The following is a 72,089-nucleotide window of genomic DNA, read 5'->3' on the forward strand; positions in this document are numbered from 1 at the left end:
TACTTTGCATTTCGTGGAATTTTGTATAAATGGAATCATGCAGAATGTACTTTCTCTTTTTTGTTTGGTTTCTCTCACTTGGCATATTGTATTTTGCAATTCATCTATTGTATATATCAATAGTGAATTCATTTCTATTGCTAAGTGTTATTGCATTTTTATGGATATGCTCCATTTCATTTATTTGTTTACTAGTTGGTGGATATTTGGGTTATTTCTACTTCGATTCTTTTTCTGAATAATGCTCCTGTAAACATCTCTGTACCAGTTTTTGTGTGAGCATTTGCTTTCATTTCTGGGGGTGTCTACCTAGGGATGGGGTTGCTGGGTTTTGTGATAACTCTATGTTGAATCACTCAAGGAGCTACCAGTGTTTTTCCCAAAGTGATTGTACCTTTTACATTCCTAATAACAGAATATGAAAATTCTATTTCCTCTACATCTTGGGGCCTCTTTTTTTAAAGGGTTTATTTATTTTAAGTAATTTTTATTGTTGTTATTATTTTCCATGATATAGTTTTGTAGGCATAGGGATTCCCCCTTTTTGCTCCAGTTTCTCCCTCCCTATTTGCCCTACCAACACTTCCCCTCGTATTATTACAATAGTATAATGCCTTAGTAACAGTTTAACATTCTGCTATTTCAAGGCAAAAGTAGAAAATCTAGTGTCATATTGTCAAGAAATATTTAAATTTCATTGGGAGTCCTCCTGTTATTTGGGAGTAGAGATGCATACTGCAATGTATCTTCACTTGCCAGTATGTTAGTATGTATGTTTTTGTAAGGGAGGGAGGGAGGGAGAGAGGAAGGGGGGGTGGAGAGAGAGAGAGAGAGAAGCCAGGAACTATATCCAAGTCTCTTGAACATCATTTCTTTCCTCCCAGATGCATTGGCAGGATTCTTGATTGGAGGCAGAGTAGCTGGGATTTGCACTGTGCACTCTAAAATGGAATGTGGGCCTTGCAAACAAAAACAAAGACTTAGCTTGCTGTGCCCCAATTCCTGCCATTTGAGGCTTTTTTTTTTTTTTTTTTTTTTTTTTTTTTGCCAGCATCTCCTTGGTGTCACTTTTTGTTGTCCCTTCTTCCCCCAGGAGTTTCTTGTCATCTTCTTGCTGACTAGTCTCTCGGGTTTAAAGATCACACATCTGCTGAGAACACCTAGACATGGATTACCAGCCATCACTTTTAGCTGAGCTCCAGACCTGTTCCTGGTGTTCTGAAATAACTTCTAATGATAGTCTGGATCATTAGTGTCACATTGCTACTATAATCACTTACCACTGGGTCAAGGTCAAGGTGTTGGCAGGCATGTGTTCCTCTCTGGAAGCTCTGGGGTCGGTGGGGGGGTGGTCGGAATCTGATTTCTGGCTCAATCAGGTTATTGGTTGAATTGTTTCTGGTTACAGGGGTTGAAGAGCCCATTTTCTTGTTGATTGTCATCAGGGGATCATTCTCAGTTTCTAGAGGTTATCGGCATCCCTTGGCCCCTGGGCACTATTTTTTAAAAAGATTTATTTATTTTATTTAAGAGGCAGATTTACAGAGGACAGGCTGAAAGATCTTCCATCTGCTGGTTCACTCCCCAAGTGGCCGCAATGGCTAGAGCTGAGCTGATAGATGCCAGGAGCTTCTTCCAGGTCTCCCATGAGGGTGCAGGGTCCCAAGGCTTTGGGCCGTCCTCGACTGGTTTCCCAGGCCACAAGCAGGGAGCTGGATGGGAAGCAGAGCAGCCAGAACACAAACTGGTCCCCATATGGGATGCTAGTGCTTACAAGGTGAGGATTTAGCCACTGAGAATAATGCAAGGTGCTCCTGGGGCAACTTCTGTCTTCAGATCCACCAGTGGCGAGTTAGTTCCTGCTCATGCCTTGATCCGCCTGCCTTTTCTCTCTGCACATTTCTCAAAGCCACTTGTCTGCCTTCCTAGCCCTCTAGTAGGCTCTCCTGTGGTTGGGCTGCTCCTGCTGATCATCCAGGCTGGTGTCTCTGTCTCAGCATCTGTAACCCATAATCTCATGTGCAGAGTCTCTCATCCTGGAGGGTAGCATATTCTGAGGCTCTGGAAATCAGTATGTGGACAGCTTTGGGGGACAATCAGCCACCACACCTGGTTTGGATGCTTAACACAGACAGCCTCTCTTCTATCCAATTATCTACTTGATTTTTCTGCTTGAGTGTCTCCTTGGCGTTTCAGATTGAAACAGTCCAAATACAACTTTTAATTCCTTCCTCCACTAAAACCCTGGCTCTCCCCAGTCTTCCTCACTCACCCCCTCCAAAGTCCCAACCTTAGGGACAATTCTTGATCACCTTTTATCCCCAGTATCCCTTCAGTAATTTCTGCTAAGCCCCGTTCCAAAATCTGTCTTCAAATTCTCCATTCTGTCCCATATTTGTTGCCATCATTGGCAGCCCTAGCCACTGATTCTTGCCTAGACTTCTATGATCGGGCTTTCTACTCACAAACTCCCTCCCTTGCCCTCCATTCTGCAGCCAACACCCAGGGCCATCTCTTAAAATTGAAAATCAGATGTTGTTGCCTTTATTTGTTAGAAAACTTCAAGGACTTGCTACTGTATTCTGAATAAAATGCAGCTGCTTGCTCTGGACCCTGTGACCCCATAAGATCTTTCTATCTTTTTCTGTTATGACTCGCTCACTTGCTCACTGCTCTTTTCAACTCACCTCCTTTGTGTTTGCCAAACCTTCCCCCACAACCAGACTTTCACACTTGTTTCTGTTAACCATGAGTGCTCATCCCCTACCTCTGTACCTAGTTGGTGCACACTTTCTGCTTCGGCGTCATCACAAATAAGAGCAGCTTCTCTGGCTTTCCTCTCCATTCAGATAATTCTCTAATCAAGTACCCTGTTTATTGCCCTCATAGCAATATGACCTGTAATTCAGGAAGTAACGTGCTGATTCGTTTACTTGTTTATTGTCAGCCACCTTTGCTAAAGTAGGAGTCCAGCGATGACAAGGGCCTTATCTGCTTTTTGTCCCATACTGTCCATAGTGCCAGGGAGTTTGGAATCATTCCAAGAAGCCAGTCTTCTCACTCTGTCCCCAACACCTAAGGCTTGCTGCCAGCTCAATGACTCCACGTGTGTCCTACCTGCTGTGTTTCCTGTTTTTTTTTTTTAAGATTTATTTATTTCAAAGATACATTTTTGCAGAGAGAAAAGCAGAAAGACTCCTACGTGGGCAGTAAATGCAAGCCCCTGGATCTGTGGCCCGAGAAGAGATGCCTCTGGCTCAGTGAGCAGGAAGAGACCATGAAGACGGAGAAGCAGCTCTGAAAGGAATGGCTGTACAAGTACACGATTAGGGCCTGAGCTTGGCAGCATCAATGACACACAAACTGCTCCCAGCCCTGCCCCCCCAACCTGAACAGAGTGGGTTACAGATGTGTGTATTAACTGCCATGCTACCATTTCCTACAACACAATCTGCCATAACTGTTGGGGAAAAATGAGTTATTTGGGTATGTTTAAAAATGGCAAGTTTCTAAAAAAAAAAGACAAGTTTCTGAGAACCTGAAGATTTTGAGCAGTTTGTATTTACTTGGTGTATATTCAATCACTGTATGTTGAATGAAATGGAACTTCTTGTTCTGGCTGATGTGATCCCATAAGATCGCTCAGGTTTATCGCTTGTGTTACTGCTCACTTGCTCACCGCTCACTAACTCATCTCTTTTGCCTTCAAACCTTTCCTGCCAACCAGACTTTTGTACTTGTGCCTCTCTCAGCCACCTATACCCATCAAACTGAAAAATAAACGTTTATTTTTCTGTTCCTTTTTTAAAGATTTATTTTATTGCAAAGGTGGATATACAGAGAGGAGGAGAGACAGAGAGGAAGATCTTCCGTTTGATGATTCACTCCCCAAGTGAGCACAACGGCCGGAGCTGAGCCAATCTGAAGTCAGGAGCTAGGAACTTCTTCCTGATCTCCCACCTGGGTGTAGGGGCCCAAGGCTTTGGGCCATCCTCAATTGCTTTCTAAGGCCACAGGTAGGGAGCTGGATGGGAAGCAGGGCTGCCTGGATTAGAACCGGTACCCATATGGGATCCCAGTATGTTCAAGGTGAGGACTTTAGCCACTAGGCTATCGTGCTGGGCCCTATTTTTCCGTTTTTATTTTTTTTAAAGAGATTTATTTTTATTTTGAAAGGCAGAGTTAGAGAGAGAGAAAAGGAAAGAGAGAGAAAGGAGAGAGAAAGATAAAGATCTTCTATCTGCTGATTCACTCCCAAAATGGCTACAATGGCCAGAAGTGGGTGGATTTGAATCCAGAAGCCAGAAGCTTCTTTCTGGTTCTCCCATGTGGGTGTAGGGTCCCAAGGCTTTTGTCCATCTTTCACTGTTTTCCCAGGCCATAGGCAGGGAGCTGGATGGTACGTGGAGCAGCTGGAACTTTCACTGGTGCCCACATGGGTACTTGATAGGTTTAACGTGCTATGCTGTGGCATTGGTAACTGAGTGTAGTTTTAGAAATCAGATTAATAACAGATGAGTAACACATTATTTTTGTTTGGAATATCAGTTTAATTGGAAAAATATTTTCAACACATTGAAAACCTCTATAAATGTGTGTATGTACATACATGGCCAGGGTTGGGCCAGCCTAAAACCAGGAGCTTAGAGCTCCATCCAGGTCTCCCACATGGGTTCACAGGCTGAAGTGTCCCAACAATGCTCTTCCTTTGCTGCCATGTTTTCATCCAGAACATGCATTGCATATTTTCTACCGTTAAACTTTGATTGTGGACTATGGTAGGATGCCATGTTGACCCCATGGTGGCAGGACTCTCTTCCCCTGCCCCCCCCCCCCACAGTACAGGTGGCATCAATTTGGAGCTCTGAGGAGATATGAAGTCAGACTTCTCTGCAAGAGCCGCAGGTGGGAGCTCCTTCCCAGTCATTCCATGTGTCCATAGCTAGAAGCTGTATATATAAAGATCTAGATATTTATTTGAAAGGCAGTATTACAGGGAGAGAAGGGGAAACAGATCTTCCATCTGCTGGTTCACTTCCATATGGCTTCAACAGCCAGAGTTGCGTCAGTCTAAAGTCAGAAGCCAGGAGTCTGTGCCAGGTCTCACACATGGGTAGCAGGGGCCCAGCAACTTGGGCCATCTTCTGTTGATTTTTGAGGCACATTAGCAGGGAGCTGGATCAGAAGTGGAGCAGCCAGGACTTGAATGGGTGCGCATGTGTGATGTTGGCACTGCAGGCTGAGGCTTGATATACTGTGCCACCGCACCAATCTCAGGAGGCTATGCCTGTGGTCGTGACATGCCTTCAGTCAGTGCACTTTCAGTTCCATATCATTTTTACAGAGTTGGTTTTTTTGACTTCAGGTTTCCAGTTTTGAAGAACTTCTTTAACTCCCTTAGTTCTTGGGGCTTCAAGCTCTGGTCTACCCCTGGGGTCAGTTTATAGCTCAGAGGAGACACAATGTAACCATTTTGGTAAAGACAGATTCTCTTGCAGAACTCAAAGGTGCTAAACATAACTCCAAAATATGGGACTATCTGTCAAATCAAAATGAAAGTCATGTTAGACTCTTAGAAAATGCCACCGCATTTGTAGCCATCCTAGGTCGGGATACGCTGGGCTAAGTGCTACAGGCAGTACAATATGATAACTCTTTCTGAAATCCGGGAAGATGGTAAAAGCGAATTGGGCGCACTGAGGCCAGGGGAGAGGAATGATAGTGACTGAAGTGTGTGCTGTGGACAAGCACTGGCTCTGAACTCATGTACGTATAGACCCATTTAGACACATAATCCTGTACGTTGATATATGCTGGCCTGGATTGGAATCATTAACATGCCAGCAATGCAAGGTCAGTCCAGAATTCTCAGGCCTGTTTCTGTGATCATAGAGGGTTTTTTTGGGAACATAATGTATACATTATGGGAACATATACACATATACATACATATGAATGCATACATAATGATATATATGTATACCTAGTTTTGTATATATTTTTACGATGTGCGGGGGTATATTCTCCTTAGAAGTCCACAAATCCTCATGTTTCCCCTACACTAAATAGTTCCTCTGGGATGCCATGCTACCATGGCATAGGTTAATCTCTCTTTAGGGCTGACAGCCTACGTTCATGAGCCCCGCACTACCATCAGTAACAGAGGGGCACTGACAAGAGAGGAGGGCAGACTTGGAGGAGGCAGAGAAGCAGTAGAGACGGGCCACTCCTCTCACCTTCAGCAAGTTGGCTGTCAATCCATTCCAGAGCCCCTGGACGCCCTGGGCCTTCACTATCTGCCGAAAGCAGTCCGCTGCTCCTGAGAACTGGACATCCACTCCTCCGTGGTGGGGAAGACAGGGGCTCTGAGCCTGAGAGCAAACAGAGTGGGAAGAGGTGAGTCTGCTATCAGAAAACAGCAAGGTAGCCAGGGCTGCAAGTCTGGGCTCTGGCTGTTTATGCTCCCGGCCAAAATGATGACCAAGAATGGTTACTGCAGTGTTCTTCCTAGTTCAGGGGCTTAGCAGGAACAGCATACAATAAAATCAGGAGCCTTTGTTCAAATCAATCTTTCTTTCTTTCTTTCTTTCTTTCTTTCTTTCTTTCTTTCTTTCTTTCTTTCTTTCTTTTTTTCTTTGAAGGAAACGGGATCTGGGATACATTCAGTCTTACACTTTGTTTTCCTCCCTACTTATACCATGTAGAAGTGACAAACATACCCATTTTTTTTAAAGATTTATTTATTTTTTATTGGAAAGTCAGATATACAGAGGAGGAGAGACAGAGCAGAAGATCTTCCTTCCAATGATTCACTCCCCAAGTGACTGCAACAACTTGAACTGCGCCGATCTGAGGCCAGGAGCCAGGAGCTTCTTCCGGGTCTCCCACGTGGGTGCAGGGTCCCAAGGCTTTGGGCTGTCCTCGACTGCTTTCCCAGGCCACAGGCAGGGAGCTGGATGGGAAGTGGGGCTACCAGGACACCACCAGCTCCCATACAGAATCTTGCAGCATGCAAGGCGAGGATTTAGACGAGATCAGGCACGATCAGGGTGGTATGGCCGTAGACAAGGTGAGGATTTAGCCACTAGGCTACCGTGCCAGGCCCACAAAGTTCACAAGATCGCTTATATTATTTTCTGGCTTTTACATCCTCAGTGTACTCACTGTCTTCTCCTCACCCCAAGTAGAATTTCACATATGTGGGAACAGAGATTTTTGTTGCATTTGATTCAATACTGCTTACTATTTTTTTTTTTAACACTTACTTGTTTTTATTTGAAAGGCATTTTACAGAGAGGAGGAGAGACAGAGAAAGAACTTCCATCTGCTGGTTCATTCCCCAAGTGGCCACAATGGCTGGGGCTGAGCTGATCTGAAGCCAGGAGCCAGAGTTTCTTTCAGGTTTTCCACGCGGGTGCAGGGTCACAAGGCTTTGGGACATCTTTATTGCTTTCTGAGGCCATAACAAGGGAGTTGGATGAGAAGTAGAGCAGCCAGGATTAGAACCGGTGCGCATTTGGAATCCCAGCGTGTGCAAGGCAATGACTTCAGCTGCTAGGCCACTGTGTCGGGCCCCTACTCAGTGTGTTTAACACACAGATTTCAGTAATTATTTCAATAAATGATATGTGCTGAATATGGTGACCTCCTTATTGTAAAATTCAATGCATACTTTTGGACCATTTCCTTACTGAATTAGGAGTCCTAATATGTAGCTACAAAATCCAGCAGATCCCAATTGCCCTCAATTTATACAGCTGTTACAGGAAATTCTACTTCTAGTTGTGTGTGTGTTTGATTTTTTTCTTTTTCTTTTTTTTAAAAGAATTATTTATTTTTTATGGGAAAGGCAGACTTACTGAGAGAGCAGGAGAGACAGAGATAAGATCTTCTATCCACTGCTTCATTCTCCAAGTGGCCACAACAGCCAGAGCTGAGCCAATACAAAGGCAGGAGCCAGGAGCTTCTTCTGGGTCTTCCATGTGGGTACAGTGTCCCAAGGCTTTGGGCCATCATTCACTGCTTTCCCAGGCCACAAGCAGGGAGCTGGATGGGAAGTGGAGCAGCCAGGACACGAACCCAAGCCCATACGGGATGCTGCCACTTGCAGGCAGATGATTAACCACTGAGCTATCACACTGCCTCTCACCTCCCAGTTACAGCTTTCAACACTATTCACTTGCAGAGTTCTTGCAAGCTGCCTACTGAGCTCCAAACAAACCAAACCAAACCAAAACCAAACAATCCCTCAGTTTCCTACTGAATATCTATGTCCTGAATAGCACTGGCCAAAACACAATATAACTGGAACCCCCTGTTGCCCTTCTCCCTCATGGTCCCAGTTTGCTTCTTTCTATTTCTTATCTTGGTAAAAATCCTGCCATTCAACCAGCTGCCCCGAATTAGACACTTAAGATTCCTTTGATTTATTCAGCTTCAATAGTTTTATCTATCATTGCATCTTATCTATTTTATCTTCCCAATATAACATTTCTCAGATTTCCCCCTCCCCTTCACTCCCAGTGTGACCCCTGAGTTCAGGCTACCACCCCTTCATGCATGGATTACTGTAACCATTGGTGCTGGCCCCTTGAATCCATTTCCATCTTTTCCCATCCATCTTTCAAAATATAGAATGCATCCATTTGAACCTCTGATTCCTCTACCTTTCTTCCACCAAGAGGATAAAACCCAGACCCCTCCACAAGCTGGACAAGACCCTTCAAGTCAACTCTGCCAACATGAAAGGCATGGTTACCCCAGCCGTACTGACTGCGCCTTCCCGGCTTTTTTTTTTTTTTTTTTTAATGTACTCTCATTAGTGTCCATTATCTTCTCTGAAGACTCTCCCCTTACTCAAGTGTTTATTGAGTACCTTCTATGTGCCACTCAAGATGCAGCAACGAACCAAACAGACAAAAGCTGCCGTTCCCATGGAGCTAAAATTCTGCTTGCAAGGGAAGAGTGGATAGATAGCGAAAATAAGTACATTACACCCGATATCAAAAAGCCATGAGTGCCCTGGAGAGAATAAAAGCAGGAGAGAGGTGGAAGTTTCCAGCGAATGCTGATATTATTAAGGTGTTCAAGACCTTAATGAGAATATGCCTCCCTTAAAAAAAAGATTTATTTATTTTTATTTGAAAGGCAGATTTATGGAGGGAAGGAGAGGCAGAGAAATCTTTTATCTACTGGCTCTTTCTCCAGATGGCCACAAGCTCTGGAGTGGAGCCAATCCAAAACCAGGAGCATCTTCTGGGTCTCCCATATGGGCACAGAGTCCCAAGGCCTTCAGACATCCTCCACTGCTTTCCTAGGCCATCAGTAGGGAGCTAGATTGGAAAGAGCATCTGAGGAGCTAGATTAGAAATGGAGCAGCTGGGATGAGAACTGGCATTTATATGGCATGTTGGCACTACAGATGGAAGATTAGCTTGCTATGCCATGGCTCTGGCCCCCTGGGGAATATACCTTTTTGATTAAGACAATGATTTTGATTAAAGAAGTGGTATCTGTAAAGGCTCTGTTGTAGGAACATTTCTAGGTTTTCAGAGAGGCAACAGGGAAGCTAGTGTAGTGGGAACAGATTGAAGAAAATAAAGAGCGATAGTGTCTGACTTCAGAGAAATAAATAGTGACAGACTGCATAAGAGTGATACACAAATTTTAGCACTTTGATTGTAACAGAGTTGAGGAGTTGCTGGGCAGTGGTATGACCTCATTTATGTCTCAACAAAGGTCACTTTGGCTGTTTTACTGAGAAAGACTAAAGGGCCAAGGAAAGGGTGGAATTCAAGTTGTTTTAAAGCTTACTGCAATAATTTCAGCAACAGATGATGGTAGTAGATTTGACTGGGATGCTGGTATCAGGGTTATGGGCTGCAGTCAGATAGTGGGAATACCCTGAAGGTAGAGTTAACAGGATTGGCTAATGGACTGGATAACAACGTAAGAGGCAAAGCCAAGGATGACTCCAAAGTTTCTTCCAGGTAGATGGAAGTGACAGTAACTAAGGTGGGGAGAGGGGAACTGGGGGAGAAGCCATGCTGATTTTTGTTTGCATTTTGAGGATGAATGAAAACACTCAAACGTGAGACATTCAGGAGATAGGCAGCTAAACATAAATCTAAAGTTCACAAGAAGAGGTCAGGGCTACAGATAGAATTTCGGAGTCAGGGCTGGCACAATAGCTCAACTAGCTAATCCTTACCTTGCAACCACCAGGATCTCATATGGGCACCAGTTCATGTCCCCGCTGCTCCACTTGTTATCCAGCTCCCTGCTTATGGCCTAGGAAAGCAGCAGAGGATGTTCCAAAGTTTTGGGGCCCTGCAACTGCGTGGGAGACCTAGAAGAAGCTCCTGGCTTTGATTTGACTCAGCTCTGGCCAATGAGGCCATTTGGGGAGTGAACCAGCAGATGGAAGATCTTTCTGTGTTTCCTTTTCTCTGTAAATCTGTCTTTGCAATATAAAGAAATTCTCTCTCTCTTCCTGTCATGTTTTCAGATAAATAATATAATCTTTAAAGAAAGAATATATGAACACATTATATCAGAATAGTGTTAAAATAAAATTTTAGTGACTCAAACCAGGCCTTTGGCCTTTCTGTTTTTTTTTTTTTTCTGCCTCTTACCACAAAATGTGGCTGATTCTTGCTCTCCAATTCCACATCTTCAAGGCCTTGATTACTGATGGATCCTGAGAACTCAGTCTCCAAAACCCAGACTCAAATGGAAAGGAACTCGGGATCTTCTAGTAAAATTACATCATTTTATCTATGTGCTCAATAATGTTATCTATAATTAGTAGCAAACAGATGTTTTAGTAGGCTTCCTTTGGCAAGGAATTTAAATATTCCCCAGCTCATGTTGATCATCCTTGGTTGATTAAAGCCTTTGGTTGTTAGAATTTTCAGTTGCTGGTATGGCAAGCAATGAAGTCCTTCAGTTCATTAGGCTATATTAATGGCTATTATGTCTTTCCTCATTAATCTAGCTTGAAGGATCAATGTTCTATGCTTAAAAACACAGAGTTTGAGCCTGGTGTGATAGCCTAGTGGCTAAATCCTTGCCTTGCATGTGCTGGGATCTCATATGGGTTCTGGTTCATATCTCAGCTGTTCCACTTCCCATCCAGCTCCCTGCTTGTGGCCTGGGAAAGCAGTCGAGGACGGCCCAAAGCCTTGGGACCCTGCACTCACGTGGGAGACTCAGAAGAAGCTCTGGGCTCCTGGCTTCAGCTCATCTCAACTCCAGCCATTAGCAACTTAGTGAACCCAGTGGATGGAAGATCTTTCTTTCTGTCTCTCCTTCTGTCTATAAATCTGCCTTTCCTATATATATATATATATATTAAAAAAGAAAACATTATCAAACAAACAAACACACAAACACAGTGTCTACACAGGCAAAAGATTAAACTGCTGAGTAGGCTTTTCTTTTCTTTTCTTCCTTTTTTACTGACATCATCATAGTTCAAGCTACTATCATTTTTTACCTCTACTACAAATGTCTTCTAGCTGGTCTAATGGTGCTCATTCCCCATCTGGCAATCAAAATGATACAACTGGGTTACTCCCTTGACCTTCACTTTTAAGTATGTCCCCATAGGCCTCAGAGAAAGCATGGCTTTTCACTGTGGCTTAGTCAGGCCTCTATGACTTGGTCTCTACCGACTTCTCAGCCTGATGGTATGAAACTTCTTGCATTAAACCCTATGCTTTAGCTACTTTTCTGGTCCACTGTCAGTATCTCACATCACACACTGTCTCCTGACTTCTTCCTGTCTCTGCCCTCTCCAATTCTCCCTTCATGCTGTAGCTGGGCACTTTTCCAAATTCATCAGATGCTGCTCAGAAACTTCCAGTCATTCCCACTTTTCCAAAGAAAAATTTCTTAGAATTTTTCAGACATTTTACAAAGAAAAATTTCACATAATTCAACACCCTTTATGCCAGTCTTCCCAGTGTCATTTCCCATCATCACCTTGTGATTAATTCTACAATTCACCTTGGTTAGGCCATAATACTCAGATTTGTGGTCAAACACCAGTCTAGAAATTGTTGTGAAAGTATTTTTAAGATGAGTTTCAGATTTATTTTTAACTAATTAATTTATTGAAGAAGCAGAGAGGAAGAGAGGGGAGGGATGTGGAGACAGAGAGAGAGATAGAGACAAAGAAGTATTTCTGACTCAATGGTCCATTGCTTAAAAGTCAACAATGGCCAGGACCAATGCCAGAAATGCAATCCAGAGCTCCCACAAGGGTGGCAGGAAAGCAAGTACTTAAGTGATCACTGTAATCTCCTGGAGTCTGTATTAGCAAGAAGTGGGAAGCCAGAGTTGACAGTGAAGAACAGGCACTTTGATATGGAACATGAACATCCTGATGGCCAGACACCTAAACCAGCAAACTGAATAAAGCATATTGAGTTTCATTATATGAGTGAGCCTAAGCCAATGAATTGAATGCTTTCAAAGAAAAACAAACAAACAAACAAAACCAAATACTGAGGTTCCTCAAGGAAAATGGAATTCTCTGAGCAGGTTCTCTTTGAACTGGAAATGTGCCGTTAACTCTTTCCGAGTTTTGCAGCCTGTCAGGCCATCCTGTGGACTTTGGATGTGCCATTCCCAATTCCATGGGCCATTTCCTTAAAAATAAATCCCCATCTCTATATATGGATGTATGTATATACATATGATATAGGATCTTTACTTTTTAAAGAATTCTGAGTAATAGATACTCTACATCCAGTCACACTTCTTACCTTCTGAATACTGTGAGTGCTTTTTCTGACAAATAAAATCCTAGTCATCTGAGACCAGGTGATCTTGAAATGTTTTCCTTCTGCTCCCTCGCTCCCTTTTTCTGTCTCTCCCTTCCTTCTGTTCTGACACTTTGCGTTTGTCTCTCAAAAAACATTTTCTTGTGGATAATTTCAAATATATCCAAAAACATCTCACTAAAAATAAAAACAAAGTTCTATTACCTAGAGCAACAGCAGCAATTTGTGGCCAATCTCTCTTTATCTCTACTCCCACAAGTCATTTCATCTGCAAATATAATGGCTCCTTAAATTATATCTCATTTCCACATTTGAAACTTCATACTTCTCTATTATCATCAATATACAAAGTCAGAGTTCACATTTATTTTCTAATTGCTTTTGCACTTTTTTCTTTGATTTGGGTTTCTTTCTGTTTTGTGCTGCCTTAGATTGTGCTGAAGCTTCTGCTGTGGCCGTCTATTTCAGATGGGTCATCTGAGTACCAACCTTTACACCAGCAAACTTATGGGAGTAGGCCTAGGGCAAGCCTGCCTTGTTCTTCTGGCCTTCAGGGTCTAAAACTCTTCATACATACATACATACCAAGTACTAACTGTCAAATCCAATTCCTTTTAATATCACTGCCAACAGTAGCTTTTCTCCAGTATTTCTGTTTTCCTGTGAACAGGCTCCAACAAGCCACATGATTGGTCACAAAACAGAGAAATGGCCAATACTTACTAAATGCCATGAGACAGGTGTAACAGGTATAACACTGAGTATTTTGAATATATCATCTCATTTATTTCTCACAAAAGCCTCACAAAATGGGTAGCATTATCTTACTAGCCATATTTTACAGGTGACAAAATGGAGTCCATGAAAAGATAAACACTTGGTCTCCAAAATCATGGAACAAGCAGCAAAGCATCGATTTGAACATGGGTCTGATTCAGAGTTGAGCTCTGCATCATTAGCTCAACTCTCTCCTAACACTCAGGACTGAAAAAACTGCTCATCTTTTGAAAACTTGCTATCTTCCACATGCCATTGGTATATGTAGCTGCTACAGCATGTACACTGAATGGATTCTCTAAGCAAAACTGGAACTTGTGGTATGGCATGAATAAGTGCATCTACATGGGTCATATAAAATGGGCTTTCAGAACACAAGAACAAGTTCTGCGGATGGTTACCCCCAAAGAAAGAAGGAATGGTTAAGCTCCGTGCCAGTGTTTCTTGACCCTTAGCTTCACATTAGACTGAGCAGGGAAGCTTTTAAAAACCAATAATGAAAGGATCCCCTAGAGACTGATTTAGTTGACCTAGGATAAGGCCTGAATATCAGCAGCATTTTTTTTTAAAGAGAGATTTGTTGCAAAGGCAGTTACAGAGGGATAGAGGGAGAGAGGGAGAGGGAGAGGAGGAGACTAAGGTAGAGATGGAGAGAGGGAGATAGGAGGAGAGAGAGAGGAGGCAAGGGAGGAGAGGAGGAGAGAGGGAGAGAGATCTTTCAGAGAAAGAGAAATCTTCCATCTGCTGGTTCACTTCCCAGATGGCTGCAATGGAGCTGTTCCGGCTTGAAGCGAGGAGGCTGGGAGTCCACTCAGGATTCCCACATGAACGGCAGGGGCCCGAAGAACTCAGACTACCCTCTGCTGCTGCTACCTCTGGGAGTGCATCTGCAGGGAAATGCTTAAAAGCTGAGCAGTTAGGGGCCCCACTTGGTAGCCTAGTGGCTAATGTCTGCGCCTTGTATGCACCAGGATCCCATATGGATCCCAGCAGCCCCACTTCCTATCCAGCAACCTTCTTGTGGCCTGGGAAAGCAGTTGAGGATGACCCAAAGTCTTGGGACCCTGCACCTGTGTGGGAGACCTGGAAGAGGTTCCTGGCTCCTGGCTTTGGATCAGCTCAGCTCTGGCTATTGTGGCCACTTGGGGAGTGAATCAGTACATGGAAGATCTTTCTCTCTCTGTCTCTCCTCCGCTTTGTATATATATGACTTTCGAATAAAAATAAATAAATCTTAGAAAAAGAGAAGAAGCTGAACAGCTAGAACTCAAATCAGAGCCTAATCCGGCATTGCAGGTAACAGACCAATATGCTATACCCCAACACTGCCATCAGGCAGCATTTTTACAAGATGAAGTTCCTGGGGAAAGCACAGAGACCCTAAATCCAGACTGCTTGGAATGAGCCTCTGCTTTGGCACTCATTAGTTTTTTTTTTTAGAGAGTATTCTTAAAAATATTTACTTATTTATTTATTATAGAAAATATTTTATTTATGCTATATAATATAATGTATATTATATATAACATATAAATATAAGTGGAAAGTGGGGCTGCCAGAATCAAAACTGGTGCCCATATGGGATGCTGAATCTAGCCACGAGGCTACCACACTGGGCTTGACACTCACTAGTTCTATAATGTTCAGCAAGTGCCTTGACCTTTCTGAGCCTCAGTTTCTTCATTTACAAAATAGGGTAACAATCCTAACTCCCTTGTTGATGTTCTGACTTAATCTTTTACTACATGTAAAGTGCTCACAACATTGACATAGAGAAAGCACTGAATAATGTCATTATTAATTAATGCGTTATTAATGTCATTGTTATGATTACCTAACCTTAGAGAAGAGACAAATATGCTGAAGACCAAACTGAATCCACTTAGACTAGAATGCCAGACTGCCACTTGCAGGGGAGCCAGGCCTGGCTCTGCTGCTATCTGCATAATCTTGGTCACGTCATTTACTTATTTACACTTTAGTTTCCTCACATGTCAAGTGTGGAGGTTGAAACTCCATGATTTTTTTAAAGATTTATTTTATTTTTATTGGAAAGTCAGATATACAGAGAGAAGGAGAGACAGAGAAGAAGATCCTCCATCCATTGATTCATTCCCCAAGTGGTCACAATGGCCAGAGCTGCGCTGATCCAAAGCCAGGAGCCAGGAGCCAGGAGCCAGGAGCCCCTTCCTGATCTCCCATGCCAGTTCAAGGTCCCAAGGCTTTGGGCCGTCCTCAACTGCTTTCTCAGGCCACAAGCAGGGAGCTGGATGGAATGCGGGGCCGCCAGGATTAGAACCAGTGTTTATATCGGATCCCAGTGCATGCAAGGCAAGGACTTTAGCCACTAGGCTACCGTGTGGGACCCCAGAAACTCCATGATCTTGATGCCCCTTCCAGTTCATATAATCTTTGATGTTGGCCCAACTCCACATTCCTTTCAGCATCTAGGACTTCAAACCTGCCATTGCCTCCACTGTTCCTAGTTTTTGCACATTGCACATTTTCCACAGACTTTTTGAATACCCCTTGTAAACACATATTTCAAAATTCATGTGCATCAAAAAAGTATCTTTGAATTTTAGCTTCCATGAACTTTTTGAGGTCCGTTCACAAATGTGTGAAAGCAATTGAGGTAGGAGGCTGGAATCTTGTGATAAATCCTTTGAAAGCAAATCATCAGATCAGAGGAAAAGGATGTTTCTGTCCTGTAGCCACTTGACCTGTGTTCCTCCTGAAATATCTGGGACCCAACTAGCCAGCTAGCTTTACACAGCTGGGGAGCACCCGGGCTTTGCAGATGGGGCACCCACACAAATGGTATGGGCAGCAAGCGACCCCTGGTACCCAACACAGTGTAGTCTTAACACTGCAGTGGTAGACTGGAGGGATGACTGGCCGCTCAGAAGGCTTGCCCCCAGCTTGGGAGGGTGGTGGGGAGCCAGCAAACAGCAGTAGGTTAGTATTCTGCTTGTACAGAGAGAAGAGAAGCAGGAAGGTCCTGTGTGGCCATTGCGTGTGGCAGTGGGTGGGGAAACACAGTGTAAGCAGTAGCAGTAGTAGCAGCAGGGCAGTGGCAGCTGGGTGTGCTGAGAGAGCAATTGAGATGCAAGTGAGTAGAGCTGCTGAGGCTCCCAGAGCAGCAGGCTGAGCACAGGAAGGCGGCTGAGAGGGTTTGGGAGGTGGCTGTTTGCAGCAGGCTGGGAACAGGCCGATGATATACGTGTGCACTGCTTGCATGTGGCGGCTTCTCAGTAAATGCATGTTAAACTAACCTGACAAAAGAACAGTGAATTGTCCTCCATCCTTGCTACAAACAGAAAGGGTTTCCTGAGGTTCTGGGATCCCAGATCATTTGCATTATTACAACCATCATAGGAAATACAAACACCCCAGGGCTGGCTTCTCTCCTTCTAATCAAACTTTCGATACTACGCATAGATTCTAAAGAGATGTTTCCAGGATAGTAAAAGTAGCAGCGTGGCTTTCCAGAGAATATTTACTTTGTGTCCTGCTCCGCATCTGAGTTAGCATCATGCAGTATCCTCTGCGGGTACAGGAGGCAGGTGCTGTTCTGAGGCTCCCTGTTCTATGGGTGAGGAAGATGAGGCTCCAAGAAGTAATGTGCCTTACTCACATTCACGCAGGAGTAAGGGCCAGGGTGGGAACCCAAAAACCCAAACTGTTAACTGCTGAGTTGGTCTGCCCATTAAAACCCCAGGATGAACACAGCTATCAAAAATAAGTGACAGTTCTGGGGGGAAGGGAGGAAGAGAAGAAAATTGGTGTTCTCTTCCTGAGGTGGCTCAATGCTAGTGGCAGTGTAAGCAAGTTGCAGTCTCCTTAGCTTCCATGGCAGGGGTTTCATACATAATCTCACAGGCAACTGCAGCTCTTCCCTGCCTGACCGCAGGCCTTCGTGGGCTTTCCTTTCCCTTGACCCTACTATTATTATTATTATTATTTTCCATTTTTGCAAATATAGGGCTTCCTCCCTCCCCTCCATCCCCCTTTTTTCCTCACCATTGTCCCCTGTGTTTTACAGTAATATAGTCCTTTCGCTGTACTCTTAACTCCAGTGTTCTGCTTTTTAACATGGGTCATGACAAATATACTCTCTACAATCACCATTCCACCTTCAGTGGGATTTTGAAGGCTCCTCCCTCGTCCCTCCTTGCCAGTTCTTTAGGGATGGCTGAGTTTCCAGGATTAACAAGGGTCATCCCTAAAGAATGTGAGGTGCTCTGTACCTTAAAAAAAAAAAAGCAAACCAGAGGGGAGAATTTTCCTTTGCTTTTATTCTAAGTACAATGCTCAAACCAAGGATGTCAGACATCTGCCTAGATTTGGAAAAGCATCCTTTGATTACTTTTTCCAGATAGCCCAGGCAATGCTGCTTATTTAGGTGGAAGTTAGTGTCCAAAGGGGCAAGGTATCCAAAGGAACTGAACATGCAACAAACTAAACTAAGGCTTCCCTCTTTGCCTATCATTAAGAGATAGCACAGAGCCCAGCACTCTTGGTACTTCTGCATAGGCTAGCTGGTTCTGAAGAATAATCCTTTTTTTTTTAAAGGTACAGAGCACCTCACATTCTTTAGGGATGACCCTTGTTAATCCTGGAAACCCAGCCATCCCTAAAGGACTGGCTCTACTCTTACTGAGAATACATGCTAAGCCAACCAAGAAGTGTTTAAGGAGGCAGAAAGACCAAGTAGTGTTGAAATAGGCAGAAAACTTGGAATTGTTAGCACCTCCTGGCAGGGTGTTGATACTGATTTACCTCCATCTCACCCAAGGGATTTCCCTCTATTGCTCCAGGGATTCAGCCAGCCCCTGGGGCTTTCTCCCCAGACTCTCCCGGCAACAATGGTCATATTGGGCTTGGCCAGCTGATCTCTGCCCAAGGTTCACTATTCCTTAGTGCCTTTGACTCAAAAAACTGTGAATACAGCTTTCCCCGTTGCCAGGCTGCAAAGGACTAAAGGGCGGGGGCGGGGGGGGGGCGGGTAGCAGCTCAGAGTTCTGAAGTTTTTTTTTTTTTTTTTTTTTTTGTCTCTCACTGAAGTTAACCATTCCTTGCCCAAAGCCAGATTTGCTGTGCTCTTTCAGTTTGCATCCCCTTAAAAACTGGTATGCTGAAAACCTGCTCCCCAAGGCAATGCTACTAGAAGGAGAGACTTGTGGGTGGTGTTGAACGAGAAGGGTGAGCCAGAAATCTGGCCCTCACCAGACACCAAATCTGCCTTGTCCTGGGGACTTCTCAGGCTCTACAACTATGACAGAGAAAGTCTAATGCTTCTAAACTACCTAGATTACGGTATTTTGTGATGGCAGCCTGCAAGGGTTAAGCCAGCGCTCTGCTGGTCAGTTTCTAAGCCCTTACACCATTTTTTTTTTCCAACCCTGATGTCCTTTTTCTCATCAGTGAAGCTGGGAGGTTCAAGCTTTCCTTTTTCTTTTTGTTCTGCTCCCACCCTTAGGGCAAGGAAATTGATTAGTTAGCATCTACAGAAAGCCCCTGCCTTCCTGCTGCTTGGAGGAAGGGCCCAAGGAAGGATTGACCTTGGTTTATGTCCCACCATTTGACTAGTTAAGAGGCTGCAGGGCAAGTGACTTTCACTTTCTGTGCTTTGTTTCCTCAAGGAGGAAATAGGAATACTACTGTTACTTATTTCATAGGATTGATAAAGAGGAGTAAATGGGGTAAGAATACAATTATTACAAGTCAATTAAAATTGTTAAGGAGCAAATAAAACAAAAACTAAGAAACTGCATATTAAGCGACCAACAAATGGTCATGGTTCTTACACTGCTGTAATTTCTTTCCTTGTCATCACTGCCCCTGAGCTAGTTCATCCTCATCCTTACCCCCAACAAAAGCCTCCCTAGCCAGGAAGAGCACAAATTTACACATATTCAGTAAGACTTAGTCACATTTACTCAGAGTAAACAACCAACTACTTTAACTAATATAATTAATATAACTAATATAAATGTGATGATGTGATGACTTCCCAAGCACTTCCCAGCACCATGTCAAGCATGAAGGGGCTGCAATGAAGGGGGTATGTAAATCAAAATGGTGTTACATTTAAAAAAATTCTTTCTCACATATTTGTCTATCATAAAATGTTAACAGCTATTGTACTGAGATTCAAAGCACCTGAGTGCTAGGGTTGGAGATGGGAGATAGTGCATTCTCAGAGTCAAGTGCATGGGCAGTTTTAGACAGGGGATAAGCAGGGTTTCCTTATGGTACCAGGCTGGGGGTTGAGGGAGGAGAGGCTTGGGTATTCTGACCTTCATCTTGGCTAGGTAACCACATGGACTTGGGGCTCATTCACATGCGTGAGATCACCTAAGTGGACCCTGAACTATTTTTTGTTAACAAGTACCAAGTCCCTGCCTACTCAAGGACAAGTGCTGTGGGGTTCTACAAAGATGGACAACATACTTCTGATAGGTAATGAACTTCATTCTGTAGGACATAAGAGGCACAAAAGATTAAACTACTAGAAAGCCTGTCACATGGGCTATCAGGGAGCTATAGCAAGAATCAGCTATGGACATCTAGAAGGGGAGATTACTTCTGCTTGGGGAGGTGGGAGAAGACTTCAGGAAGATGATTTGATAAAGAGGAGATAACAGAACAATAGTGTTGAGATGAGAAAAGGGGCAAAGAGACAGGATATGGAAACATTGGCTAGACCTCAGAGCATATATAGGCTAGCAGCATTCATTTAAAAAGGATTATTTACTCACAAAGCTCTTGGCACAAAATAACCATGCCCTTGGTGGTGGAAGATATGCTAAAAAGATAGTATCTGCAATTACAGATAGAGCATGTTTGCTAATCCACCTTCTTTGGTGCCAAAATTCCCTACAAAGTAGTCTGGAGCATGCCCACTGTGATACTACAAAGGCAGAACATCTTCATCCATCAAGAGTTGTTTTGCGGGTGTGAAAAGCCAACTAACTTATCAAAAGTACCAGCTATGCTCTCTCATGGAGAACACATTTGAAAAATCTTTTCAGTATTTTCATTCATTTGGTTCTATATGCTTGCATTCGATATTCCTAGATATTTTAAAATCTCACTTGAGGCTTTTGAAAATATTTATTTACTTGAAAGGCAGAGAATAAATACACACACACACACACACACACACACACATATGTGTGTGTGTGAGAGAGATTCATTTGCCATATACTGGTTTACTCTTCAAATGCCTATAAGTGTCAGGACTAGTCAAGGCCAAAGCTAGGAATTCAGGCTGTACATGTAGCAGGAATTCAAATAGTTGAACTTAAGCTATTATATCTGCCTTCTAGGGTGTGGACTAGTGGGAACCTGGGATTGGAAGCATTGCCAGAACTCAAATCCAGGCACTCTGGTATGGGATGTGGGAATCTCAAGTGGAGGTTTTAACTGCTGCCTCAAACACTTGGCTCTCAAACATTTTTTTCCTCTGAAATAATTACTCTCTCTCTCTTTTTAAAAGGCAGATATACAGAGAGGAGGAGAGACAGAGAGGAAGATCTTCTATCCGATGGTTTGCCCCCCAAGCGGCTGCCAATGGCTGAAGCTGAGCCGATCCGAAGCCAGGAGCCAGGAACTTCTTCCAGGTCTCCTATGTGGGTGCAGGGTCCCAAGGCTTTGGGCCGTCCTCGACTGCTGTCCCAGGCCACAGGCAGGGAGCTAGATGGGAAGTGGGGCTGCAGGGATTAGAACCAGTGCCAATGTGGGATCCTGGCGCGTTCAAGGCAAGGACTTTAACTGCTAGGTTACTGCACCGGGCCCCTCCTCTGAAATAATCTTCTTTTCTTTCCATTTCCCCATGAGCTTTCTGAAGCACCCTTGTATGTGTAGGTCAGAAGAGACACAGCCATCACCAAGGCCAACCTTAGTGAGCCTTAAGGAGACAGGTAGATGCTGCGGGTAGAGGTAAGTAACTGCATGGATAGAGGTCTGGTGACTAGAACATGAAATACGCTTTGTCTTCAGGGGTTGGTGGGGAGGAACTAAGATTATTTTGATGGAATTGGAGGCCTATATGGAGTAGAAGTCATAAAAAGGTATTTCCTTTTCAGCTAAGGCAGTACTTCACAATTTTTACCTGCCAACATTGAAACACTGGGATAATTTACTTGAAAATCTAGAATTTTAGGCTGCCTTGAAGACTGGGCCTACAATTCGGAATGACATCCACTTCCTACTGACTTTACTCCTTTCTGCAGGATGCACTAAGTGGTCCAGATTCCCTCATAGCACGTTGTAGGATCTGGGTTCTATATCCTGCCCCGGCCCGTCACTTCAGCTTTCTGCCACGTAGAAGCTGGAAGGCAGCAGCAGTATCTCCAGTAATTGGATTCCTGTCACCCACATGGGAGCCCTGAATTGGCTTCCTTGCTGCTCACTTTAGCCCAGGCTGTTGCAGGCTTTCAGCAGTGAACCAGTACATGGAAGAACTCTCCATCTCTCTCTCACGTCCACCTCTGCCTCTCCAACAACTTAAACAAACAAACAAACAGTTTTAAAATCCAGAGACTGACTAGATGATTATTGTAATAGCTTGGGAATGATCTGATAAAGTCCTGGATTAGGGCTGGGGCAGTGATAGAAAGAGCAGTGTGGGAACATTAGGAATGTAGAAGCAAGGGGTCTCAAGGCTGACTGGGCTGAGAATAGTCAAAGGCCACCTGTGGATTTCTAGCCTGGATAACTGGGGCAAAGATTGTACTGAAATGCAAAACTCTATGTAGCAATTTAAGCTGAAAGGGAGGTCGCTGAAAGCAATTTTAGCTGAACGTTAGAGGCAGCAGTGCAGATAGGTAGGATAGGCTCAGGAAGGAGGTCACGACTGAAGATGTGGACTTGAGCAGGAGGAGACATAGCAGGGTTGATTGAGCTGACATAGAACATTGAAGCAACTATGTTCAGCTCAGCAAAGGCACCTGCAGGTTCTCAGCATCTCAGCTGCATTTGGCATGTCTCTGGGCAGGCTAGGGTCTCTGTTTCTTTACCAACCATCTATATTCTGCTCAGTCAGCCGTGCCATTCAGATCCTACCTTTGTCCTTGTATGCTTTCAGTTCAAATGCTGACCTGGCCCAATCCTGCTTCCCTTGTGAGCCGCGATCAGGTCAAAGTCCATGCGGAGCAAAAAGCAACAGGCTGTCACTTGGTTTTATATTTGACAAAACGGAGATACCTAATATGGCCAACGGGGGAGGGTGTCAGGCAGAGCTGTGAGGAACCAAGCTTGGGCCTGATGCCAAATCCTTTCAGAAGGCCTACCAGGTCCTAAGGCTTCCACAATCTCAGCTGTCCCCTGGATTTTCAGGGCAGCCTGTCCCTGCTGTGCCTGTCATGTGCACCTGTCCAGGAAACCATTTCTTTAGGACTCTGTGCTTTTAATTAGAAGTTCACAAGTTAATCATAAAAATTCATCTTTGTCAATATTTTACTTGTCACAAAACATAAAATACTGCCAGCCTGGCCAGGTATGTGAGATTCAAAGATAAAGGGCCAGGTCGTACCTGGAAACCTGGAATGGCTTGAGCTAAAACGCACTGCAGTGTGGAGAAGAGAATTTCAGGCAGGGTGGTCTCGGAGCCTGGGAAAGCACACCAGGTGCAGGGCACCTCAATGCGTTTGTGCACAGAACCAATCCAGCCCCTTTTCACTAGAAACCCTTCCATCAAAAGATACACAGGCATAATTTACCTCTCCATTGTCTAACATGCTAGTCAGGAGCCAAGGCAAGAAAAAGAAAAAAGGGAATAAAATGAGTGTAAGCATAGTGAAGGAAGGGCTCAGGTGGCTAAACAAGACTTCTGATTACTGTCATTAATGTGCAAAAGAGTTCCAACCTGATGTGGTACTAAATGGGCAGATTGTATGTGTGTATGTTTCTGGATAAATGCATACGAACAGAATGAGACAGTCAGACAAAGGGGCCAGTCAGTGCAGCGGTTAGGAAAAATCCCCTGTCTAGCCGGTTACCCTCGGAACACCTGTCACTGATTTGCTTCATGATGGGCAGTACAATGGGAAAGCCAATGGAATGCAAATGGCACTATTAGGCGTGCTCAGGCCACAACGGCCTGGGTGCCCTACAAAGGTTTCTCATTAATAATTCTGCTGGCAAACTCTGCCTGCTCCAGCGGCAGCAGGCTGTGTTTAGAGCTCTCCCTACTTGGTGAATTTGGATTGTTTCCTTTGTGGGAACAACAACAACTGTAGGGTTAGCCTGTTGTTTCTAGGCCTCTTGTCCTCCAAACTGAAGATGAATTTCAAGTAGGGATTATGAGGTTATGAAGTAGACAGAGATCACTGAGCCCCAGCCTATCCAGTACACTGCGTGCACCAGGACCATTTACTGCAGCGACATCTAATGGCTAGATGAGGCAACGCCATGTTTAAATTTGAAAGCAGTCCAAAGTTGTCTTAAGGGTAAATATTTAATAAGAGAGTGGACAAGATATTCTGTCTATTAACCCCTGTGAAACAACACTTTGACCACAAGCTTAATTCATTTGCTATATCTTTGTATGACATTTATGATGTTATTTCCGTAATTTTTTAAAATGCTGATCCTATCTTGTGAATATAGCACATTTTTAAACAACAAATATGACTCTGAATTTATCTGAAAGCTTTCTCTTGGAGATCTACATATGCATTATCTAGAAGGTTTCCATAATAAGGGTAAAGATGGTCAGGATGACCATCAAACATTCACTTTGCAATGTATCTTGAACGTGCTGGGATCCCATATGGGAGCCGGTTCTAATCCCAGCAGCCCCACTTCCCATCCAGCTTCCTGTTGTGACCTGGGAAAGTAGTTGAGGACAGCCCACAGCCTTGGGACCCTGCACCCACGTGGGAGACGTGGAGGAAGTTTCTGGCTCCTGTCTTTGGATCGGCTCAGCTCTAGCCATTGTGGTCACTTGGGCAGTGAGTCAATGGATGGAAGATCTTCCTCTCTGTCTCTCTTCCTCTCTATATATTTGACTTTACAATAAAAATAAATCTTTTTTTTCTTTAAAAAAGACAGGGTCCAGGAGCTTCTTCTGGGTTTCCCATGCAGGTGTAGAGTCCCAAGGCTTTGGTCCACTCTTGACTGCTTTCCCAAGCTACAGGCAAGGAGCTGAATGGGAAGCAGGACTGCCAGGACATGAACTGGTGCCCATGTGGAAACCTAGACAGTGCAAGGTGAGGACTTTAGTCAGTAGGCTACCAAACTGGGCCCATTATCATTATTATTTTTTTAAAGATTTATTTATTTTTATTGGAAAGGCAGATATACAGAGAGGAGGAGAGAGAGAGGAAGATCTTCTGTCCCATAATTCACTCCCTAAGTGACCGCAACGGCCAGCGCTGTGCCAATCCGAAGTCAGGAGCCAGGAGCTCTTCTGGGTCTCCCACGTGGGTACAGGGTCCCAAGGCTTTGGGATGTCCTCGACTGCTTTCCCAGACCACAAGCAGGGAGCTGGATGGGAAGCAGGGGCACTGGGATTAGAACCGGCGCCCATATGGTATCCTGGCGCATGCAAGGCGAGGACTTTAACCACTACATTATCACACCGGGCCCCCCGTTATTATTTTTTAAAGATTTATTTTATTTTTTATTGGAAAGGCAGATTTACATAGAGAAGGAGAGACAGAGAGAAAGATATTCCATGTGCTGGTTCACTCCCCAAGTGGTCGCAATAGCTGGAACTGAGCTGAACTGAAGCCAGGAGCTTCTTGCGAGTCTTCTATATGGGTACAGGGTCCCAAAGCTTTGGGCCATCTTCTACTACTTTCCCAGGCCACAAGCTGGGAGCTAGAAGAGAAGCGGAGTAGCTGGGATATGAACCGGAGCCCATATGTGATAATGGTGCATACAAGGTGAGGATGTTAGCCACTAGGCTATTGTGCCAGGTGCCCAGCTTTTATTTTAAAAGAAGATATTTTGTGCCAGTGCATTGCTCAACTGACTGCTCTTCCCCTTTTAAGTGCTGGCATGCCATATGGGCACCAGTTGATGCTGCATGTACCATCCAGCTCCCTGCTTGTGGCTTGGGAAAGCAGTTGAGGACGGCCCAAAGCCTTGGGACCCTGCACCCACATAGGAGACCTGGAGGAGGCTCCTGGTTTCTGGGTTTGGATTGGCTCATCTCTGTCCATTTCAGGAGTGAACCACTGAATGGAGATTTTTTTGTCTTTCCTTTTCTCTGTAAAATCTGCGTTTCCAGTAAAAATAAATAAAAGCATTAAACATTGAAAAGGATATATCTTTTTAAGGCACATATGAATACTATATAAATAAAAGGAACTTCTCTAAAGGTTGAGTCAAATGGAATATCCATTTGAATGTGTTCAAAGGGCTGGACGTTGGCAATCTCGAAGTTCAGAAGAGATACATTTCAGAAGAAAAAACAAAATATTTTATAAAAACGATTCTGAGTTTACAGGTTTAATATGATTCTGAATCTAAGTGCAAGGTAATTATAAAATTTCCCCGTGGGACGAATGACTGACGATAATCAAGGAAATATTGCAAATAAGAGAGATGTGAGTAAAAAGTATTGTAAAGCTACAATAACTGAAAAAGTGCAGTACTGAATATACAAAGACAATAGAAAAATGTAAGGAGTTAGACAAATAGGCAGATAGGACCATGTCCTTGGTGGAATTAAACAAGGGCAGTTTCTTTAAAGTATACAAGATATTTGTTTCTCCCTAAGAACTGCATTTAGCAAGATCAAAGTGGAAGCCCACTCTGAGATTCTAGCTGTGCCAAGAAGATAGTAGCTAACAGACTGTTCTTGGAATGCGAATCCCACTCCCCTGAGCGTCATGTTTTATCACAGAATAACAAGGATGTGATTAAGAGAATGCAATGTGCTTGTCTCCCATAAGCTGCCTTGGGCCAGATCAGTTACCAACCTCCATTTTTGGGGCTTCCATTTGTCATGAAAAACCAAGGGGACAAGCTCTTAGTTTATCCATGAGAACAGAAACAGGAAGTTACCAATCAGTTTTTTCAGTTTTTGATGGCATTGTTTTGAGCAAGCTGGATAAGATTACACATTCTGGTCCTCCTCCCTCCACTGATAGCTGTTAGCAGTTACTCTGCTCATTGGAATTGTACTTAAAAGACATCACCTCCATCATTTTCTTTCTCTTGAAAACCTCCTTCCTGATTGCTGTGGAGGCAGGTTATTTTGACTTAATTCCCACTTTAGCTCATTGGTCTGTCTGTATGAAAGACATTTTTTCTCACGTGAAGCAAGAACCAAGATTGCCTCTATTCCTTGCATCAAATTTCCCACAAAAACCAAACCAAACCAAACAAACAAACAAACAAAACAAACAAACAAACAAACAAACCCATTTACTTGGGGGGAAAAGCTGCATCACAAAGAAGTGGCAAAAAGATTATTCAAAACATGGTGCTTAATCAACTCGTAAATTATGTTTTTGTTTTAGTTAGATGACTTCATCACATCACATCCCAGTTAAATTATCAACGTATTAAAATCCTAAGTATACCCCAGATACAGGAAGAGAAAGGGAGATTAGAGGCAGTTGTCTCATCCACTTTCCCACATTCCTTGATTCCCCTGCCCTAACTCATGGTCCACATGGGCATGCATCCCTCTCAACTACATAAACATTATCACAAATAAAATGAATCTATTACTAAAAATGCTAAATATATGGGACTGGTGTGAAGGCTCAACTAGCTAATGCTCTACCTGTAAGCACTAGCATCCCATAAAGGTACTGGTTTATGTCCTGGTTGCTCCACTTCCCATCCAGCCCCTTGCTTGTGGCCTGGGAAAGCAGCTGAGGACGGCCTAAAGCCTTGGGACCCTGCACCTGCATGGGAGACCCGAAAGAAGCTCCTGGCTCCTAGCTTCAGATTGGCTCACTCCGGCCTTTGTGGCCTCCTGGGGAGTGAATCAAAAGAAAGAAGATCTTCCTCTCTGTCTCTCCTCTCTGTGTATCTGACTTTTCAATAAAAATAAATAAACCTTAACAAAAAAAAAGAAAAAAGAAAAAAGAAAAAAGAACATATAGGGTCCGGCATTGTGGCTCAACAAGCTAATCCTCACATTAAGACCTGGCATCCCACATGGGCACTGGTTTGTGTCCTGATTATTCCACTTCTGATCCAGCTGCCTGGTTATGGCCTGTGAAAGTGGTAGAGGATGATCAAATGCTAGGGTCCCTGCACTCATATGGAGATGTGGAAGAATCTCCTTACCCCTGGCCATTTCAGGAGTGAGCCAGCAGATAAAAAATTTCTTTCTCTTTCTCTCCTCTCTGTAAATTTGTCTTGCCAATAAAAATAAAATAAAATAAAATAAAATAAAATAAAACAAAATAAAATAAAATAAAATAAAATAAAATAAAGTAAAGTAAAATAAAATAAAATAAAATAAATCTTAAAGGGCCTGGCGCGATAGCCTAATGGCTAAATCCTCACTTTATATGTACCGGGATTCCATATAGGTGCTAGTTCAAGTCCCAGCTGCTCCACTTCCCATCCAGCTCCCTGCCTGTAGCCTGGGACCCTGTACCTGTGTTGGAGACATGGAAAAGGCTCCTGGTTCCTGGCTTTGAGTCGGCTCAGGTCTGGCTGTTGCAGCCACTTGGGGAGTGAACCAGTGGACAGAAACTCTTTCTGTGTCTCCTTTTCTCTGTAAAAAAAAAGTCTTTCCAATAAAGATAAAATAAATCTTTTTTTAAAAGATTTATTTATTTTTATTACAAAGTCAGATATACAGAGAGGAGGAGAGACAGAGAGGAAGATCTTCCGTCCGATGATTCACTCCCCAAGTGAGCCGCAATGGCCGATGCTATGCCAGTCCAAAGCCAGGAGCCAGGAACCTCTTCTGGGTCTCCCACGTGGGTGCAGGGTCCCAAGGCTTTGGACTGTCCTCAACTGCTTTCCCAGACCACAAGCAGGGAGCTGGATGGGAAGTGGGGCTGCCAGGATTAGAACCAGCGCCCATATGGGATCCCGGGGCGTTCAAGGTGAGGACTTTAGCCACTAGGCCACGTCACTGGGCCCAAAATAAATCTTTTTAAAGATGTTTTAAAGATGTATTTATTTTTATTGGAAAGGCAGATTTACAGAGAGAAGAGACAGAAAGATATTCCACCTCCTGATTCACTCCTCAAGTGGCCAGAATGGCCAGTGCTTAGCTGATCCAAAGCCTGGAGCCAGGAGTTTTTTCTGAGTCTCCCATGTAGGTACAGGGTCCCAAGGTCATCCTCTGCTGCTCTCTTAGGTCACAAACAGGGAGCTGAATAGCAAGTGGAGCAGCTGAGACACAAACCTATGCCCATATGCGATCCTGGTAGATGGAAGGACAGGACTTAGCCTCTAAGCCATCATACACATCCCCAAAATTAACAAATCTTTTTTTTAAATGCCATATAACTGAATAACTATAGGATTGTGAGATGGTATAGTACTTAGAAGTAGAAGTAGAGTTAGAAATAAAAAATATTAATAGGCATAATTTAAAAATACGCCTAAAATTTAAAAAATACAGCATGTACATTATTCTTTTTATATTTTATTGATTTATTTAAAAGGCAAAGTGACACTTATTTGAAATGAAAGGTAGGGAGGGAGAGAGAGAGACAGACACACACGCAGACAGGGAGGGAGGAAATGAGGAAACGAGAGGGTGAGAGGGAGGGAGAGAGACAGAGAGAGTTTTTCAATCTGTTAGTATACCCTTTAAATGTCCATAACAAGCAGAACTCAAAAGGAGTCAGGAACTGCAGCTGGGTCTCCCATGTGGATGGCAGGAACCCAAACACTGGGCTATCACCTGCTGCCTCCCCATGTACATAAGCAGGAAACTGGGTCAGAAGCACAGGCAAAGCTTTATTCCATGCACTCTGATATAAGATGCATGCATCTCAAGTGGCAGCTATAGACACATTCATTAGCAGGCTCTAAATTGCACCTATGCTACAATTAAAACAATATGACAATTACTTATCTATTTGGACATGAACCTAGATGAAAATTTCATGGACTGATGTTGACAAAGTTAGGTATAATAGTGGTGCATATTTGTCTGTAGACAACTTTGGAAAGTACCTGTAGGTTTTTGAGTGCTGGGATAAGTGGTGGCCCAGACAAGCCAAGAGTACTAGAGAGGGGAGATGGGAGTGGGGCAGAGAAGAAGTAATGAAAAAGCAGATGGACAAGTGAGAGCCATATGAAAAACAAACTAGATACAAGGCAACCTTCCTGCAAAATATAAGATCAATACATATATATGTAAGCATGCATATACATATATTCGTCCAGAGGAACTGTATAATGGAGGCAAGTATACCTTGAAGTGGACATACATTGCAGCTCAGCTCTGGCTATTGAGGCTATTTGGGGAGTGAATCAGCTTCTAAATAAAAGATGGACTCCCAATGAAACTCTTAAATATATGACACTAGAATGCTGGACTTTATACCATTCTCTATACTTACAATGTCAGGATACACTTAAATAAAAGAATGATGGACTTGGGACTGTTGATGAAGGACTAAATTATTGCTGCAGAATAGGGGAAAATAGTGGGGTATGGAAGAGGAAATCCCTGAGCCTAAGGAACTGTATCGTAAAAAACAAAGACTTGTTTTTGGGGGGTGCCTAGAAGAATTTTGGGGGTCCTGGCATAGTACCTTGTGGCTAAAGTCCTTGCCTTGCATGTGCTGGGATCCTATATGAGTGCTGGTTTGTATCCTGAATGCTCCACTTCCCATCCAGTTCCCTGTTGGGAAAGCAGTCAAAGACAGCCCAAAGCCTTGGGACCCTACACCTGCATGGGGGGCTCAGAAGAAGCTCCTGGCTTCAGATCATCCTAGCTCCGTCTGTTGGGGCCACTTCGGGAGTGAACCAGCAGATGTAGGATCTTTCTCTGTCTTCTTATGTCTGTAAATCTACCTTTCCAATTTAAAAAAAGTGAATAAATCCTAAAAAACTTTTAAAATATATATATTTTGGGCCCGGCGCGGTGGTGCAAGTGGTTAAGGTCCTCACCTTGCACGCCCGGGATCCCATATGGGCGCCGGTTCTAATCCCGGCAGTCCCGCTTCCCTTCCAGCTCCCTGCCTGTGGCCTGGGAAAGCAGTCAAGGACAGCCCAAAGCTTTGGGACCCTGCACCCGCGTGGGAGACCCGCAAGAGGCTCCTGGCTTTGGACTGGCATAGCATCGGCCATTGCGGCTCACTTGGGGAGTGAATCATCGGATGAAAGATCTTCCTCTCTGTCTCTCCTCTCTGTATATCCGCCTTTCCAATGAAAAAAAAATAATAAAAATAAATCTTTCAAAAATATATATATATATATTTAAAAAAACAAATAGAAAAAAAAACTGGATTGAATTGATGGTTCAAGTGGTTAATCTTTCTGCAAGTGCTGGCATTGCATAAGGGCACTGGCTCATGTTCAGGCTGCTCCGTTCCTGATCTAGATCCCTGCTTGTGGATGTTCTAAATTCTTGGAACTCTGTGCCCATGTGGGAAACTTGGAAGAGGTCCCTGGGTCCTGGCTTAGGATTGGCTCAGCTCTAGCTACTGTGGCGATTTGGGGAGTGAATCAGCCAATGGAAGAGATCTCTCTCCTTCTCTCTGTAAATCTGCCTTTCCAATAAAAATAAGTAAATAAATTATTTTAAAAACTGTATTGAACTCATTGCAAATTAATTTCCATATAGCTCTTCAGTGATACAGCAATTATATAAACTGAGGGTTGTCCAGAAGAGACCAGGAAGCCAGACAAACATATGGAAGGTACATTTTAAGGAAATGGCCAGGGTTAAGGGAAGACACAAGGACCTGGCCTTAAATTCATTTTTTATTTTTTAATGGTTTATCTATTATTTTGGAAAGCCAGAATTATAGAAACAACGAGAGACAGAAAAAAAGATCTTCCATCCACTAATTCACTTTCTAAGTGGACACAACAGGCGGAGTTGAGCCCATCCAAAGCCAGGAACCAGGAGCTTCTTCCAGTTCTCCCATGTGGGTGCAGGGTCCTCCACTGTTTTTCCCAGGCCACAAGCAGAGAGCTGGATGGGAAGTGGAGCAGCCAGGACACAAACCAGCACCCATATGGTATGCTGCTGCATGCAAGGTGACGATTTAGCCACTAGACTACCACACCAGGCCCCTGGCCTTAGTTTTTGAGCCTGCTCCCACTGTATGATTCCGGCTATTGATCCTTCTTTTTTTGTTATTATAATTTTATGATACAGTTCAATAGGCCCTGGGATTTCCCTTACCTCTCCCCATGTTTCCCCCTCCCATACTGAGTTCCCTTATATTATTACTATATTATAGTTCTTCATAAACAGTCATATGTCCATCATGGCAGGCATGGACAATGGCAGCGAGTCCAGCATCCTATTGTCAAGAAATAGTTAACAGTTTCATTGGAAGTCCATCTATGATCTGGAAGTAGAGCTGCATACTGCATTGTATCCTCACATCTCAATATGTTAGTCTCCATTACACAGTTACTATACATCCCCTTAAATGAAAAGCCACAATACAAAGTCAGCAACAGGAAGAAAAATAGGAATTTACAATGCCATGAAGTTAAATAACATGCTGCTAGATATGACAGCCTCCATTACACAGTTATTGTATATCCCCTTAAATGAAAGCCATAAAAAATCAACAGTAAGAGAGGAAGAAATTAAAAATGCCAACATGCCACTGCATGATTAATGTGTCGCTGAAGAAATGAAAAAGAAAATCAAGAACCTTTCTGAAGAAAATAATGCTAGTGTATCACTATTTATCCTGCTAACCTCACTGAATCAGTTTCATTTTTCTCTTTTATCAAAGTTTACTTATTCTAAGCTTAAAAGTTAATTGCTCACTTTAGAACCTTTGCTACTCACACGTGTTTCCCCAGGAAAATTGCATTTCCAATGCAGTTACTTGCTCTGTGTGAGTCAGAGGCTACTGGACCCTTGATAATTGTTAGTGAGGAAGGCCTGAGTGCTGTACCTCACAGTGGAAGCAACCAGAAGGGAGAGGAAGAGCTAGTGGGCAGCTTGCTTGTTCTAGTCCCCAACCCCGTCCTCGGCTTGCCTTGCAGCGAGAATCACCTATGTTGCAATCGGTAAGAAATAAGAGAGGCCTCAATTGAAGGCTTCATTTAAAATAAACAACAAAACGAAAGAAAAAAAAAACCCCAAGACAAACAAACAAAAAACCTCAAAAGTATATGGATGAGAGCAGTCTGAGCTCAAGCCAATAGCCCTGAGGTTGGCAGCAGAAATGGTATGGAGTGGAGAGGTTTGCTCCTTGGAAACGTAGCATCACTGCGGTTAATTTTGCTTCTGTTACCCCAGTTGCAGCCATTCCAGGGCTTTCCCCAGCCCAATTCCTCACCTGCATCTTTCTCTTCACAGTGTCAAAGGGAAAGGAGAGGGTCTGTGTCACCATGGCAGCCAGGCACACATTGGCAAAGTTCTGGAGGACTGAGAACCGATCACGAGGTCCATTCCAAATTTTCTCCAAGTTCATGTAGACCAGAAGGGAGCCAGCAGAGAATGGGAGAGCACCTGCAAAGCAAGACTGGAAGATAATAGTGATGCCTTTGGGAAAACACTGGCAGGACAACATAAATGTCTGCAGTAGATGCCAGGGCTAATGAGGAGGGCTTCTGGGCTGGCACCTGAAGGAGCATGAGGGAACTGTGGAGAATGATAAGGTGCTGTAGTTTGATAGGCATCTTGTCCTTTGTCAAAATGTACTAGATGGTTCTCTAAATGTGTGTATACTTTATGTACATTATTTTAAAAAGAATCATGAACAAATACTGAATTCTAGTGACACACATGCTGAAGGGTTTAGGGATAAAGCATATTAATGTGAACAACCCACACTGACATCCTCATCTAAAAAATCATGGACTGGGGACTGGTGCAATAGCCTAGTGGCTAAATCCTTGCCTTGCATCCACCAGGATACCCCATGGGCACCAGTTCTTGTCCTGGCTACTCCACTTTGCACCCAGCTCCTTGCCTGTGGCCTGGGAAAGCAGTTGAGTTTGACCCAAACCCTTGGGATCCTGCACCCATGTGGGATACCCAGAAGAAATTCCTGGCTCCTGGCTTCAGATTGGCTCAGCTCTGGCTGTTGTGGCCACTTGGGCAATGACCCAGCAGAAGATCTTTCTCCATCTTTCCTCTTCTCTGTAAATCTTTCTAATAAAAATAAGAATAAATATCTACGAAAAAATGTCTGATGAATAGCTAGAGTAATGAACAGATGGATAAATACAGCACAAAGCAAAATGTTAATTGTAGCATCAAATTGGGGTGTGTGTGTGTTTATAATTCTTTTAACTTTCCTAAAGCTGGAAAAAATTTCATTTATGAAAAGTTAATGAGAAATATTTAAGCAGCTTGTAAGGACTGGGAGGGACAGTTTTGTAACTAAGAATACATTTTTTTTTTAAAAACTGGGCACTGAGAGACATTCAGTGGTGAGGGAAGTTACCTGACTTTGCCTTGGAGAATGACACAGCCATGCAGCCAACGAGTGTCTTATACTGTGTACTTTCCCTCCCCTCCTGGTAACTAAGACATTGAGCACATAATGTAGTAGCTTGTACTTTTATAAACTTCCAGAAACTTTAGGGACCATCTTCATTTTACAGATGGACTAAACTTGTCCCTCAAAATGTTATTTAAAAGGGGGATAACACATGCAGGATTGCTTAGAAAAATAAAATGCAGTCACATTTTGGTCAATGACAGATCACAAATATGACAACAATTACATTCTACAGTAATAGAACTGAAATATTCCTATCCTATAGTGACACCACAGTACATTATCCAGATATTTGTAGAGATGCTGGTGTATACAAGTCTGCAATTGCCAGTCAGATGAAAATACTAAATATGCAATTTTAAGCACAGCACGGTATGTGATAATGATAAATACTATGTTACTGGTTGATATATTTTAATAGTTATTTTTGAATCTAAATGTTCATGACAGCAAAATGTTAACTATAGCATCTATCTATAGTAAGTATATTGGTGCTTAACTTACAAAAAAATTTACTGTGCCATGTTATGCCAGTAACTGTATCATACATCTTGTGTTTATTATGTTTCATGATTTCATCAAGAGGTCACATAAAGGGACCAGCATTGTGGTACGGTGAATTAAGCTACAAAATATAATGTTGGCATCCATATTGGAGTGCCAGTTTGAGTCCCAGCTGCTCCACTTCTGATCCAGAATTCCTGTTAAAGAGCTTGGGAAAGCAGCAGAAGATAGCTAGACTACTTGGGTTTCTGTCACCTAAGCATGAGACTGAGAATTCTTGGCTCCTGGCTTTTTTGGCCTGGGACAGACTTGGCTATTGTGGCCATTTGGCAAAAAAGGCAATATATGGAAGATCTCTTTCTCTGTACCTCCCCCGTCTCTGTCACTGTGCCTTCAAATAAATAATAAATCTTTTTTTTAAGTGCATGTGAGATAAGCCCCTACATTGTTGGGAGACACCTCAATGGCAGTATGATGGACTTCTGAGGGCACTGGGAAGACACCTATTGAAAGCCTGGAGAGGAGAACAATGGGAGTAGGGTGGGGAGAGGGAGGGGAATCCCCAATGCCTATTAAACAGTGTCATAGAATAAAGAATTAAAAAAAGCAGTACATGTCGCATGACTGACCTACATCATCTGGGTTTGTGTAAGCATGCTTGATGTTGGTACAGTGATGACATTGTTTAGTAATGGACCTGTCTGCATCACTAAGCAATGAATGACTATAACTATGTCTTTTTTTTTTAAAGATTTATTTATTTATTGGAAAGTCAGATATACAGAGAGGAGCAGAGAGAGAGAGGAAGATCTTCCATCCGATGATTCACTCCCCAAGTGAGCACAATGGCTGGTATTGTGCTGATCCGAAGCCAGGAGCCAGGAACTTCTTCCGGGTATCCCACACAGGTGCACAGTCCTAAAGCTTTGGGCCGTCCGCGACTTTTCTCAGGCCACAAGCAGGGATCTGGATGGGAAGTGGAGCAGCCGGGATTAGAACTGTCGCCCATATGGGATCCCGGGGCGTTCAAGGTGAGAACTTTAGCCGCTAGGCCACGCCGCCAGGCCCTGACTATGTCTTTTTTTAAGAATTCTATGTTAAAAATGACTAATTATTCTCCCATTTACCTTCATTCAGAAAAGATTTTGGGAATTAATGCCATGTGCTGGGCCCTATGCCAGGTGCAAGGAATACAAAGAGGAGTGGACTAATGCATGCAGCTGCTGATCATCCAGGGTAGGAGCCAGCCAGAGCCTCCGCCATGTGCCACAGTAGGGTGCTGGATATGATACTTTATGTACATAGGGATCAGAGGGATTAATTTTTCCTGGGGGAGCCAGGTATAAAAAAGTTCAGAGAAGACAGATATTTTTAAAAATAAAAATTTGCTTTATTTTTAAAACAATAGCTAATTGAAGTGTTAGCCAAAATTAATTACTGATAAATTGTAAATTTCTTGGGAGATCAAAATATATCAGGGAATTTTCTGAACTTTATAGAAGGTAGAAATTTTAAATATACAATGATTAAAAACATGGCAAGAATGTGTAAAATAACCATAGTTTAAATTCAAGTTGAGTAACCAAACCATGTGAATTGCCTCAATTTTTGTTAACATTTAAGGAGAACAGGGCCCGGCGCGGTGGCGCAAGTGGTTAAAGGTCCTCGCCTTGCACGCCCGGGATCCCATATGGGCGCTGGTTCTAATCCCGGCAGCCCCGCTTCCCTTCCAGCTCCCTGCCTGTGGCCCGGGAAGGCAGTCGAGGACGGCCCAAAGCTTTGGGACCCTGCACCCGCGTGGGAGACCCGGAAGAGGCTCCTGGCTTCGGATCGGCATAGCATCGGCCTGTTGCGCTCACTTGGGGAGTGAATCATTGGACGGAAGATCTTCCTCTCTGTCTCTCCTCTCTGTATATCCGCCTTTCCAATGAAAAAATAATAAAAATAAATCTTTAAAAAAAAAAAAAAAAACCATTTAAGGAGAACAACATATGTATTTTTTTTAATAACTTAAAGATAAATGTCTATCCTTTTTGTTTGTTATTCCTTCCAGGAAGTATAACTGTTTTGTTTTTCTTTTTACTAGATTTAAACCCTTACTCATGATAGGGCAGTCTGGCACTAACTATAGTTGAGTTCATCAGAAATAGAAAATCGTGGGCCTGGCATGGTAGCCTAGTGGCTAAAGTTCTCGCCTTGCATGTGTCAGGATCCCTTATGGGCACCAGTTCTAATCCCAGTGGCTCCACTTCCCATCCAGCTCCCTGCTTGTGGCCTGGGAAAGCATCTGAGTACAGCCCAAAGCTTTGGGCCCCTGCACCCGCGTGGGAGACCAGGAAGAAATTCCTGGCTTCTGGCTTCAGATCAGTGCAGCTATGGCTATTGCAGCCACTTGGGAGTGAATCACCAGATGGAAGATCTTCCTCTCTGTCTCTCCTCCTCTGTATATCTGACTTTCCAATAAAAAAATAAATCTTAAAAAATACATAGAAAATATATCTTTTAAGCATTTAAAAATAATCACTTATGGAAAGTTCTTAGAAGCCCTAGATGAGAAAGGCAGGTCTCTACATTTTCTAATAAAACCTATGGTTTACACTGCATAATGTAATCCATTAGAATAATATTCTATAAGTGACAAATAATTTACAGGAAATTCACCTATTTAGTAATGCTTCATAAAAAATTAACATTTTTCCAGAATACTAACTTTATTAGCTTCACTATGTTAACATCTCAAGAAGAATTAACTTTGAAATACATCAACTTATGATGCCATCTATTAAACAGAAAGGAAAGGTGATACATTTTGGGTTTTACTTTAGAAGGGATTTAATTCAATGATGTGATTTGTCCCTACTTAAAAACAGAAGATGGAACTTTTGAACTGGTGTGGAGGAATGAATAGGATTTTGTCAGTGGAAAGGCAGGCACAGGCAGAAGGAGCAGCATGCAGAGAAGCACTGGCACTGCCTGACAATGCTTTTTTCTCTATGGCCTGAGGACAAGTGCAGGTGGAGGTGTGGCAGGAGACGAAGTAGGATAAATTGCTGGGGCCATGTTTGAAGAATCTGGAAGGCCATAAGGAATCTGGGCTTTTTAGGACAATTTAAAAAAAGTGAAATTATCTGTTAAATTTTTACTTGAAAGGCAGATTTACAGGGAGATGGAAAGAAGGGAAGACAGAGGGAAGGAGGGAGGGCGGAAAGTAAAAAGGCAGAGAGAGAGAGCGAGCGAGAGAGAGAGAGTTCTTCCATCTGCTGGTTGGCTCTCCAAATGGCTTCAATGCCTGAAACTGAGCCAACCCAAAGCCAAAAACCAGGAGCCTCTTCCGGGTCTCCCACATGGGTGCAGGGTCCCAAGGACTTGGGTCATCCTCCACTGGTTTCCCAGGTGACAAATAGGGAGCTGGATCAGAAGTGGAGCAGCCAGGAAATGAACCAGGGACCATATGGGATGCAGAGGTTTAGCCTTCTGTGTCATGGTGCCTGTCCCATAACTTTGACTTTCTGTCATTCACCAGAAGGAATCACTCTAAGCTTTTATGGAGAGTTCAGCACACGAAAGGGTCCCTCAGCATAGGAGCCTTGCACAGGGCTACCTGGGCAGGAGAGATGGCATACTGGGAACAAGTGTGAGTTTATGGGTGTGAGTTGCAAGAGTCTATAGTACAGATGAGGAGGGCATGAGAGAGCAGAGCAGATGGGCACAGAGAAAAGGGGACAGGCTTGCTTGTTAGAAAAGATCCAAGTTACAGGATTTGGTGACTGAAGTGGAAATGGAGTGAAAAGAGGAGCTGAAGTAACCATTAGGTTTCTCTGCGTGAAAGGAAGCTGGTCTCAGCCATTAGGGATCTCAGAAGATGAGAGACTCATCAGGAGGGCATATGAGTCTTAAGTTTGATGTGCCTAGGGCAGCATGGAGTTATAAGTGTCCAACAGCAGGTTCTGATTCTGCCATTGGAAACAGGCACAAATCAGTGGGGGAAAAAACAAGGCTCTGCTAAGTTCTGCTATTTTCTATTTATGTGGCTTTGAATAAGTCACTTTGTTTCCCTAGCTTCACCTGTAAATTCAAAGCTTTAGAGGTTTGTCAGTAGGTATGAAGCCAGATAGGAGGAAAAGGTTCTGGTATTTCATTGCATAATAGAGTGAGCATATGTAGCAATAATGCATTATATATTATTCTATATAATATTGCTATATAGAATATATCATTATCACATATGATTATATACAACATACATTATACACATAACTATTCATATATTATACACTATATAATGTATTGTTACATATTACATTGTTATATATTATATGTAATGATGTGTTACATAAAATTGTTAGAGAGGATTTAGAATGTTCTCACCACAAAGAAATGATAAATGTTTGAGGTGCCAGATATGCTCAGCATCCTGATTTTAACATGATATAATATTTACATGTATTCAAACATCACAAGGCACACATATGTATGTACAATTATTAGATATAAATTAAAATCAGATTTTAAGAATTAAAATAAAATAAGGTTTAACTGAGAAGCTGGATGCAAAGCCCAGTTCCTAGCCCATAGTAAGCACCCTCAAAAGTGGTTAGACATTATGATTTATGTGGTAGAGATTTTGGAGTCATAAAGCACTGTGATGCTTGCCCAACTCATTCTCTCTCTCTAACGGAAAGTATGGTTAGAAGCAAGCTCAAGTAGATGGGAAAAAGGAAGCTAAGGGAGGCACTCAGAGGGGAATGGCAACACATAGGGACTGGCCATACCAGATGACCCAGACAGGCCAGGTAAGAGAGAAGTGTTGAAGAGCTGGAAAGACATCCGGGTGACTTAGGGAAGGGAGGTCACAAAAGCCAAGAGGAGACCCGTACAATCAAATACTGTGACACAGATCAGATAAAGGGTGAAAGGTCTAGGGTCTGGTAACTGGTGGTCCCCTGGTGCTTGCACCAGGTGGCTGCAAAAAGTTTATGGAAAAATGAAATGACAATAATGCACATATCCCATGAACCATTAAAAAACATTTGTGGACAGCTCTGGTACAGGTTATAAAGACCACAGATGGTTGCAACTCTTGTGGTATGTGTGTGTGTGTGTGTGTGTGTTGTGTGTGCATGTATGTACTGTCAGATTCCTTCCACAGTCAGTTGGGGTGGAGTTGGGGGCTGTGATGCGGTTTGCTTTCCTTTCAGTTTGCCCTGAACTCTATTCTCTGCCTCACTCCCCTCCCTGGGATGTAACTGACCAAAGTTTAGTAGTGGGTCTTGTAGCTATGGAATCAAGCAGAACTAACAATCTCCATATAGATGGAATCTACACAAACTGACCTTGGTAAAACTCATTTTAATGGACACATTCCTATATATGGAAGAACACAGCCTTTTTTTGAATAACGTGAAAAATTCCGTCTTACCTAAAACAGTGAGGGAAACCCCTCGATAAAGGGCCAGGAACCCTTCCTGTTGATAAATAGTAGAAAAGGCATGGAGAAGCCCTTTGTAAGATGGCTCCAGCATATTCTGAACCATCAACCGGGTTTTGATGAGGTCTGTAGGATATGTCACAATGGTGGAAACCATGCCTGCGAGACTCCCAGCCACGATGGAGCTCCACTGGGAAATATGGCCTAGATCATCCATGAACAGCACGACAAACCTGGGAGAAAATAGGGATAAAGCCCAAAGGAATCAGCTGTGGACTGTGCCAGGGTGCCCTACATGACTTCTCACAACATTTTCCTAGACTGGAAGCACTTTACAAGTGAAGATTATTATAGCACTGTGTGAGGGGTCTTGAAAAAGGTCATGGAAAATATATCTTATTAGATACATATGGATTTAAAACATTTTTGCACCAAAATATACTTATCTTTTACTTCCTTTTCTCATGAACTTTTGAAGTCTCTGACACTAGTATTAATGGATAACATTTAAATGCCACTGTATTTATATCACACTAGTTGTCTATAAGGAATGGATGCCCAACCTTCATATTTTATATCTACTGTAAGACCTTCCCTTTTCACTTTGTTCCTCTCTTCTATCTGCATAAATGTCAACCTTGGTTTGCCTGTGGGGTGTAACTACACAGAAGTACTTGGTCCATGCTAAGTTGTGAGGCACTCATTTTGCTTTGAGACCTAAAAAGAATGAAATGTTTTGACATGATGATTTTGAATATTCCAGGAATTGAGTTTCAGAAATGCATTGGCCAAGGTCACTAATTATACCTCCAAGGTGACAAATACAAAGCATAACTAGATATCATTTCTCACACAGCAAATTGGCAAAGATTATAAAGCCTGATAATACTGGTTGATGGTGAGGATGTATGGAAGGAAGACTTTCCATCCACTGCTGCGAGGAATGTGAACTGGTGTGGTCACTTTGCAGTAGCTAGGAAAGTGTTAGAGACATCTACATCTATTCAAGCTATTCCATCTCTAGGTGTACACCCTGGAAAAACTACTGCATATGTACAAGGGAAACATATACAGTATTATTGGTGAGTATGACAATGTGCACAACTTTAATGTCCACTGGAAGGGGAAAGGATACATGACAGTATGATTCTGGAAAGGTTATTATGCAGTTAAAATTAATGAATCTTGGGGCTGGTATGGTGGTATAGCATGCTAACCTGCTGTCTGCAGGATCAACATCTAATATAGGTAGCAATTCATGTCCTAGCTTCTCCACTTCCCATACAGCTCCCTGTTTGTAGACTGGAATGGCAGTGGAAGATAGCCCAAAGCCTTGGCACCTCTGCACCCATGTGGGAGACCTGGAGGCTCCTGGCTTTGGATTGGCTCAGCTCTGGGTATTGCAGCCACTTGGGGAGTGAACCAATAGACAGAAAATCTTTCTCTCTGTCCCTCCTTCTCTGTAAATTTGCCTTTCAAATAAAAATAAATAAATAAACCTTTTTAAAACAATCAATGAACTAACCTATACAGCAATATAGATAAATCACAAAAATCTAGTGTTGAATAAAAAAAGAAGGTGCAGAGTGATCTACTGTGTATGATAATGTCTAATTTAGAAGTGTATTCTGTAAACTTGTATCATTAATGGGTAGACAGACATACACAGAGAGATTTAACAATAGAACCCTTGGGAAAGTAGGGAGGGGATGCAACTGGGCTTTATCTATAGTGTTTTATCTATTGTATTTTTAAAAAAGATATTTAAAGTATCTTTCTCACCAACTACCTTTATGCTGTCAAATTCTGATGTGGGTATGTGAATATTTGTTAGTCTGCTTTTACAACTTTTCCAAAAATGGCTGGGGGGGGGTATGCTTTTTAAAATGTGAAATAGAAGCCAGGCTATTGCAATCCCTCCTCTTAGAAGCAGGGCATTCTTAGTCGCAAGGGCCTACTTGGCAGAACTCATTAGAAGGGGACTATTACAGCATACACATTCATGCCAGCAAGTTTTTGCCAGCAAGTGGGGGTAAGGAGAGGAGGAGATGGATAATGATAGGTTGAATGGAGCTAGGCTAAAAGAAGAGCCTTTTATTATTTATTTATTTATTTATTTATTTATTATATTTTTTTTGGAGGGGGGGGGAATGGTAGCGTCCCCAGCCCTTTAGCTTTCAACCCTCTGGTGAAGAGGTGCATTTCCTGTTCCTCCAGCCATTAGTAGGCTAGAGTCCTATGAATGGTAAGAGTGAGAGGCTAAGTGAAGCCATTTCCAAAGGGTCCTAGGACAGCTGTTGGTGCTCCTAAACGCTTTTGGTCTAAAATATCTCCTTCAAGCAAAAGAGAATCTTGACTTCATTTTTATCAGCCTACCTCAACTTTCTCGATCGGAACAGTCATTTCAGTTAAGCAGCCACTTGGAAAAATGCAGGTAAGTAAAGCTGTCGTTCCTCAATGCCTCAGCTTACTGCATGTACACTTGCTAATTGCCTCTTCTTCTGTCCCCTGGCTAGTCACATCAAAGAACTTTCGAAGGGGCTGAGGAATGAGAGGAAGTGAACATGCTCAGCTGGGTGGAAGTAAGAGTGGGATAGTCCTCAGCAAGTTAGAAAAACCTAGAAGGTGATGTTCGAAGTGCCAAAGAAACATCATTTATTCTCTTTGCTCCACTCTTACTGCCCAATGCAATTGGCCACCTGTTTACAGAATATGTCAGACACTGTGCTAGCACTCAGCATGGCTCAAAAGTTTAACAGTCCTGATAACAGACAAGGAAATTACTGATGGGCCAACTGGATGAGAAATAGGCTCAATGAATAATTTCAACTAGGAAGATCCTTACAGCATATCAGTTTGTCTTACAAAGTAAGGTCTTACTATCAAATATCAAATATATAAAGACTAAGAGTTACAAACCTCAGCCACTCAGAATATCACAAGATATATGGTCCATGGACCCAGGGTGGTAGCCTAGTGGCTAAAGTCCTCACCTTGCATGCACAGGAATCCCATATGGGCACTGGTTCATGTCTTGACTCTCCATGTCCCATCCAGCTCCCTGCTCGTGGCCAGGGAAAGCAGTAGAGGATGGTCCAAAGCTTTGGGACCCTGCACGCCTATGGGAGACCTGAGAGAGATTCCTGGCTCCTGACTTTGGATCAGCTCAGCTCCAGCCTTTGCAGCCACTTGGGAAGTGAACCAGCGGATGGAAGATCTTTCTTTGTATCCTTTCTGTAAATCTGGCTTTCCACTAAAAATAAATAAATATTAAAAAAAAAAGGATATATGAGCCGATCTTGGAGTGCATGTATCAGGACTGGGTCTCCTCAGTTGTTGATGCCTATGCAATAGACAGCATGCCAAGTACACACAGGGGACGTGCTAGCCAGCTCATCTAGGTCATTAGAGGATATGGAGTGAATTGTCAGAGGATAGAATGCAGAACAAGTTGGACTGCTCTCCTGGCCAAGTTTTGCCAAGTAAGTGTCTGGGTCTGTGGATGCACTAAGGTGGACATGGTCAGTCAACAGACCTTGGAAATCTTTTTTCTCTACCCTGGAGCAATGAAGCCCACAACATCTCAAAACTACCAAAAGCACTTAAGTAATACTCTTGGAACATTCTTCCCCATAGTGGGATCTCTAAGGCATCATAGAATAACCATCTCCTATCCCCAGTGCTGGTGTAGTTTGACAAGGAATAGTCCCATCCATTTCCCCCTGCTTGCGGACACAGAAGAAAAAGAAAAAAAAAAAAAAAGAAAGAAAAGAAGAACTGAAACATTTGTTCCACCCGCCTTTCTCCATACCTCAAACCTCCCCAGCCTAATCAGAGGCCAACATGGACATGCATCCTTCATAACTATCTAAAGAATATTAAAAATAAAGCAAAAAAAATTATGCTAAAAAAGAAGAGTCAAATGCAATCCATTTTTTTTTTCTCAGACCCATACTATCTGATACAGAGACAACAGCAACCAGTGCTTTCCCTTAGACAAGGTAGGCCTCCTGATGGACCACCAGTGACATCATCCCAGTCTGTATCTTTTTATTTCTTTTAAGATTTATTTGTTTGAAAGGCAGAATGACAGAAGCATGGAGAAAAATAGAGAGCTCTTCCATCTGATGGTTCACTCCTCAAATGCTGCAACAGCTGGGGCTGCTGAATGTGGCACAGTAGCTCAACTAGCTAATCCTTTACCTCCAACTGGGTGCTGGTTCATGTCCCGGCTGCTCTTTTCATCCAGCTCCTTGCTTGTGGCCTGGGAAAGCAGCAGAAGATGCCTCAAAGCTTTGGAACCCTGCACTCACGTGGGAGACCCAGAAGAATCTCCTGCCTCCTGGCTGGATGGGCTCAGCTTCAGCCGTTACAGTCACTTGGGGAGTGAACCAGTAGATGGAAGATCTTTCTGTCTCTTTTTCTTTCTACCTTTCCAATAAAGATAAATCAATCTTTAAAAATATCAACCAAACAAACAACCGAACCTCAAACCAAACCAAACCAAACCAGATGGCAGACCAGGCTCAAGCCAGGAACCTGGAACTCCATTTGAGTCTTCCTTGTGAATTAGGGGTCCAAAGACTTAAGTCATCTTCCACTGCTCTTTTAGGCACATTAGCAAGGAGATGGATCAGAAGGGAAGCGGCCAGTACTCTAACTGGTATCCATATGGAATACCAGTGTCATAGGCTGTAGTTTAACCTACTGTGCCACTATGCCCATTTCATGGTATCTGTCTCCTAAACTCCTGTCTGATGGGGTGAAGCAGTAGCGTTTCCATGCCTGCTCTTTATCACCCCCATTCACACATGCTCAGAGCCTTTTCCAGGTGGAGGGGATGAGCTACACTTCCTTTCAATCAGTGCAGATATAACAAACACCTTGGGTATATGTGATCAGAACTGTCAACACATCAGCCTAACATGGGCTGGCAGCCTATAAAGCTAAACATAAACTCATGAAGGCTATGCAATAGAGAAATTATGTTGATTACAAACTATTTTAGTGCTCTGTGAACCCAAAGCAAGTTTACACGGAGAGACAAGGGATCAGTTGCAGAACAAAGCCAGGGTGAGGGAGGTGCATTTCTTCTTTTTGATGCATTTGAAAGCCACTTGTTGTGTAGGTAATATTTGTTATAAGATTCCAGCTTCCCTTACTTTGAGTATCTCCCTCTCTCTCTCTGTAGTTCTGTCTTCCAAATAAATAATTTTTTTTAAAGATCTTAGCTTCCCAGTAGAGTATTGAATATATTCTTGATCATGAGTCCAGGGGTGCAGTGGTGGAGAGTTTAGAACTAAGAAATCAGGAGACCTGGATTCAAGTTCCAGGTCTGCCATTAATTGTGTTTCTGATTATTTAGTTATTTATTTATTCATTTTTAAGATTTATGTTTTTATTTGAAAGGCAGGGTTTTGGAAAGCAGAGGGAGAGAGAGAGAGATCTTGCATCTATTGGTTCACTCCCCAAATGTTTGCAAAGGCTGGAGCTGAGCCCATTGAAAGCCAGGAGCCTGGAGCTTCTTCTGGGTCTCCCACACGAGTACAAGGGCCTAAGGATTTGGGCCATCCTCCACTGCTTTCCCAGGCCATAAGCGGGGAGCCTAGGAGGTGTCCATATGGGATGCTGGCGCCATAGGTGGAGGCTTAGCCTACTACAGCACTTAGCCACCTCCATGAATGATGCATTTAACCACTCAGTTGCCTGATCATGTGGAATGTTTATTCTGTGTTCAAACTCAAGATCAAATGCTGTATAAGTGCCTAGAGTTAAGTTGAAAATTCAGGGTCAGGCAAAAGTAAAAATTAGCCAGTATGATGCACCAAGAGTATTATGTTTATGTCAGAAAGAAAGCATTATGCTGAATTGACCACGTTGCTTCCTAAGTATGCTTTGCCATTCACTGAAATACTTCCTTTATGTTTCCTGAGAGAAAAAAAAATCCTGCAGGAAAACAATTTATTAGCAAACCTAGCTGAGGTCACTTTCAGGTTTTTCTCTCCCACACAGCTCCTCTTCTCTGCTTCCACTGTCATCAGTCTATTTCAAGTACCCTCTGTTGCCACGTGAACTAGTGCAACAGGTTCCTAACTAGTCTTACCACCCCCAATCTTCCTTCTCTCTAGTCATTCTAATGTGCCATCATTGAAACTAATTGCTTTAATCACAGCACTGCCATGCCCTGTTAGCAAAAAACAAAACAAAACAAAAACAAAAAAACCCCACCCCCCCCAAAAAAAACCCCACAAAACAAAAATCCTACCACAGCTATCCTGGCATATCAAGTCAAGTCTAAATTCCTTAAGCTCACTCTCCAAGCTCTGATTGCAACCTGCTTTTCTGCCTGCATTTCCAGTCATGCCACATGTGTTTCTCACCTCTGTGCCATCTCTGACACTGCCAGTAATATCTTTGTTCCTCATATTTGCCTAAGGTCAAACTGATGTTCCTCCCACCTCCCTCCTCTGTGACATCTGCACACTTCTTCCTCATCAGAAATATAAACTGCCACAGCATGCTATCCAAGGCAAACAAGGTAACACAGCTTTACTCTCGTTGACAAGCTAGTTTTATTATCCTATTACCCTGTAAACTCCTGGGCCACTTTCATACCTGCACTGTCTGCAGCATCACACATGGTGAGTACTTCCTGTAGCCTAATGCAATTCACACCAAATGAAGACAGAGAGGAAGGCTAAGTGATGCAATAGAAAAAGTATGAGTTTTGGTGTCCAGGCTAGGTGATGGAATTCAGCTCTGTTAGTATGGTGTGAGACATCTGAGCTCAATTCTGCATCTGTAAAATGGGTATTAGGCTTTCTTTGCTATGGATCTTACAGCACAGCAGGCAGAGCTGTGAATATCAAATGATGTGTGCATGCCAGCAAAATAGCCACTTCAACCACAAGCCTTGTAAGGTTCTTCCCCGAGCCTCATCCACCTCAGTTTGTGGAGCATACTGGGAAGTGGGGAAACATTCAATTATTCCCACTCAGAGGACAACTATTGACGGACAGTGGGACAGATGCTGTAGAGGGAAAGGAGGGCTGGTGAGGGAAGACAGGCTTGTCACAAATGCCACAGGATCCTACCCATGAGCCTCTTGGCAGAGGCACATCAGGGATTCTGCTGCCAGGCAGAGGCAGCGTGAAGGCTGACTTAGAGCATTGGTGATTTGGGTGATCCCTTCCAGCTTGTTGGTGGTGGCTGGGAGGCCCTTTCGCCTCTGGTCTTTTTCAAGGGACAACGCCAAAGCAAAAGTCTTTGAGTGTTAGCCACCAAGGCTGAGCTCTGCGGTCAAGACAGACTGGCTCTCCCAGTTCCTGTAAGCTGTTTGTCTAATTCAGAGCCAAGGCCCTTGAGTAATGAACATAGGGATCATCCTCCCCCTACCCCTGCCCTACAAGACACCTCCTGTTTCTGGATTGCAGTCACCAGCCTTTCCCTGTCCAGGGAATGTTTCTGGCACACATGCATGGGTCTTTGTTCCGTAGGAGCAGCTGTGAAGTAAGCATGGGAAATGTAGGAAAAGGTCACAGATGAGGCCAGTGGGCCAGTGGGCCGTTGGGGGGTGAGTGCGTGCAGTGGGCTAAAGGGACATTGCAGCTTAGGGAGGGGAGACTGCAGTCCCTGGCCGCATCCTCCAGTTAAGCTTCTTTCAAGCTGGGAGGTTGAGTGGGTAGAAATGGGTGGCCCCTCTGTGGTAATAAAAATTTATTGTTATTGGAAAGGCAGATTTACAGAGAGAGAGAGAGAACCGATCCCAAGCCAAGAGCCAGGAGCTTCCTCTGAGTCTCTCACATGGGTTCAGGGGTCCAAGGACTTGAGCCATCCTCCACTGCTTTTCCATGCCATTAGCAAGGAGCTGGATAGGAAGTGGAGCAGTTGAGATTAGAACCAGTGCCCACATGGGATGCCGGTATTACAAGGCAGATTAGCTTGGGGAGTGCTAGTGCTGGCCCTTCTCTGTGCTCAAAAGCCTTGGGCCTCTCTCCTTAGCAAGTACTGCCTTCTTGGGGTGTTGGTAATAATACAGACACAGTTACACACATATATACAACCTTTAAAATGCTGTCTTTCCACCTAAGCCTGCCAAACCAACATTTCGCACATTGTGGGATGGAGGGGATGGTCCAGAGTCATCCCTCTGGAGAACGGGTCCTCAAATCTCCACTCGTTCCATTCCACCTCCTTGCCCTGTCAATTTAAGCAAATCTCTTTGGGCGATGGTGCGTGCTATAAAACCGAGGCTTTCAGGGTACAAATCTCAAAAGGCAACAGAAAAAAAAAAAAAAAAACCAGGGGCATTGTGCTTTGGGGTCCTTAGATAGGTGACCTCTGGCCCACGTGACCCGGAAGGGCCCGCCCACCACTGGGCCCCGTCGGCGCAGGCTTGCAGCGGCCTCCCGGCTTCCCAATTCCCCGGCTCTGTCCGCGCCACCCGGCTCTTACTTGCGGTAGGCGGCGAGCTGCACGACGCTACAGGGGAAGAGGCGCAGACACGCCACCGCGTTCCCCTTCCACAGGGCCCGGGGCCCCTCGGCCCTCCACACCCGGCGCCCTGTGGCCCACGGCCCCCGGGCGCGGCCTCGCGCCACGCCGCCGACCTGGGCCAGCACGGTGGCGAGCTCCAGGGGCGCGGTGAGGCTGAGGCTGAGCGCGCCCGCCAGGCCGGCGCAGAGCAGCCGCTGGCTGCCGGTTAGCCGACCGTCCCGCCTCCACGTCGCCATCCAGCCTCGTCCCGGCCCGGGATACAGCGCGTGGCTCGGGCCCCAGCCTCTGTGGCCATAGGCGGCGAGGGCGGGCCAGGCCCCGCCCGGCGTGGGGCGGACCCGCGGGGCGGGACTGGAAGCCCGGTTCCTGCCCGAGCTGGGCCGCAAGGCTGAAGGTGAGGTCGGGGACCCAGACCACGCAAGCTCTGCTCCTCAGCCACCCACTTTGAGTTGGGAAATAGTCGCCATGTTCTTCCCAGGCCCAGCCTGGCTGAACTTAGTTCTAGGTATTCAGCATTCCCACGCCACCTTCTCGTTTGCTCTCTTGGGTCCCTTCCCACAGTGCACCTCGCCGTCTTCCTTCAGTCTGTTTTACGTGTTCAAGGAAAAAAAAAATCTTGAAGCTTTCTCAATGCAGAAAAGGAAATCTTAACAACTACAGCTGCCACCTCTTGCATGCTTGTCAAATGCAAGGCCTTTCCTATGTTGTCCGAGGTAAGCCTGGAAACAGTTGGGCATATCCTTACTTGGAGAAGCTGAAGGTATGGATGCCACAACTGGATTCTGGAGCCTGCTTTAGAATCTTGGTCCTACAGTTCATCAGCTGTGTGATCTTTGGGAAGTCACTTAACCTCTCTGTGCCCTCAGATAGTTTCTTGCTACTAGGACTAGATATTAAGGAGTACATGAATAAGACTGGTAGAGATAAGCAGGATGTATGTATTATGATTAGACAATATTTATAGAAGAAGCCAGGATACAGATATTGGCTTGCTGGAGATTGCACAGCTGCCATAAGACTGAATCAGAATCCACATGTAGGTTGGGTTTATGCCAACTTCCACTACAGGTTACACTCAGTGTCCTCTGGGCCTGTAAGGGAATATAACTCCAGTGCAGGCACCCAAGTGCTTGTCTTAGCTGGGAGGACAACAGACAAAAGTAACTTGACCAGAATCAAGGCTTTTTAAAATCAGATTCTGGGGGGACTGGCACAAGAGCTCACTGGCTAAAACTCCACCTCCAAGTGCTGATTCTCATTCCTGCTGCTCCACATCCTATCCAGCTCCCTTCTTGAGGCTTCGGAAAGCAAACAACAGCCCAAAGCCTTGGGTCTCTGCACCTGTGTGAGAGACCCGGAAGAAGCTCCTGGCCCTTGGCTTCAGATCAGCTCAGCTCTGGCCTTTGCAGCCATTTGTGGAGTGAACCAGCAGATGGAAGATCCTTCTCTCTCCATCTCTCCTTATCTCTACAAATATAACTTTGCAATAGAAGTAAATAAATCATTTTTAAAAGGTAAGGTTTTTTAAAAAGTTTTTATTTATTTGAAAAAGAGAGACCCAGAGAGTGAGATTTTCCCATCTACTGGTTCAGTTCCTGGATGGCTGCGATGACCAGGGCTTGGTCATACTGAAGCCAGGAGCTTCATCAGGGTCTCCTGTATGGCTGACCCGAGCCCAAACACGCAGCTAATTCTCCACTGCTTTCCTCAGTCAGAGAGCCGGATCAGAAATGGAACAGCTCACCATGAACTGTACCTGTATGGGATGCTGGTGTCATAGGCAGTGGCTTTAACTCTTGTGCAACATGTTGGCCCCTAAGAAGATTTAAAAAAATTGTATTTCTTCATCTTTTTAAGTTTTATTTCTTTTTATTTACAGAGAGAAGGAGAGACGGAAATATTTTCCATCCACTGGCTAACTCCCCAAGTGGCCACAATGGCCAGAACTAAGCTGATCCAAATCCAGGAGCCAGGAGCTTCTCTTCCAGGTCTCCCATGCGGGTGCAGGGTTCCAAGGTTTGGTTGGTCCACGATTGCTTTCCCAGGCCACAAGCAAGGAGCTGGATGGGAAGCAGGGCCGCTGGGGTACGAACTGGTGCCCACATGGAATCCTGGTTCATGCAAGGTGAGGACTTTAACCACTGGATTACCACTCCGGGCTTTCACTTTTTTTTTAAGCTATATACTTTGCTTCAAACTCAGTATTATGGGGAGAGAGAGAGATCTTTCATTGATGGATTCACTTCCCAAATGACTGCAACAGTCAGAGCTGGGCTGGTCTGAAGCCAGGAGCTAGTACCTTTTTCTGGGTCATGCAAATGGGTGCAGGGATCCAAGACCTTGAGCCATTCTGCTTTTCCAGACCATTAACAGGGAGCAGGGTCAAAAGTGGAGCAGCTGGGACTATAGTCAGTGCCCATGTGGGCTGCTGGCGCCAGAGGCTGAGGATTAGTTTACTGTGCCCTTAAAACATTTTTGTCCCATAATTGTAAACTTAATAATTATAAACTTAAACACTTTTTGTCCCATAATAATTGTACATATTCGGATATGGTGTGATATTTTGACACTTTTATGGAATGGACAGCTTAGTGTGCTAAACATACCCGCTGTGTCAAACATTTACAGTCATGTATTATACATTTCAGATCAGCTGGAAAAAGGGCTTTTGAATGGATCCAACACAGAGGAATGAAGGAGCCTTGTGAAAAGGCGTTGCAGGCTTTTGATTGGAAGGACTTGTTCTGAGGGCAGAAACCTTGTTCTGCCCTCAGCAGCAGAGGAATGCTGAATCTTCGTGTTTTGTGAGTGCTCCTTTTTTTTTCCCCCTGAAAGCTCATACCCTGGTTGTGGGCTGTTGGGTAAAGTATGGCTCTGAAGATGAGACCTGAAAGGGGTTTTAAGTGAAGTTTGGGAGTGACAGTAAGGAAACCTCTACAGGTTCCAATGTTGTGCTAAAGAACCCTGCTGGGCTGGATCCTACAGCTCCTTGTGGGAACCCCACACTGGGGGTTGAAAACAATTAATGATCACCCTATTAACTGCACATGGGGTCAACTGAGCAGTGTTATTTTGTTTTGCTTTAAGGCAACCTGTATGAACACTTCAACTGTAGCACCTAGGAAACCAGACACACCATTTGCTCCAGCCCTGATGTTCTTTGGTCTTCAGCAGAAGGAAGATTTTCATGTGAACCAGAGGTGAGGCAGAACCCTGTTAGTCTTCTTACCTGTTACCCAAAGGAGAAGGTGTACTTATGGCCTATTTTAACCCTGAAAGTGAAACATGTATGTTTTCCACTGCAGGTAAATTGAAGGGCAAAATGATTAATAGCCAAGTATGCACCCGATGGCTTTTGTCTTTACAAGGTAAGGTGTTAAGAAAGTATGCTTATAATGGCTCAGCAAGGATTGCATGCTTTTGCTAAATGTTGGGCACACAATATACCCATTTTATTATTTTTTAGTTTTAAAAGATACTTGTTTTTATTTATTAATATTTATTTATTTTCATTGCAAAGTCAGATTTAGAGACAGAAAGAGAGACAGAGAGAAAGCTTCTCTATCTACTGGCTCACTCCCCGAGTGGCCAAAACAGCCGGAACTGGACCGATCTGAGGCCAGGATCTAGGAGCTTCTTCTGGGTCTCCTGCATGGGTGCAGGGTCTCAAGGCTTTGGGCTATGCTCTACTGCTTTCTCAGGCCATAAGCAGGGAGCTGAAAGGGAAGTAGAGCCACCTGGATATAAACTGGTGCCCATATGGGATCCTGGCACATGCAAGGCAAAGACTTTTATCCAGTAGGGTACCATGATGGGCCCTATATACCCATTTTAAATATAAACCCTTCAGAATATCCTATGTTTGGATTATGACTCATTGACTCGAATTTCACTGTCGTTTTTGTATAATTGCCGAAAAGGCTGAAGAATATCATTGGTTAAACATCTTTAACTTTGGCAAATGTACATGACAGAAGATTGGGATACTGTGCTAAAAATTAAAATGTGGGGGCCAGTGTGTTGGCAGAAGAAGCTAATCCTCTGTATCTAAGTTGCAGATTTCTATTTGGGTGCCTGTTGGTGTCCCGGCAGCTCCGCTTCCCATCCAGCTCCCTGCTTGTGGCCTGGGAAAGCAGTAGAGTATGGTCCAAAGCCTTGGTACCCTGCACCCGAGTGGAAGTCCCAGAAGAAGCTCCTGGCTCCTGACTTTAGATTGGCTCAGCTCTGGCCATTGTGGCCATTTGAACCAAGGATGAAAAACCTTTCTCTGTCTGTTTCTCTCTGTAAATCTGCCTGTCCAATAAAAATAATCTTTAAAAAATGTATTAACTAATCAGTGACACGATTAAAAAGTTAATGCATGATATTGGAGATAAAAAAGGAAAGAGCCAGTAAGAAAACATTAGTAGTGATATATGGAGAGGTGATTAGCTTGATTCAAGGAGTAGGCAGTATCTCACTGGGAGATGCTAACAGGCCTCCGAAATACTTAACAGGTTTTATTTTCAAGATGGTTTGATCTCTTCTTCCTCCGTTCCTCCGTTCCTCCCTTCCTCCCTTTCTCCCTTCCTCCCTCCCTCCCTCCCTTCCTTCCTCCCTCCCTCCCTTCCTTTTTGTCTGAAAGACCGATCTTGTATCTACTGGTTCACTCTGCAAATGATCACAACAGCCAGACCTGTGCCATGGTGAACTCAGGAACCAGGAATTCCTTTGCCAAGACTTGAACCTGAATGAGATTCTGATGTGGGAAATGGCAGACAGCTTAACCTGCTCTGTACAACACTGGCCCTGAGTATGTATAATGCTCTATTTCTCATGCTCAGTTTCTCTTGTCACTAACTGAAGTCTTCTGACAGCACATCACCTTAGTGTAGCTTGTGGCTGTTTCCTAGATTATAGCTTAGCTTGATATGCCTATATCGAATGATTCCTTCTCTGCTGTTTTTTTTTTTTTTGTTTGTTTGTTTTATTCTTGACTCTCATGGGATTTGATAAATTGCAAAAACAGTATACACTTGATATACAAACAAATAGAACAGATGTATAGTGAAGAAAGTTAATACCCCCGCTTATGCTCCAAGGTAACTTCAGTTAAAAACTTGGTGTGTGTGTGTGTGTGTGTGTGTGTGTGTGTGTGTGTGTGTGCATCATTCCTCACATTTTGTTTCATGCTCAGACAAATCACTATGCATTTATTTGGATTTTTTCCCCCTTCTGCTTCCCTCCCCCTCCTCTCTTACCTCATCCCTCCTCTTTCCTTTTTTGCCTCACTCGCTCTTTCCCCCCTCCTTTTCCACCTTTAAAATAAAAATGAAATCATTTTTTACTGAAAGAATTATCAATGAAACTGACAATCTGGTTGTCTTAGGATAGGGAAGCTGGGAGACTCGGGAACAGAGGTAGAAAGGAGGTTGAATTTTAACTGTGTGCCCTCTTGTGCTATTCCTTTTTTTTTTCTCTTTTCTTTTTCTATGGGCATGTATTATCAGTGAAAGAAATCCCTCTCTCCCTTTGTCTCTGAAGTGTTCCATCAAGTGCAGTGTTTTTTATGACCTTGCTTTGCCATTAGTGAAGTGTTTTTTTTTCCAAAATAGAAAGCAACTCTTGATGGAATTATAAATGGAACAAAATTCAATATTCTGTGTATTGATATGTTGCTTGTATTCCTGGAAAGTGCCATGTACCTCAACACTACGCAAAAATGCCTATCTTTTAGGAATAACGCAGAGTTAGTTTATTGACTCAGATCATTGTGAGCAGATTTTTATTTTTGTAATTATTTTAATTATCTTTATATAGTTGATTAGGGCACAAAGGGTCAAGGGCTACAGGAAAGCGGGTAAGGCTATTGTTTCCAAATTATTATTATTTTTTCTGTATCTGGGGTGAGGGGGCAGTTGTGCATTAAATATGCAGAAACCCTGGATTTTGTCCATTGAATGTTACTAGAGTACTCCAATACTTGTGCCCCTCCCCACTAATATCCAATATTCCTGTGGAGATTCACTCTAAAGATTTCCTTCCTGTTTGGAATGTTCTTTTCCCAAATGTTTGCAGAGTTGATTCCTTTTTATTACTAGAGTTCAGCTTAGATGTTATCTCCTCTGCCAAGCCTTATCTGTACACTACCACTGTCCCATTCACTCTACCACTGTGCTTCATTTTAATTTTTTGCATTTATTTCTTCCCCCCACTTTTTAAAAATTTATTTGTTTTTATTGGAAAGGCAGATTTTTCATGGAGAGAAGGAGAGATAAAGATCTTCTATCAGCTAATTCATTCCCCAAGTGACTGCAGTGGCCAGAGCTGAGCTGACCCGAAATTGGGAGCCAGGAACTTCTTCCTGGTCTCCCACATGGGTACAGGGCTGCAGGCTTTGGGCTGTCCTCCAGTTTTCCCAGGCCTCAAGCAGGGAGCTGGATGGGAAGCAGGGCTGCTGGGACACTGAACCAGTGCCCATATGGGATGCTGGTGCTTGCAAGGTGAGGATTTAGCCATTGAGCCATCATGCCAGGCCTTTTGCACTTATTTCTACCCTCTATTTTTATGTTGTGTGTGTGTGTGTGTGTGTGTGTGTGTGTGTGTGTGTTTAAAGATTTATTTACTTGGTTGTTGGCTTGATGGTGTTGCCAGCTATCATCTGCCTGTGGTACCAGCATCCTATATGGGTGCTGGTTCTAGTTCTGATTTCTCCATTTCTGATCCTGCTCTGTCCTTATAGCCTGGGAAAGTAATAGAGGATGGCTCAACCCATGTGGGAGATCCCAAGGAGGCTTCTAGCTTCCAGCTTTGGACAGGTCCGGCTCTGGCCTTTGAGGCTGTCTGGAGAAATAATCAGCAGGTGGAAGATCCCTCTCTGTCTCTCTTTCTCTTTGTAATACTTTCAAATAAAATAAATATATATTTTTAAAAAGATACACACACATATATGATTTCGATATTTTTGTACCTAAATAAGCTGTTTTTAAAATTCTGTTCTTCATTAACATTTTGTCTTCTTGCTTTCTTTTTTTTTTCTGTAGAATTTATCACCATTAGGTATACTATATTTTTTCCTTTAAAATCTGTTTCTTTTAGCCCACTGGAATATGAGTTCCATGAAGGCAGAGTTTTATCTGTTTGCAATCCTTCTGCATTTCTGGCACTTAGAACAGTAATTACTCAGGAAACATTTGTTAAATATATGAATGAGTGATCCAACTCATAATATGTGAATCAGAATTATTAATTGAGGTGAGAAATACAACTGCTGAAAAAAACTGAGTACTAACATTCTATATTCAGGATAATATCTTCATTTTGGGATTTCTTTTTTTTTTTAAGGGTTATTTATTTGAAAGAGTTACAGAGAAAGGGAGAGGACGAGATAGAGATCTTCCATTTGCTGGTTCATTTTCCCAATGGCCACAGCATCTGGTTGGAGCAGATGGAAGCCAAAAGACAGAACCTGGTTACAGGTCTCCCCCATGGGTTCAGGGACCAGAGAACTTGGGCCACCATCCTCTGCTTTCGCAGGTGAATTAGCAGGGAGCCAGACTGAAAGTGGAGCAGTGGGGTTTGAACCAGTATCCATATGGGATGCCAGCACCGCAGGTGTCAGCTTTACCTACTATGCCACAGAACTGACCCCAAGGGGATTCTTAAAGCTTGAGCATATTACAAATTAATTTAAAGTTAGTGTAGAACTTAGAGCCAGAGCAAAGGAAATATCAGAATACGATAGTCGTTCCCCTCATCTTTGGTCTTAGTTTTTGTGGTTTCATTTACCTGTGGTTTGAAAGTATTAAATGGAGCACTCTGGAAGTAAGCACATTTGTAAGTTTTAAGTTGTGTATTGAGCACTATAAAATCTCACACTGTCCTACCAGATCCTGATTTGCACATAAATTATATCTTTGCCAGCATATCCATACTGCGTACACATGCTGTCTATTTGTTAGCCATTTAATAGACATCTTGGTTATCAGATCATAGTGCCCATGTTCAACCCTTATGTGGCAACCTAACATTGCATGTCATTTGCTTCAGTTTATCTCATCACATAGTCATTGTGTCATCTCATATCACAAGAAGTTTGAGCAGAGTGTAAGATACTTTAGATGACACAGAGAGGGATCACACTGCTTTTTTTTCTATAGTGTATTGTTACAATTGTTCTATTTTATTATTATTGTTATAATCTTTCACTGTGATTGGTCTATAAACTTAAGTTTATCATAGGAATGTCTGTGTTATATCTGTCGGCTTCAGTACCATTTGTAGTTTCAGGTATCCACTGAGGGTCTTGGAACAGACTGTTGTACTCTTTATAGGTAATACTATCAAGCCATTTTCAGTTTAGGGTTATGCCTTTAACTGGGAAGATACTCTTGAGATCACCCCTGCACAAAGATTTGGGGGCTCTCTTTCAGCTAGTTTCCATGTAGAGGAAGGCAGAATAACTTTTGGATTTTAGACTTGAGCAAATGGGTGGATGGAGACACAATTAGCTGACGTAAGGAAGAATTTTAAACTAATGTATGATTTTTTGGAGTAATTTAGACTGAAAGATGTGTATCAGGATGAAATAAGAGTGTTAGATATAAGCTAAATCCGACTTTGAGGGCTTGCTTCATGTATCAAGCTGTTATACCAAAAGCAAAGACTAGTATGGGAGAGATCATATATAACACAGTGCAAATACTGAATGTCATATCCACATGCTCTGCTACATTTCTCAACTTTCCTTTTATCTAAGCAGGGCTATTCTGTTTCCTTCTGACAATGGAATGAGTACAGAATCAGTAACTTCTGCTTCCAGGACTTCCTTATAGAATAACTCTCATGTGTTTTCATGCTCAATTTTTCTGTTGTTGCTGGAGCTGGAAGGAAAGGATTATGAAATGGTAGAGGATCGTGCAAGGCACCCAGATCCCTGAATTTGCCTATAAAATTTTCCCCCATTCTCTTTTTCTGCCTTCACTGGCTTTTCTTATGATTATAGTTTAACTCCTCTCTTACTGTATCAATGATAATGTTTGGCCTAGTTTTTTTAGTACACATTAAAATAATTTAAGCTCACGTTTCTCTCTTTTTTTTAAATATTTTTATTGCAAAGGCTGATATACAGAGAGAAGAGTTACAGAGAGAAAGATCTTAGGATCTTCCATCTGCTGGTTTACTTCCCAAGAGGTCACAACAGCTGGACCTGAGCTGTTCTGAAGCCAGGAGCTTCTTTCAGGTCTCCCACGTGGGTACAGGGACCCAAGGCTTTGGGCTGTCCTCTACTGTTTTTCCGGGCCATAGGTAGGGAGCTGGATGGAAAGTGGAGCAGCTGGGATTCAAATTGGAGTCCATATCGGATCCTGGTGCTTGCAAGGTGAAGGCTTTAGTTACTAGGCTACCGTGCTGGGTCCCTAAGTTCACATTTAACTAATGTTCAACTTCACATATAATGCATATACATTATCACAGAGTATTTCTGATTGTTACCTCCCATTCCTCTGACTTCCAAAATGCTCTGGTTGCAGATTGAGCTTGTAGTTCAATGAGAGTCCTGCTGCACCTACAACAGGCAAACACCTCTTACCCTGCAGAGCCCAGTTGTAGAGATTGAAAGCATGGTGTCTCCTCACTGGTAACATGATGGTTACTGGGAATGCTGGTACCCCTGCTTCTATTCCTTGGTTCCTGAATGCAAGGTTCTTTTCTTCTTGGGAAGAAAGTGCCATATAGAGGTCTTTGACTTAGTATTTACAGTGCATCCTGAAGGATGATACGACATCCTTGCCGAGTATTACCTCTGAATTGGTGTTTCAGCTGTGCCACCATTCCATCAGTCTGGTAGGTTAGCTATTTAGGAGCAGTGTAAAATGTGACATGCTAGGGGTCCTATTGTCATGGACACATTTCCACACTTCCTTTGCTGTGAAAAAAGTCCCCTGGTTAGTTTCTCTACTGTGTTGGGTTCCATGTGTGGATCAGGCATTCCTTAAACTTATGGATAATGGTACTAGATGAGATTCTGAGGCCAAGAAGGCAAAGCCATACCCAGAATAAATTTCCATTCCCAAGAGAATGAATGCCATTGCAAGAAGGACCTAATCATTCCCATTGCTGGTTATGGACCCAACTCTGTGATGTTCCTTCCATCATCATGCCTGGCCTGCAAAGGAGAGTCCCATTTAACATCTAGTAATACTGGTGCCCCTCTCATCGACACATTCCTTTTGGACTGGGTAAACTGTATGTGTCCTGAGTCCCTCTGTGCAACTTAATGCTTTGTTGGGTCTTGTTGCCTCACATATCACATATACTTCAGGATGCCCCCTTCGTAAGGCTTTAATTCCTTTCTTCATTATCTTCCAGGGCATTTCAGTCATCTTCACCTGACTTGGTGTCAGTCAACATGTTTTCATGATACTAAGATTCATCCTAGTTGTGCATTTGCACCATCTCCCAAGATCCTTGCCAGGGTGTTCAATTTTGTAGGCCAGAGAATACTTCTATATTGGTAGACTATCTCTTAGCTAAATGTGTGTGTTCCACTTCCCTACCTGTTATCTGGAGCCCCTTGAAAGAGTATCCTTGAAAGAATATCTTGAAAGAATTACCTTATTGGGTGTTCATCTCTTTTGCCTCTAGGGATACTGTATTCTATTAATTCTCTGAAACCCCTGAAGGTCAAGTTTCTGTGCTTGCCCCTCTGACCGCCAGTTATAACAATTGCAGCCTCCTGGGTTTGGGACACAGCTACCTGATGCTTACTCCTTTGGTCTCCATGAGTATTAACAAGCTGCTTTGGCCTCCAGGAAATAGCCAAACTTGCAGGACTTCTTGGTGCTGTTGGCTTCCTTCTCACTGTGCAATCCTCATAGCATTGATGCACAGTGCGTTTCCCAAGCCCTCCTGGACAATACTTTTTTCTGGTAGGTGTGTGGCCTCCGGTAATGTATCCACTCTAGGTTGCTAACTTCCCTTAGCCTTTAGATTTTTTTTCTTTACCATCTGCCATGGCAATTCAGGCATTTTACCCTCACTCAGTGTGGATCATCAATTTCCCCTGGCTTCCAACAGCCACTGTAATTATGAATTGGTACCAACCCCTAGGGGCTTCACTATGGTCTTCAGTTATGTATTTACAAGAGAGTACCCTCAACTCACTAAGCTCTCCTTATCTAGCACTATATTTTGTCTCCACTGATCAAACGCCCTTGAAATCTAGTGCATGGGAACTCTGATTCTTTTCAGTATATGTCAACTAGGTCTTACAGCTCCATTAGAATACAGATACTGTTTTCCTACAAGGCCTAGGACATTCCTGCCTGGGCGACATCTTGACTTAATTAATTACTAGTATTGTATCCAGCAGAAGATATTGGGGTAGATATTATTGCTTGATATGGGAGAGGCCTTTATACTGTCTTCCAACAAGCAGAGGAATGAATGCCAGCTCTTAATGGGGAGGAGTGGAAAACCCCTGCAGGCTCTTAAGTGTTCCAAGAAATTTGAGGAGCCAGAGTTTTGGAGATGTTCCATGTTATATGTCCGGACTCCAGGTTTGCCCAGCCAGAGCCTTCATCTTGGCATAACAGCCCTGACTTGGATGGACATTTGGTCATCTTTGAAATGTGGTGACTCTGAGTTCAAGTTTGATCTTTAGGTTTTTCTGCTCTTCCACTGAGAGAGATAAGTATCTCTTGGTGAGCTACCAAAGATGTCCTGTGACCTTCACCCTTAGTTTTCAATTGTTAACTGCCCTTGGAAGTTAAATTATCCCTCCACAATACATGGACATAACTTAACTATAGCCAGTTAGAACATTATCCCAAGCCAATACATGTGAAAATTTTAGGAATTGGGAACTGGGATGCAATCTTTATTTTAGTAAGTAGTCTAGTCCCAAAGCCTCACTTTGCCTTCATAATCTGAGGCCAATCCTGCTACCATTTGTTCCAGTTCAGCTCCTCTAGGAAGAGAGAGGAGGAGGGAAGGAGGGAGGGATGGAGGGAGAGAGAAAAGAGAAGAGAGAGAGAGAGAAGGAAAAAATAGAAGTGCAAGGAATTTATTGGGATATTGCATGTGAAACTAAGTGGGGAGGATGCAGTGTCGAGCAGAAAGGGCCCCAGACCATGGTGCAGACCTGACACTTGGGCATGGAAAAGGGAAAGCATCAGAATTGGGAAGGGAGAATCTCCAACTACAGGGCTGCCCAGTCAAATCTTTAAATGTCTGATTGCCCCAGAACTGTGTCCCTATTTCCTTCTCTTTCTCTAGCCACATTCTCTTGCTCATACTTTTTTAAATTTCAGATTCATGGCTTTAAATGCCACCTATAAAGGCTGGTACTGTGATGTAGTAGGTTAAGCCTCCAACAGTGGTGCTGGGATCCCATGTGGGCACTGGTTTGTGTCCCACTTCCATCCAGCTTCCTCCTTATGGCCTGGGAAAGCAGCAGAAGATGGCCTAAGTCTTTGGGAACCTGGGGGACCTGGAGGAAGCTTTAGGCTTTTGATTTCAGGTCAGCTCAGCTTTGGCCATTGCTGCTCTTTTGGAGAATGAACCAGCAGATGGAAGATCTCTCTTATCTCTCCTCTTTCTGTAAATTTTCCTTTCAAATAAAAATAGATCTAAATTTCTCCTCTATTGGTGGCTCTCAAATGTGTATCTCTAGACTTTTCCTGTAAGCCTCAGACTTAGATATTGTTTGGCACTTGAAACTTTACTACTTACCCCACGTAGCATATGCAAAACTTGGCTTTTCATTCTGATTTGTTTCATTTTTCCTGAAATCTTTCTAATTTCACTAAAGAGCTGTCACTGTTCACCTCATTTCAGAATTAATCAAAGCTGATTATTTTCCCTCCCTGATTTCCCATGCATGTCCAGTGCATCCATCATTTTGCTATCTCTTCTCTTTTCATGCCAAAGTACTTCTACTTCAACACCTCTATACATGTAATTCCCACACATGGAGCTCTTTCTTCAATTTACAGTTTAAATGTTGTCACAGCAGAGAGGACTTGGGCCATCTTCTGCTGTTTTCCCAGGCCACAAGCAGGGAACTAGATGGGAAGTGGTGCATCCAGAGCTCGAACCAGCACCCATACGGAATACTGGCATTTGCAAAGTGAGAATTTAGCTACTGAGCCATCGTACGAGACTATCTGCTGTTTCACTACCCAAATTCTCTGAATGGCCAGACTGGACTAGACTGAAGTCAGGAGCCCGGAACTCAGTCTATATCTTCCAGGTGGATGACAGGGAACCAACTGCATGAATCATCACCAGTTGCTTCCCAGTGTGTTTACTGGCAAGAAGCTGGGATTGGGAGAAGGGCCAGGACTTTGAACCCGAGCACTCTCTTGTGGGATGCAAGTATTTCAAATGGTGTATTTAAAATTTTTTTCCAAATAAGTTTTTCAGGCTAAAATTTCCTGAAACATAGAATAATCCATAAATTTCTTTGTATAATAGTCAATGAATACTTTATAATATTCATTACAGAGAATCACAGAAATTTTGGGTGAACTAATTGTTCACATTTTTTTTTGTAAGTATTAGTTCATGCAATCAGATAGCCTCTTGGTGAGTCATTCAGCTGATATACAATTAAAAAAAAGATGTACTTATTTTTACTTGAAAGGTAAATTTACAGAAAGAAGGAAAGGTGGAGAGAGAAAAATATACTTTCTGTCCACTGGTTCACTCCCTAAGTGGCTGCACTGGCAGGAACTGAATCTATCCAAAATTGAGCCTCCTCTGTGGGTGCATGGTCCCAAGGCTTTGGGCTGTCCTCTTCTGCCTTCCCAGGCCACAAACAGGGAGCCTGATGGAAAGTGGAGCAGCCGGGACATGAACTGGTACCCATATGAGATGCCAGCACTGCAGGCAGAGCACTAGCTCGTTATGCCTCCCCCATCAAGTGGTATCTTAACCACTGTACCAAATGCCTGCCTGACGAGAACTTGCATTTTTAAAAAGAATTTATTTATTTGTATTTTAAAGGCAGAATTACAACAGAGAAAAGGAAAGAGAGAGAGAGATCTTCCATCTGCTGGTTCACTCTCCGCATAGCCACAATGGCTAGAACTGAGCTGATCTGAAGCTAGGAGCTAGGAGCCAGGAGTCTCTCTGGGTCTCCCACGTGGGTGCAGGATCCCAAGCATTTGGGACATTTCCTGCTGCTTTCTGAGGCCATTATTAGGGATTTGGATCAGAAACAGAGCGAATGAGACTTGAATCAATGCCCATACGAGATGGTGGTATTACAGGAGGAGACAACCTGTTACACCATGGCACTGGCTCTATCCTTGGATATTTATAGTTATCTGTTACATGGGTGAAAGAGAAAATGTACTAGAAACTGGAAAATTCAAGGAACAGATTATCTCAGTACTTTAGGAATCATTACACTAAATCTACCCCACCTATTATTTTCTATGATTAGAAAGGCAAAACTGGCCCAGGATACTGACAGGAAAATTACAGACTAACTTCACTTAATGAACATATGTGCAAAAATACGTAATACTAACAGTCAGAATACATTATGACAAAGTTGAATTTGTTGCAGTAATAAGAGTGATTTAACATTATAAAATTAATTTAATTTATTGCAATAATAGGACCAAAAAGCAAAACTAACACTTCTAGTCAACCTTGTGTTGTGGTTCCCAATAAATGTGGCAAGACAATGAAAGTAAAGAAAAGGCAGAGCTAACAGCAAGTGAAACAGTGCTTGTTATTTGCAAGTTAGGTGATTGCCAGTTGTATATGAACTATTGAAATTGGGAATGTAAGAACAATATTAAAAAATCAATAGTGTACTAATTAGATCTTAGAATATCAACAAAAACTAAAGGATATCCAGGAACAATTCTTAAAAAAATGTGTAAGGCTTCTGTGCAGAAAAGTATAAATCTTTATTGAATACCATTAAAGAAAATCTAAATTCTTGGAGGTATTAAATAGTTTATCTATAGGAATACTTAATTCATTTAGAGATTTATTCCAATTCCAATTAAAATTCTAAACAGGGCCCAGAACACTTGAGACAGTATGAAGCCATACAATATACTGTATCAGATGTCAGTACCTCTTTTAAGCTATAGTGGTTAAGAGAGTACAGAGATAAATAGAGCAGAGGAGCATAATACAGGGAGCCTAGAAACAAACCACAAAGTGGAAACTTGATATATGATCAGTGTAGAAACGGTGAGCTATTTAATAAATGTTGTTGTGTTGCTGGAGCCATTTGTTATTCATATAGAAAAAAATAAAAGTAGATCCTGACCACATGTTGTGTATAAAAACAAGCTCCAAGTGGTTTCAGGATCTTAGTGTGACAAGCACTTGGAAATGTTGGGAAGCTAACATAAACAAACATCTTTATGACCTGTGGTAAGGAAAATTTCACAATAGAACACTAAGAGATAAATTTAATAAATTTTCTACATTAAAATTGTAAAACTTGCATACAAGAAAATTAATCAAAAGCAAAAAAAAAAAAAAGAGTTCACAGACTAGGAAAAGTACTTGTAATATGCTTGTTCCTACCTCTAATCCTTGGCACTTTATCTTCCTTTTCTGGGACCCTTTTTATCCAAATACAGATTCGACTCCCTCCTTCAATTAAATGTCACCTCCCTAGAGAAGGCTTCTTGGATTTCCCTACTGAAAATAACAGCACCTTTACTTTATCTTCTTTCTTTGTTTTATCTTCATAGTGCTTGTTACTACCTGACATACTCTAGTTATTTGCTTTTTAGTTATTGCCTGTCTTCCCACTAGAATTCAAGCTCCTTGCTAGCACAGCCTTAATTTTATTATCTGCCATATCCTGTGGTCCTCAGTTTCTGCTACATGGTGTATATACTAAATAAATGCTGTTGGATGAATGAATGAATGTTAGTGATGATGGTTAGTATTCTGTATAAAGAACCACAAATCAGTTAAAGGCAATGAGTTGCCCAATGGGGAAATATTCAAGGGCTGTCGACAGGCAGTTCACAGAGGTGCAAACCTGAATGAGCAATAAAATTATGGAAATACATTTGATATAATTTGCAATTATGGAAATGCAAAATTAAACAATAATGTAACCACACTTCACAACCATGAGACTGATAAAAATTAAAAGCCTGATAATGCTAATTAATGGTAAAGACCTAGGGAAAAGAGAATTGTGTAGTGTTGGTGGAATATAAATTGACATAACTATCTTTGAGTTTAATTTGGTGATATTTAATAAATATATATCTAATAAAGATATGCATATTACAACATCCAGAAATTATTCTCCCTGATATTTTAAAAATTATTTATTTTTTTATTGGAAAGGCAGACTTACAAAGAGGAGACACAGAAAGATTCTCCATCTTCTGGTTCACTGCCCAAATGGCTACAGTGGCCAGAGCTGAGCTGATCTGTAGCCAAGAAGAGTCAGGAGCTTCTTCCAGGTCTCTGATATGGATGCAGGGCCCCAAGGCTTTGGGACATCCTCCACTGATTTCCCAGGCCACAAGCAGGGAGCTGGATGGGATGTGGAGCAGCAGGAAATGAACTGGCGCCCATGTAGGATTCTGGCACTTGCAAGGGGAGAATTAATCAACTGAACCATTGCACCGGGCCCTAGAGATATTTTTTAAATATTTGAGTGAAGAGACTAAATATGATTGTTCTTAGCAGCATTCATTGTAATAGCGCACAACTGGATATACTCAAAATATACCTGGTATAGTCATACAACAGACTGCTATAGAGCAGTAAAATAAAAGACACATATCAACATGTATGTATCTCATGAATGCACTGGGAAAAAGGAGCAAATTGCAGAATAAGTGCTATATAATTTCATTTATATGATGTTTTAAAATTTTAATGTTGTGTGTAACTAGATGAATATGTATTTAAAAGACAGTGGTTGTTTTTGGAGTGGCAGAGTTAGTTGTGGGATGAGAAGAGGCTTAGCAGGGGGCTGCTGCTATTTTTTTTTTTTTTAGCACTTTAAGCAGAAGTGTGTCATAGGTTATTTTATTACTCCTGTAGTGGGTCCTTGAAAATGATTCTTTGAAAAACTACCACGAGTTTAGTGTCATTTATTCATGTGTGTGTGTGTGTGTGTGTGTGTGTGAAAATAAAAAGAGAGAGAGACACATAGAGAGAGAGACTTACAATTTACTTAGGCTATTATTTTCCACCAACTCCATGGCCTCTTCTTTTTATTTACATCATCCTAGGCTTAAAGTTATTTTCTAAATATGAACCCCACAGTTCTTGAGTTTGAATTCAATTTCAGACAGAGGTGAGAAAGCTTTTTCTTTAAAGGATCAGTAAGTATTTTCAGCCATATGGGCTATCTGCTCTCTGTTGCAGCTACTCCACCACTGCAACAAGTCCACCATTGTAGTGGGAGAACAGTGTGGAAGGCAGATTTCTAAGTTGGCCACTGACATTCCTGGCCCCGAATGTGTTCACATTTTATCTCAGTGATTCAACCTGGTAGGACCTAAGTGCTGCTGAGAAGGAATTTTAGATGTGTAGTTAATATCTCAAATCAGTTGACCTTGGTGGCAAATTATCCTTGGTGGACTTGACTGAATCAGGCAAACATTTAAAAGCGATGGAACTCTTGCAGGAAAAGGATTCAAAGTGTTAAAGAGGTTCAGTGTGAAGGGGACTCTATTGCTGACTTTGAAGATGGAGGTGTAATGTGGCAAGGAATGTAGATGGTATGTATAAATCAAAGGGGAGTGTTTGGCTGATGGCAAACATGAGAATGGGACCTTCAGTTGTACAATGGTGAGGAAGTGAATTCTGGTAACAATCACATGAACATGAAAGAAGTACTTGAGCCTTAGATGAGACTGCTGGTCCAGAAAACACATTAATTTCAGCCTGATGAGAAACGGAACAGAGACCCCAGCTAAAGCCTGCCTGGACTTGTGACCTTATTTTAAGCCACCGTGAAGGTTGTGATAATTGATTATTTGTTACCTAGCAATAGGAAACTGATGCAATATGTAGATTAAAGAGAGAGGCTGTGTGCAATAATACTTTGATGAGGATACTGAAACTTGGATTTCACATAATTTTAATGTGTCACAAAATATTCTTCCTCTGTTTTCCCTATACATTTTAAATACGTGGAAACCATTCCTAGCTTGTGGACTGTACAAAAACTAGTGATGGGATGAATTTGGCTTGTGTGTGATAGGTGAACACTCCTGATCTAGAAACTGGTGCATTTTCTAACTTTCCTGAACTTTTCAGGATTTTTATGTTGCATCATAATATGAAAATCTCTAAAATATTTCTTTCTTCAATACTTGAACTACAGCTCATTTTCTTCACACAGCACCATATGTATTACGGCACTTTTCAAACACATGATATGTTTTAAAATAACATTCTCTAGTGGTCTAAATATTGTCTAAATATCAAATACAAACTATAAACCATTTAGCTTGTGCGTCAATTTGTAGCACTCAGTTGGGTTCAAAGGAACATTGCCAGTTCTAATGAAAATAATGTAGTTATTTATTTTCTATGCCCCAAGGAAGTGTTCTTTATTCTTTTGATTGTATGATTTCTAGTTAGTTGATAAACATGCATGCTCTTTCTTAAGATATGTTCATTATTATGGATGTTGCTATAATAATCTTTCAGCAATTTACATTGCCCAAATATCTACTGTATCATGCATTAATTTTTATCATTTAATTAAATTGTTAAATCAGGAATTTAGAATGCTGTGCTTGCACTTTAATTAGAAATGGAGTTATAAAGGCAGACGATACCTTTGGAAACAGCAGTCTGATAGTGCATGGTGGACTTTTAGGATTCATTTCCCAGAAAGTGGTTGGCTTAATACAACAGAAAGATATTCCCTCACAGTTTTGATGGCTGGAAGTCTAAAATTGAGGGATCTCTTGGGTCTGCTACTTCTGAAACTTGCAGGGGGGAATACTTCAGTGCCTCTTCCTGGCATCTGTTGCTTTCAGGCAATCATCAATATTCCTTTGTAGATATATCAATCCCAGCTTTGCCTGTATTATCAGATAGCTGTTTCCTCACCATGTGCAACTGTGTGTCATTTACTATTTTTGCAAGGACATCAGTTGTATTGGACTAGGGCCCATCTAATGTTTTCATCTTAACTTTATTACATTTGTAATTATTTCCAAATAATGCAGCATTTGTTGATACTGTGAGTTAAGACTGTAGCAGGTGTTTTTTAAGTAACAGATCAAAATGTAAGATGAAACCAAAATATTAGAACAGGAAAGATCTTAGAAATTTTAACTATGACTACTTAATTTTACATTTGGAGGCATGGTAGGCATAGTAGGTTTGTTCAAGGCTACACAGGCTAGGATAGAGCTAAGGCTGAAAATAAGTAATGACAGGGAAAGTTACAAGGCATACACATATACTTTTTAGTTTAAACACCTAAAATACTAGAAGCTGGCTCTAGGGGGGAAAAAGCTTATCTGAGACTTCCTTGCCTCCTTTTCTTCCCCCTTTTCTTCTTATCAGAACCTCCTTGAGTTCACTGTCTCCTCTAGGAGCAGGTTATCTTATAGAGTATTTGTGTGCTGGCCATTGTGCTTATGGTACTCCATTGTCTCCTGGGGTACTTTCTTATTTATTCTCATGATCCCCTTTTACAAATGTGGGAACAGCTTCAGAGATGTTGATAAATTTTCCCGGAATCTTACAGCTTGTTAGAGACTGAGCTGAGATGCAAATATAGGCAGGCCCTGCATTCTTCATTACTTTGCCAGTCTGCATCTTCCTTCTTACATTTGTCCTTTTCTGTGCCAGACACCCAAGGTTCCTCCCAGGAGGGACTCTTCCAGCCTGCCCTCCCCACATAGAGTCCTGTGTTTCAGAATCATCTCTTGAGCTCTGCTTGTTGCCATTATGAAATGGTAAAGGAAGAAAGTAGATGCATGAGCAGGACCTTTCTGCAGCTTAGGGTCTGTTTCCCAAATTTCAGGGTTCCAGAACTTTATCTCGTTGGCTTTTCCAGGAGTATTCAGGCCTAGGGACAGAATAGCCCTATGTAAATTTAAAGCAGTTGTTTGCTTATATGGAATACCAGTTTGGAAATTTACACTGGAAAAAAATGTGCCTTCCAAATGTTGCCAGCAGAAAGCAGGAGAGAGGGACTCAAACAGAGCATTGCCAGGAATCTGCTGATGACATTCTCATGCCTGTGATCTGAATCCTTGCCTTCTCACGGTGTACCAAGGGGGCCAGAGCAAATGTGGAGGGAGTGCTGGCCATAGGCTTGACTTCTGGGCAAGCTCTGGATTGTCTCAGGTCTTTTTCTGCAGAAACCTGAGGCAGAAAGCCAGTTGGTGTGTGGAGAAGAGCAGGAAACGCAGTGTCCTGGATTAATTTCACATGACAGAGAGGTGCAAGTAAGGAGGCAATTTCACACACCACACCAACCCCAAAAAATAAAAAAACAAAAACAGGCTGTGGTAACTGGTCTTACAGAAAGGCTATGAGCTATTTAGTGTGTGAGTGTGTGTGTGTGTGTGTGTGTATGTGTGTGTGTGTGTGTGTGTAGGGGGGGTTTAAGGAAGGTGATGCATGAATACAAATGCAGAATAATCTACCTCATCTGTGGAAGTGAAATCACTAGTCAACCTGAACTTGAAATGATGATTATTAAATGGCTAGGATGAGTAAGGGAGGCTAAGGAAATGGACGGGGGTCTTATAGGGGCCATCAAAACAGAGTCAGATAACAATGACAAGTTCTAGTGTCACATAGCACAGAGAGGTCTATAACATGCAGTGTGTAAAGAACTAGAAAAGGGGAGGGTCTAGGCTCCTAACACAAAGAAAAGATGTGAAAATGGAAAAGCTCGTTGCCTCATTTGATTAGTTTATGCTGTATGTATTTGTTGGGCTATCACAACAAACCACATGAAAGTGGACAATTATTATATGTTAATCCAAAATGAGACTGTCCAAGGCTAGCCTGTTGAAATCTTGGTCAGGAAATCACACCTTCAAGAGGGCAGCACAGGAATTGCCCAGCCATTTCCTATTTAGTTGAAAGATCACCAATAGGGAAGGTCTTCCCTGCAGGTTCCCATCCACACAAGGAAGAGTCAGGGAACACTTAACCCAGGACACTTCTTTAACCACCCCCCCTCTGCCCCTCCTTTTCTCCATTCAAGAGCCACCTCATCTCCCGGATCCCTCCCAGGAGGTGTCCCCCCCCCCCCCCCGCTTTTTTCCTGTTTCATGGTTCACTTTGCAAATAAAACTTTATCTGCTACTGGTTCCCACTTTTTTTTTTTTTTAAATCTTTATACTAAGTTGAGGAAAGAACCAACCAAACTTTGCTAGTAAACACAAAACTAAAAATTACTTCCAAAACATGTGGCAGGTTTTTGGTCTACAGGTTAAGATTTGCACATCCCTTGTCAGAGTGCCAGAGTTTGATACCTGACTGCACACCTGATTCCTGGTTCCTACTAATGTGTGCTCTGGGAGGTAGCAAGTGATGGCTGTAGGTTGAGTTCCTGCCAACTCATGTGGGAGACCCAGGTTGACTTCCTAGCTTCTGACTTCATCCTCAGCCAGTGGCTATTGCAAGCATTTGAGGAGTTAACCAGACAATGGAGGTGCTGTCTCTCTCTCTCTTCTTCTCAAAATAAATTTTTACAAATTTAAGAATATATTCTCATCATAAAAGATTCAGACATAAAAGTATACAGTACAAAACCCTTATCCTTGTTATCCTTCCTCCCACCAGCTACACACTGAATCCCAGGTTCCCCTGGAGGGAACCATTGCTATCAACTTAGTGAAGATAATTCCCATCTACTTTCCATGCACTTGCATAATACAGTGTGTATATGTTGTGTTCATATGTGCATTTGACTTTCTTACAAAAATGTGATCACATTAAATTTATTATTTGGCAACTTTCCTTTTCAGACATATTATTATTATATTAATAATATTATATAATATTATATTATATAATAATATAATAATAATATTATTATTATTATTTAAAGATTTATTTATTTTTATTGAAAAGGCGAATATACAGAGAGGAGGAGAGACAGAGAGGAAGATTTTCCTTCCGATGGTTCACTTCCCAAGCGACCGCCATGGCTGGAGCTGAGCCAGTCAGAAGCCAGGACCTTCTTCCGGGTCTCCCATGCAGGTGCAGGGTCCCAAAGCTTTGGGCCGTCCTCGACTGCTTTCCCAGGCCACAAGCGGGGCAGGGACTTGGATGGAAAGCGGGGCCCCCAGAATTAGAACCGGCGCCCATATGGGATCCCTGTGCATTCAAGGCAAGGACTTTAACCACTAAGCTATCGTGCCGGGCCCAATACAATATTTTATGAATCATCTTTCTACATCATTCTTTTGGTGGGGGAGTTCTTCCTGGATCCAGGTTAACCTTATCATAAGAACAGCAACAGGGCTGTTAAGTTTAAGTGGAGCCCTTACTGGAATGTGGATTTTTGCCTCCCTGAATTCCAGTTTTATCATGAAACTAAAAAGGGTCAGAAAATCACATTGAGGGAAATGGAAAAGGACCCCCCCCCCCCAAAAAAAGCTATCTTTGGATAAATCAAAATGTTAGCCCATCTCTTTGAATTTTTATCATGAGGAAGCAAAGAGATGGTGCCTGAGATTTTTGCTTATTATGAGAATGGAAGAAGAGGCTGTCAGTCATATGCTTCTGGTAGCCTTTTGTTTTGAGCAAGTTAGACAGCATTAGAATCTCAGTCTGTGATTATTAACTGCTTCTCTCTCTCTCTCTCTCTCTCTTAAAATTGTGCTTAAGAGACACAGGTTCCACCACTGTTTTTTTCTTGGATCTTTCTTCAAAAGCTCTTTCCAGCTGCAGCAGGAGGTTTCAATTTATGCTATCTTTAATAAATCTTGCTTTACTCACTGACATTGTCTGCATGAAAGTTCTTCTTTCATGTGAGACAAAAAGCATATAAGACAAGAAGGATATGTAGGGGAAAAGCAAGATTTTAAGTGTTCAAGGGGAAATTTCACCAGGGACTATCACCCCAACTATCTTTGGAAGTACAGCTACTTCACTATTGTTAATGACTGCTTAGTATTCCATAATGTGTTTTTAAATCTTTTATTGGTGAGTATTTCAATAGTCTCTAGGTTGTCTCTAATATAAACATTACTGTAATAACCATCCTTGATATTTGTATTTATTGCCTATTCTTTAATAAGACTCTTTCTACGCCGTTATTTCTTTTCAGGAATTTTCAGGTTATTCTTCTTTGGTTATTTTTCCATAAAATTTTTAGATATGATTTTGTAGTCTCCTGAATAGGTGATTTTATGATTTTACTGAGATAATGTTACATGTATTTATGTGTTTTTAAATTTTATTTCAGAGGGAGTGCAAGTGTGTGTGCGTGCACACACTCATCTACTGTTCCACTTTGTAAGTGCCCACAACAGCCTTGGCTGGACTAGGCCAAAGCCAAGAGCCAGAAACTCAGTCCAC

The 72,089-nt window shown here is 42.7% G+C and overlaps 1 protein-coding gene and 1 long non-coding RNA gene across 2 annotated transcripts; one reads left to right on the forward strand and one right to left on the reverse strand.

The window, feature by feature from the left end:
- Positions 1-5,194: 5,194 nt before the first annotated feature.
- SLC25A43 (solute carrier family 25 member 43) lies at positions 5,195-48,889 on the reverse strand. Its single transcript, XM_040999939.1, has 5 exons — positions 48,546-48,889; positions 40,083-40,324; positions 32,990-33,162; positions 6,237-6,371; positions 5,195-5,539 (listed from the first exon to the last, which is right to left on the reverse strand). The coding sequence occupies exons 1-5, from the start codon at positions 48,821-48,823 to the stop codon at positions 5,339-5,341; spliced, it is 1,029 nt and encodes a 342-aa protein (XP_040855873.1). The 5' UTR covers positions 48,824-48,889; the 3' UTR covers positions 5,195-5,338.
- Positions 48,890-48,910: 21 nt separating this feature from the next.
- On the forward strand, positions 48,911-51,955 carry LOC121169365. The gene is made up of 4 exons (XR_005885846.1): positions 48,911-48,981; positions 51,236-51,391; positions 51,675-51,787; positions 51,893-51,955. It is a non-coding gene; the product is annotated as an uncharacterized LOC121169365 (long non-coding RNA).
- The last annotated feature ends 20,134 nt before the right edge of the window (positions 51,956-72,089 follow it).

This window comes from Ochotona curzoniae, unplaced genomic scaffold, assembly GCF_017591425.1.
Source record: "Ochotona curzoniae isolate NIBS_2020 unplaced genomic scaffold, NIBS_Ocur_1.0 scaffold_1852, whole genome shotgun sequence".
Lineage (NCBI taxonomy): Eukaryota > Metazoa > Chordata > Mammalia > Lagomorpha > Ochotonidae > Ochotona > Ochotona curzoniae.

Coding starts and splice junctions, on each gene's coding strand:
- SLC25A43 (XM_040999939.1), bottom strand. CDS start 48,823: ATGGCGACGTGGAGGCGGGACGGTCGGCTAACCGGCAGCCAGCGGCTG. Junction 33,163..40,082: donor GGTTTCCCTCACTGTTTTAG/GTAAGACGGAAT, acceptor CTTGCTTTGCAG/GTGCTCTCCCATTCTCTGCT. Junction 5,540..6,236: donor TGACAGCCAACTTGCTGAAG/GTGAGAGGAGTG, acceptor TTGATTTGACAG/ATAGTCCCATATTTTGGAGT.